Consider the following 72,089-nt stretch of genomic DNA (forward strand, 5'->3'; position numbering starts at 1 on the left):
GTGACTTAGGCCATAATTTTAGGAAGGTGACAATATTTCTGTTTATATTTGTCCCTTCCCTCTGAAGTAGCTAACATTTTCTTTAGAAATCGTGGGGTGTATTCACACCAGCCCTGTTTAGTTCACTTTAGTTCAACTCTAGTATGTTTGCCTAGACAGTCCGGTTCACTTGGTGAGGTGTGAACATGGAATCAAACTTTAACTCAGACCAAAAAGCAAACTCTGGTCCGCCCAAAAAGACTAGGCCTCGGTTCGGTTGACCTGAACTTTGGCAATGCATACGTGAACACCAACCGAACCGGAAACCGCTCCAGAAGCAGGAAGCGGACTATGACGCAAGGCATTCTGGGTAAATACAACCAAAACACGCATGCGAGTCTAACTCCAGCAGGAGAAATGGGTTGTGGTCTTTTACTAATGATAAAAGTAAAATCCCACCACTGCTAAAATTTGATTTTGTTTACATTAGTGAAGAAGGAAGTTGCTCTCATGTCTTCTTTGGAGGATTTTATGTTGTTTCCTTTGGTGGTTCTTGGTGCAGTGCCACAACAGGTTTTTCAAAGGTTTTAAACATACACATACAGCACAGCGTGAAAGCTAACCGCATCAGCCGAAAATGTAACAAATGTTGCAACATCGGTCTCCAACTGAACCGAGTCTACCGGACTATCAGGTGTGAAAACAGCTAGGAACATTGGCTAATAAAACTAGTCACAACATATATTGATAAACTGTGAAATCCGGCCAGTAAATCAGACGAGGACCAGGGCCAAAACACAAACCTCGCCCGGCTGCAGATCAGAAGAAGCCAAGGAACATTGTGTCAAAAGCTTTCGACAGGCGGTAATCCAGCATTAAACCAGACCCACATGTTTGTTAGACGATACTCTGCTGGTGCTTCCCTGAGAACCAGACATGACCTCAGCAGTCCATACATGTCATCACGGCCATCGTGTCCTACCTGATCTCCACCTCAGATAATCACCTCCAAACAAGGTCTACGCTGTCACGCTAACGCTGCTTTACATTATTCAGCACTCAGTCATGGAGATCCAGCTCCTACCACCCTGCATAATGAATCAAAGAATAAAAGAGCTTTAGCTGCAAATGTGACTATATCTGATTTTGCATGCACACCGCCATTTCTACACACACACATTCACACACAGTGCTGTTTAACTGAGAGATTGGTCTGAAGTGACAGTAATGTAATATTAATAGCCACGGGGGATGACAGCCTGTCCCTATTGTGTTGATACCCACAGGCTTGACAGAGCTTTGGTCACACATGCCACCGCTGTACATCTGCTAACACTCATACAATAAGTCCTCCCTGTTTATTTTTGATATAGCTTTGTTTCCCCCCCTTCCACATATTTATTTATTTACATTGGGTGACATCCAGCTGAATTTACATCCATTCAAATATTTAAATATTTTTACTCAGAGAACCCAGCTGAATTCACCGTGAGAGCCTCTGTAGCCAAAATCTGCTGCCTCTCTTGGGAGCAGAGGCTTGCTACTCTTCCTACAACCCACACCGTTTTATTCTTTATTTTTCATTCTGAGAACAGAAAGTGATGCCTTCACCACAGTCTTGGAGTAAAACATGCTGTTAACTACCATTTGTCAAGCTCCTTTAGTTAGTCATAGTAAAGTGTTGGGGAAATTTGTTGCGTCCAGAAGATGAAGTTTTGGATTGTGTGTTTTACTGCTGAAGTAATTTAATCTACCAAAGTAGTCAAGCTATTGTTTTTGTCAGTTTCAGTTTCTATAATATTTATTTTACGTTGGCCATTATACAAGTTAAACATGTTTCTACATGTTTATCTAGCTCGTGAAGCTATTGGTGTAAATAAGAGTGCTGTACGTTTGCAGTTACCAAATAAATGTGTAATTCAGGACAGTTATGTCTATGTTTAGAAAAAGCAACATTTTAGGTCAATTCAGCTCTGCTTTTTGTGTCAGATCAGTATCAGCTACTAAAACTCAAAAATCTGCATCGGTATTGGAAGTGAAAAATGTGGATTGTTATAAGAATAAACAATGTGTTGTTGTAAATGCATTGCTGATATTAGAGGTAATACAAAGATAGCTATTGCCTAAAAAAATATATTACTTACAGCTCAGGTTTGTTTAACATTAAGCATTTTGTCACCTTCCAAACACTGGCTTAAGTCATTTTTTTTAACCAAAATGTTATTTTATTCTTTTTGCCTAATTGATCTTCTGGTAAAAAAAAATTACTTGCGCTATTATTTTAGGAAGGTGACGATATACAACATGAGACTGTGGATCCGTCCTGCTTTGTATTATTGCTTTAGACTTGTGGTGTTGGTGTAATGGTGTCGAAGATATTTCCTTGGGACACTTTGGGACATGTGGCACCCCACAACCTTGAGTATTGGTGATGAAGGCGACTGCTGTTTTGTGAATATGAATAAAATATTTAAGGAACGTTTCCAACACTTTGTTGAATCTGTAACATGACGAAGTTACACAGTTGTGAGGACAAAATGGGGTCCCAACCTGTTGGAGCTAAAACAGCGTCTGGTGAACTGCGATAGATGATATCTGGAATAATAAGGATGGCTACATATCGTATCATTTGTCATTTTTATAATTATCACAATAGTACCACAAAACATCATGATAAAACCTTTAAGTCCATATCTCACATTTGTACGGAATACGCATTGTTTCAAGGAAATTCTTGCACATTTCAGCAAGACAATGTAAAATGTAAACGTAGCGTTTGACCAAAGTGATCCAAGTCGACTTACAGATAGTTTTTACTGCTGCTGTTGACTTGCTTACAAGTATTAATAAAATTGTCTGTTCGAGGTCGCCGGTCCTCAGCCTTTCAGTGCCTGATAATGTGCCGCTCCACCATCCTGGCCTAAAGCATAAAGAACCTCTTTTTTTTTTTTTTTCTTTCTTTCCTTTGGAGAGATGGATGTGGAGCAGCAGTTCTTTGACTTTGCAGTTTTGCGCCTGGGACCAAAGAGAGACAGTGGAGCGGGGGGAGAAAGACGGAGTCCATCCGGCTTCAATCAGACGAGCGCGAGTCAAAGTCTTCCCCCATCTGAGACACAGATGCAGACGAGTCGAGATGGAGAGAAGAGAGGAGGAAAGAGGGTGGGGAGGTGGAGAGGGGTAAAGAGAGGGCGAGGAGAAGAGAGGGAGAGCAGCAGGGGAAGTCATTATCACTTTCTAACCTCACTTACAGTCTAATGTATTCAAGGGGAAACAGTTAGATTTGGTTTCTTTGGCAGCCCAGCGTAAACAAATTGATTTGAATGGGAGAGTATAAAGAGCTGTTTATAGAGCCCTGCATCTTTCTGTGTGTGCGTGTGTGTGTGTCTGCATATTGTCAATATACATTTTGTGTGGCATGGTATGGAAATGCCATTACGCATGCTGTCTGTTCGCATTCTGCCTCTGCTGTACATTTCAAGAAGAATGATTACATTTTCCCTCCTGTCTGCGAGCGCAAACTTGCGGCGGCGGAGGCCCCCACGTGTTTTTTCATCTTCTTGCTTTTTGACTTCCAGCCGCGGTGGTCCGCTGTCTTCTGTGGGCCCTTGTCCGTGCCGGGTGGGGGAGGGAGGTAGACCCCCCGAGTCCGCCTTAGCCGAAACTTTTTGAAGACCAACTCGCACCGCTCCCAATTTTAGGACTGAGGCGGATTATTGTAACGACTCACGGGCGCGGGTGTTGTCCCTTGTCGAGCGAGGTCTCGACAACCTCAAACCGAGTCGGGGAGAAGGCGGGCTTTGCCGGGCAAACATCCGCACAGGGCGCCGCTTGTCCCGATTTGATTTCGGACATATTTGGGGATCCATCAGAGAATTGATGAAAGGAAAATATAGAGCTAATCCTTGTTAAAATTAAGAAACCCAGCAGGGCACGCACAAACACACACCCACAGGCACGCACAAGCACACATACACACACACACACACACACACACACTTACACTCTGTAGGACATGTGTAACCCAAGTCTGTTGTGATTCCTTTCCTGGTGAGGCCTGGAGGAGTGCAGAAGAGGTTAAAGAAACACGGCACGGTGTGAAAACACACTCATGAGGTGTGCTGGTTGAAATCCGACACACTCACACACACGCACACACGAGGCTTTGATTAATTGGGTCGGCATGTGTTTGCCAGAGAAACAGTATTTATTCAGGTTAGGGACCTTTTCTTAATAAAAGGTCCCTGGATAAACAGCTCACTCAGGCGGCCATTTTGAGGATTAATCCTCGGGTTGGCTTAGGTTACCCTCTAAGACGTTGAAGTTCAGAGGTCAGGGTTATGAACTATTGCAAGAAAATACAAAATGGAGGACTCACTTGCAGGATTAATGAACAGAAAGGATTGTGGGATTCGAATCAGGAATTTTCCACAGCAGGACGTAGGAAAATAAATTTCACCATCAACGATACATTCTGCCTAATTTAAGTCAGAACACTGGGGGAAGCATTCACTTTGGTGAGTATATTAATGTATTGGATTTTGATAATGAGGTTCAGTTGTGCCTTAACAGACAAGGTTGTCAGTAAAAGTGTGTTTTCTTCTTTGTCAATTGAAACAACCAGTGGTGGGCACCAATAACTAAAACGTTAGCTGCTAACCCTAAAGCACTAATAAGAACCATTAGTTTCATCAGCACTAAAGCATCATACCAATGTGGTATTTAGCAGAAGCTAATGCTAAAGTGCTAAACTAAATGGACCAATGATGTCTAATTTAAAGCAAAGAGGAGAGCATAACTCGCTTCATAAGACAGGAAATGGCTACTAGAAATTAGCTAATAGCCTACACAATACAAATGTACAACGAGAGCAGGGATGAGCAAGTCGTGGACAGTTGCTAGGTGATATTGCCATGGCACAGGAAAAATAAAACAACATTTCAAATGGCAGATTACAGGTTCTGGGAAACGAGGAGAGCCCTGAACCTCTACTGTTTAGTAGGTTTGACAGCTTCTCAAACACAAACTGTTGTCGGTGTTGAGCACAAAGCAGCAGATAATGGCCGTGTTTTCCCATCAATTTTATGCTAATAATGAAGTGTTTTAATGATTTTAGTTACAAAAGGGATATCAAGTCCATTGTGTGCAGTAATGAGCTATTAAAGCGCATACGTTTTGTTAAATCAACTGTCTATGCAAAAGTGGCACTTCTGCTTTAAGTGATATGCTAATGATAGAGCTAATAATGGCTTCAACGCCACTTCAGCAGGTGAGTGTGACCCGGTTCAAAGAAGCTGCTCTCTCCAACACACACACACACACACGCACTCCGGGATGGCTGGCGCAAATGTTACTCCTCAATTATTCAACCACTTTAAATGGCAATCTGTCCAGGAAGAGCCGTAGGAGGACGGATGAAATGCAACCCCATAAACGGCCCGCGAATCCACGCGTTCGTAAAATGAACTGTGGGTTTATTTGTTGTTGTTGTTGTTTTTTTAAAGAGTCTGACCTCCACCAGAAACAGATCAAACATCCAAACTGGCTCTCTGTAAACAACACGCAGCAGCACATATTTGTGCTGCGACAACAACCCCTCGGCGTGCTGTGTCATTACGTTGTCAACATTTTGATTTAGACGGAAAGCACCACTGAACGGATTTTTGGGAAGACGGCGACATCAGCAGATTTTCCTCTCTGGCAGGCCCCTCGGCCGCCCTCACGTGTTTCTGATTTCTGGGAAAACAACGCGAGAGCATTTTGTGTTCCTGCCGTACGCCTTTCCCCTGTTCTGCGCCACATGTTTGTTTAGGGATGGGAAGCAATCGGTCCCGGCGACGCTGACGCATCAAGGGATGAATAGTGATGAGGTTGGGGTAAATATTAGCCATGTGCATGATAAATGTGTGTGTGCGGAGGGGGTGCAGTGGGGTGGGGGAAACCGAATGCACACACTCAGGCGTTTACTCGATGCTCTGCCGCTGGGATCACTTAGTCTCCACTGCAGGCCAGCGCCGCTTGGAAACTGTGGTGACAGAGTCAGCAGTCAGAGCAGAGCTGAACGTTCAGCATCGTGCATTTGGTACCAATTATAACCCTCTGTGCGTCTAAATGCTTATTTTAGCTGATTAAAGGCTAACATATTGTCAATAGTTCATGCATATTTTCAGTGTCGCTTTTCCACATTGAAGCGTTCGTTTGGTGGGTTGTAATTTTAAAAAGTAACGTCAAAACTTGTTTGCGAACTAAAATATTCTGGGTGTAAATCTAAAAAAAAAAAAAACACTTAACAACATAATGACCCAAATGTAACAGACAGGAGGCAGATAAATTACACCTAACATCATCTGTGTAGGGTTAGGGTTGTAAAAGGTGTGACGTCCCATGGACGTCGACAATAGTCGTATTTTTTTGTCTTAATACATTTGCTATTAATTTTTAAGCGTGTTTTTGTTGGAGATTGCTGCTCGTTTCAGCTGTAGATACAGGTGTGCATGTTGCATTGTTTCAAAATGAGCTACACTCAAATATTAGTTAATGAACAAAGTAAAACAAGTCTAAAAAGAATTCAAAGTAAAACAATTTGACTCGGTTACATTATATAATAGTAGCTGGGCAACAAATAATTGCCCAAATAAATGCTGCACATTTATTTAACATGTGCAGCATGTTAAATAAAAAGACAAAAACATGCCAATGTTTTTCAGAAAAATATTTCTTTTGCTAACAGGTGGAACAAAATCTGCAATAGTTTGAATTCTAAGGTGCACATTGACGATGCATGTACCTTACCACAAATACTCTCTTTCCTTCTTACGTAAAGTTCCTGTTTGTTTTAGAAGGGATGGAAAGCCCATGATCTGTTTTGCTTTTGCATTTTGCACATAAGTTTGTGGTGCATTTGTATCCTAAACTTCAGATTTGTCACTAACGAGAAATTTAACATACATGGAAAAGCCATGCAAAAACATTATATTGTAGCAGGCAGAAAGAATTCCAGCACTGAACCAACTAGTAAATTACTGCGAGAGAACGCAAAAATAAAAATCTACGAGGTAACGCAAAGGGTACAACAGCGTCTCATCCACATGTGGTTTACTGCTGGACTTTAATCCAGACTGAACGCTGTAGTTGAATAAAAGGTGTTTTTGTCTTTTTCCAGTTAAGTTGTTCAAGATTTATTACTTTTTTTTAAGTAATTGATTTTTAGTAAATTTTTCAGTGGGAGTACAATTTTAAGACCGCCTGTCTACCTATGCAGCACAGTGTGTGTGTGTGTGCGCGTGTGTGGGGATGTGTGTGTGTGTGTGTGTACTGCAGCTGTAAACGTTGGGCTTGAAGCCAGGTCTGCTGTTGTGCAGGTTAAAGGTCATAGCAAGGGGTGGGCACTGCAGCACCTGCTGAACTCGCCCACTATCCACCCTCCTCCTCCGCCCTCCATCTTTGTATTTAATACAGCAGAGATGGGGATAATCCTTCCACTCCTACACCATGAAGATGTCTCTATCCCCTTATCTCACACGCAAACACACGCGGGGAGACTTCTGAGGCGCAGCCTCGGCGTTTGAGGTACCAATCTCATAGGAGCAGCTGTAGCCTACAGCCTATATGGAGATGGAGGGGACCCCTTCACCCTGACCCCGTCACCCGGCACACACCGCACCGCTCTCGGGGAACAAGAGGCGACAGCTGGGGGGGAGGGGGTGGAGGGGTGGCGGTGGGGCTGCGGTTCACTGGAGCCGCTTCAAACGGCTCGCCACGGAGACTTTTGGAGAGCGTTATCTGATGTAGGTGTCTGTGCACGCGGAGGTGGAAGAACGGCTCAGTCCAAGCGCCAAACGGGTGTAAAACTGGTGGCCATGTTCGACATTTCGAAAATGTTTAGTCCTGGCCTCGTTCTTAACCTGTAAGAATCAAATATGATCTCACTTTACATAGAAAATGACATACAGACACACTGCAAAAAAACACAAAGTCTTAGCAAGTATTTTTAGTCTAGTTTCTAGTGTTAACATCTTCGTACAGTTGAAGAAAGACAAAAACTAACTAACAGTAAATAGGAGCTCGTTTTAAGTCAGTAATTCCTTAACATTGATGAAAAACTACTAGTTCCATTATTTCACTTATAACAAGACATTTCTCCCATGTTATAATTGAAATAATCAACCGGTGGAGCTGTGACTTTTTTATCAACATTAAGGAATTACAGACTTCAAACAAGCTCATATTTACTTGCTGAAAAGTTACGTGTAAGTTCTGCTCCGTTTTCACTAGGAAGTGAATTAATGATGACCTTTGTTAAATCGAGTGAATAAAGTGATTGAGATTTACAAGAACCAACGAATATTCATAAAATATTTCCTGCTTACTTTAGCCCTCCTCTTTCAAATATTTTAAGCAGCTAAAAAACGTGTAATAGCCTATATGAAGATAAATAAGTTTGGTGTCTTTTAGAATATTTTCTTCTCTCTTTTTATTATATTCCCAGATAGATATGAATTATTTTGTAATAAATTTAGTTGTAGAAGTTTATACATACTTTTTTTTTGTTTTGTTTTCTGGGATTTTCAAAAGTGTATGTCACAATTGAACATTGTGTTATTTAAACTTCGAAGGTGTCGTTTCTTACTATATAAATGATTTAAAATGAACCCCTAGTGTATTACAACGGGTCGGTTGATTCACTTCTAATATTAGTGCCACAGAAATGTCAGAAAAAATCCCGCCAGAAACAAAAATACGTGAATAAACGCGGCTGTTTTATATCTGCTAACGTGTGTTGCCATGGTGAGCTGACTTCTGCGCCAGGTGTTGAGTTTAATGTGATGTTACCTGCATGGAGCTCCGGCAGGTGCCAACCAACAGCACGGTGGCCACTGCTAGCTAACCTCAGCCGGGATGCTAGCTCATTAATCACCTCACCGATGATAATCTCATTTCGCGCTGCCAAATTATCTCCGGCCACCGTAGATTTGCGCTCAAGTTGCGCGCGTGCAACCGTGTCAACATTTATCCCTGATTACAGCCCATTACCGGCACTCAACCTCCTGTGGCTCTCCTGCCCTCGTTCTCACCACCAACACACACATACACACACACGCGCACACACACACACACACTCACAGAGAGAGAGATTGATCTGCAGATAACAGTTTAACCCCGGCAGTTTTTGAAGGGTGCTTGAGATTTAATGACTTTGTATCGGCTGGTGGTAAAAGGAGAAGAAACGAGGAACCTGCGTGAGACTCGGATGTTGTCAGATGTTAGTATTTGCTTCCACCTGCTGGTCTGAATGCAGAACCTGCAATAAGACGTAAAATTCATGTCACAGACAGCAGATGGCGGTGATGACGTCTAGTTAAACCTCAGATTTTTAACAGACTGAACATTTTTAAATCTCAAGGACGCCTTTAGTAAATGTTGCAAGTCTCTGAAACACAAGTAAGTTGGTTGCAACACTATTAATTGGTCTCGGATGGTCTTCTTTTTATTTATGAAGCACGTTAAAAACAACAGCAGCAAGTTTTCTACAGGAAGAACTATAAACTGTATAAAACTAACACATAAAATGGCTATGAAGACATAGCTAGAAGCACAAATGTTAGGCGCACCCAAATTTTCAACCTCAACATCGCACTGATTTTTATAAATAACTGTCAATTAAACAATGTTTACTTGTAAATGATTAACAATTAATCATAAGGTTCTTTATTTGAAGCAGAATTTCAATACAGGTAACTTTGCCTGATTAAAAAAAAAAGAGTTTAAGGTGTTTCAATGAGCTGAAATGTAACTTGAAAACCTCTCAAAATTAAATAAAAGTAATCTGAATTATAAGTGCTAAACATTTTATGAACATCTCAAACTGAACACTTCATTATGTTCAAGATATTTCTCTTATGAAGGTTTATTTTGAACTTGAACGTAGATGTTGTGATACATCTGACAATCTGTTTGCTGCTCCAACATGGCTGCCACATGTTGCATAATGTTAGTTCCAATATTACGCAGTTTTTTTGTTGTTGTTGCTCTTTGTATCATTAAATCTGCTCCACACACACAGTACTGTACAACTCCTGATTGTAAAACTGCCCCTTACTTGTTTTAATCCATACAAAGTAGAGCTGTAGATTAGTATTATAAGGAACTTTATTTAAAAGATGGAGATATTAGATGTATTCTTAGTTTATTCACACAGATTTTAGATTTTGTATAGTTAGCCAAAGTGAAAACTCTTAGCACCAACAGCTTCCTGATGGAGGGCAAAAGGCTGCTACCATTGGTTTTAGCTGTCAAATTGTCAACTTGACAACTTGACTTAAATGTAAATGTTAAAAGAAAAAGGGACACAGTGCCTTGCTACTTATTGTCAACACTGAAGACTAGATAAAAAGGTTCAAGGGTGTCACATTTCACAAGTCAGTGAGAAGTTTTAAATTAAAAAAGTAGCACGGATGAGGGATGTAGGTCATTTATGCTAACTTGACTTTGACAACCTCAGCATGTAGCTGTGCTGCAGAATTTAGTGTTTCAGTTCATTTAAAACAATAGGCCACCCACACCAGTACTCTGACAGGTCATCTGACAGTTGTTTAAATTAGCTAATCAACCACCACTGTGTTCAGACAATCACTTATTAATAATTGCATGTTTTATTATTAGTATTTTGTTAACCTTTAGTCTCCCACAGTTTTAAGATTTTAGTTTGAAATTTTTCTTTCTTCCTGTTCACATTTATGCCATACTTTGTGTTGGTCTCTTAAAAATCACAGTAAAACACTCTAAAGCTTTGTGGTTGCGATGTGACAGGTTCAAGCACAGTACAATGCTAATGCTAATGCAGCTTCTTCTGTTAATATCACGAACAGAGCTGTGTGCCTCTCATATCCTGCCTGTGTTGAAGAACCAGTTAGTGCTGTGGTGGTGCTGATATTTTGAAGTGTCCTGCATAACACTGTCATTGTGGCATCCCACTCAATTCCCAAACCAATCTCAGCCCTCAGTCTTCATTATAATTCACATTCGCTGCCGTCCTGGTTGGCTGAATATGATTACGGACTTCAAAGCCGGAGACAGAGGAGACTTTAATCAGGGAGTTCCACCGATAGCACGGCTCTGTGACCCCGGGGTGCCGTGGCGCGGCTCGCTCCAGCGAAATGAGTGTGGAGATGAAGTCCAGCACAAGTGGGCGGACCCGCGATAAGAGGATCCAGTGTTGTGCTTCGTCTGTTACGATCGCATAAAGAAGAAATGAAAAGGCATTCGGGTGAAATCCCAATGAAAGGAAAAAAAGTCTGGCTTTTTTTTTTCTTCAGAATTCTGACTTTTTTCATAATTTTGACTTTAATCTACAGCTGGAGATGGGCACCAGCAACCCTCCCGACCTCACTAAGGGACAAGGGTGTAAAGACGATGGATGGATGGATGGATGGATGGATGGATGGATGGATGGATGGATGGATGGATGGATGGATGGATGGATGGATGGATGGATGGATGGATGGACTTTCTTAAATTTTTTTCTCAGAATTTTGACTTTAATCTACAGCTGGAGATGGGCACCAGCAACCCTCCCGACCCCACTAAGGGACAAGGGTGTAAAGACGATGGATGGATGGACTTTATTAAAAAATTTTCTCAGAATTTTGACTTTAATCTCAAAATTCTTTTTGTCTCATAAATTTTTTTGTCTTTTCAGAATTCTGACTGTTTTCACAGAATTCTGACCTAAATCTCAAAATAATTTTTTCTCAGAATTTAACTTTTTTTTTTGCATAATTTTGACTTTCATCTTCATTGTTTTCTCTAAGAATTCTGACTTTAATCTCAGAATAAAAATTTTAATCTCAAAATTCTTTTTTTTTTTTCTTAATTCTGACTTTTTTCAGAATTTTGACTTCTAATCTCAGAATTCTTCTTTTCTCAGAATTCTGACATTTTTTCTTTTTTTTCTTTTTTTTTTTTTTTTGCTAAATCCTGCCTTTGGTCTCGGAATTATAATTTTTTTCCCTCAGATTTCTGACTTTAATCTTCTGAGATCGAAAATCAGAATTCTGAAAAAAGTCCAGATTCTCTTTCATTGGCCTTAATCCTTTTCGATACAGATTGATAAAACTGAGCAGAAAGCAAGAACGGATTTATCAACCGAGCTGCCTAGTGTGATCACCAGGGGGCGACAAAGCTCCATCCAGACTCTCTCATGCTCTGTTTTCAAGGCCACAGAAGGACTCGAGATTTTTTCTTTTTCTTTTGTAGAAGGATTTTGATGAACACGACAGAGGTATTGATTAAGAGGAATTCAGGCTGAGAACTCACAGTGCTGCTTGCTTTCAAGCAGAAAAACATTCAGGCACTTTTGCTTTGTTTAACGTCTGCGACGATCACAAATACCTCGCCTGAGTGCTCCATAAAATGCTTTGTGTAACCAGAAGAAAATAAATGTGTCTGTGAGACTCGTTTGTAAATACTGGAGCGATTCCAAGTTGGCTGGAAAAAAAAAAAAAACACAAGAAGGCGTGAAAGATTTAAAGACAAGAAAAGGTGAAATAAAGAGACAGAAGAGAGACGGGGAGAGCAGACAAGGACAAGACGGCGTGATATGGTGACACGTCGTCCTTGCGTGTCGAACTCCGTCTACGTTCCCATGGTGCCTCAAACCCAGACCTAATAAAAATGCAACAGGGCATCGGCCTGTCTCCCCTCCTCTCTCACGCCACGCGCCTCCTCCCCGCCTCCCGCATCTTATCTATTTTCATGCTTTACTCTCCGAACACGCACTCGCCCTCTCTTCCTCCCTCATCTCATCTCGCAGCCTGTAAATACTGCAAATCCCTTCGTCCGCGTTTCCTCCCCCCCCCACACACAACTTGAATTGTGACCTCGAGGGCTTCAGGAGTGCTCTCAATTCTGCCGTGCAAACAATGTCCTACCACAGACTACACTTTGTGCAGGTGAGCGTACAAGTTTCTGCGTAAAGAAGGGAAAAATCACCTTCTTTTGGTTCTAATAACACATCACTGTAATTCTTCACACCCATCCGATTGATCGCCGTGTCAACATTGACGGGGCGTCCGCAAGTCAGCCGGCTGAAAATCACACACGACGTGGTCACGCTTTGCCTCGTTTCAACCCCGCACATCACCGGAAAACGACTACAAACAAAAACGAGTAAACCGTCCGTTTCCTCAGACCTAAATTCAGTACTTATTCAGATGGAGAAAGGGGGGGGGGGGGGAGAAAAACTCCACTGGGGTTTTTGTGGATTAGAAAACATGTTGCGCTTTTCGCCACCTCCCAATCAGCGGTACATGCGGGAGCTTTCCATCAGCTGTCAAGGGCAGAACACCCGCTGTGACATCTCTGATTGGGGAAGTTCAGCACATCTAGAAGTGTCAATCTGGGGGAAGCGGTTCAGTACAAGTCTTACACAGTCAGTTTAATGTTTGAACTGCTGGCACACGCCGTTTGCTTTCTTGACCATGTATGCCGTCTTGTTGGAAACTCTGTTCTTAGGTCTTAGTGTGAGGAAAAGAAGGAGATTTAGTGATTTGTCATGTCTTTCCAGTTTAATGTGTTTTGGTTCTGAATGGTGTCTGTATGTTGGGATCAATAGTGTGGAATTCACGATGTTCTGCTTCAGCAGGACAGGGAATGTCGCTAACGCCGTGCAATAAGTCGTGTTTTGGTATCGATGTGAAACCAAGTAAACATAGGCCTGTATCGCCAATATCAATACCTACATCGATACTTTTCATTCAAGTTTGATGATCAAACTTCTGTCATTTGAGTTTTTGTCATTTTCTTAGAATTATTTTGTTAAAACCAAGGACAGAATTTCTACTAAGTTTATAGGCATCTACAAAATACTTTAATGACACGTTAACGTGACAAACAGAATAAGAAAGCAAATTTGTATGAATTCTTTCTAAATAACCAAACATATATCATGTTAGAGCAAATCAGAACAAAATATTCTTTGAGGTAGAGTTTAGTTAAAATTTCACGAGGGAATCTGAAACTGATCTTGTCACACTAGTGCCGATCCGATGCTGGCTTCCACTTGGTTTTGATACTTTTGTTATTTTGGATTGATCCTATGTCAGTTGAGGTGATTTGGACACCTGATGGGTGAAGACCCTCAGAGAAGGACCAGAACTCATTGGAAAGATTAAATATTCTGTCTAGCCAGAGAACACCTGTAGATTTCCCAGGTGGAGGTGGACAGTGTCGCTGCGGAGAATATGTCGGGTTTCTTCAGTCCAAAGGACAAAAACATTGAACAATAACTGGTTTGTCACAAATGAAACTGTTCTACTAAAGGTAACTTTGAAGTGTTTAAGATCCTGGCATTTTGACTACACGGTACTCCAGATGGATTAGGCAAAGAAAACTTTCTCACGCAAGTCTTCATCTGGAACATTTTCAGGCTCAAGCAGCTGTTCTGCTTCTTGGAAGTAAGTCAGAAAAAACTCTGCTGTGAAAATCAACTCTTCCTGTATAGCGGGAGGTTCGGTATGAGCAAATATGCTATCGAATTTGCTGCTAAACTGGAGCAGAGGCTCGTTTTGAAGGTGCCAGTCAGTAGGACTCATATTTCTGCAAGTAACTTGAGTTTGGGGGAAATCACTGTAATTAGGTTTTTTTGGTTTGCTTTTGCAGATTTGATTGTACACTGAATACCCCAATCAAACAAAAATATTCTGAAACAGAATAACAAAAAGTATTTCTGCATAGTTCTAATGCTTGCTTGTCTACTATGACGACCAATGACAAACAAGATCAGAGACATAAGGTTTGAACAGGCCAGTCATGAAAATTACAAAAAGAAATCCTTTCTGCTAACCCAAATATTCAACAGATTGATGGAGCCATTGTACAGAAATCTATGTCCTGAACAGCTTTAGTAAAGAAAACATTGATTTAAACTGACAGGCATCGAACACAGTTTTCCTTCGCAGATTCTCCTTGAGTATCGCAGGGCTCGCATGCCATCTGCACAACACATGTGCACTGCCGCAACAGAATCAATACAGCTGACACGGCACTTTATGGGCCCCCATTGGAAATGCTACACAGTCAAAAATCACCAGCAACGATTTGACTTATACAGCAAAAAGATATGGAGGTTAAGTTTTCAAAGTCATATTTTCACCATTTTACTCCTACATAAAGGTAACAGTTTCAAGATAAATATTTAGTTTAGTGAATGAAATATTTAGCTCCAAGCTAACTATTTAGTTAGAAAGCTAAATTATTTGGTCCAAACTAAATATTTAATTTGAAGATAAATTTTTAGCTAGAAAGCTAAATATTTAGTTTGGAGCTAGCAGCAAGCTAAATACTTGGTTGAAGCTAAATATTTAGCTAGGATAGGAAGCTAAATAGGAAGCTGTTTTAGCTTCCTAGCTAAATATTTAGTTTGAAGCTAAATGTTTAACATACCAGCTGAATATTTTATTTGGACCTAGATATTTCTGCCAGCAAACTAAATGCTTAGTTTGGAGTATAATGTTTAGCTGTCAAGCTAAATATATAGTTATGTAAACCAAATATATTTAGTTCTAAACATTTATAGCTGCACGAGTAACATGGTGAAAATATGACTTTGAAAATATAGTTTCCATTTTCTTTCTCTTACGACTAGCTAAATAACCCAAATTATGGCTGCCAATTATTGACTGTGTAACTTTACAAACAGCTTCCCATGTTATTGTAACATGTTGTCAGATTTATGAATAACCACAATTTTTTTTTTTACATGTATAAAGAATTTAACTAAATGTTGCAGGACAATGGTCCAGAAAAAGAGTTGACTTGTTTTTTTGGTGTCACTCAGGAGTGCCTGAAGAGAAACTTTGGGTTTGGTTGTCTGCTCTGTATATATTTAGATCACAATCATGGGTTACATAACGCTGATCAAATGAACTTTGGTGACCCCGTTCTGTCCCACTGCGAACAGATAAAAGGATGCCTAAAATCAGCAGAAAGAAGTGGAGCTGACACTGACGGACACCACACTGTGCCAGAGCGGCTGCATTTAATTGATGTCATTGATTAGGTATTTTAAAGCAGCTGGCATGGTTCAGAGTAACATGAATATAACATGCACTCCTGTAATTATCTCCCCAGACGTCATTCCTAGCTGTGAAAATTGCCTTGGTTTCCTTTTGTAGGGCCACAGTTGGGAGGTTTCTAAGGAATGGAGGAACTGTGCACAGTGAGCTCATGGTCTCATTCTGCAGCATCCAGTGGAGGACTGGAGCAACGATTTGTCTCATCGGGGAGTTAAGCTATATACATGTGCTTCTTCTGCATGTTTAGCTAACTATACTTATTGGTTACTTTGCTAGGCACATCTTCTTCGTTCCAGGTTGAACTCTGTTTTGTCTTCAGAGCTGCTGCTATAGATCCAAAATGGTGTTGGAGTGACAAGCCCCTAATACTGGGTATAAGGGCTTACTAAAGATATGGATGCGTTTTGGGGAAATTGTAGTCGAACATTTTACAGAACAGCTATGGATTCAACACGATTGACCTTTTTATGAACTGTGTGATGCTGCGAGAGCTCTGGTGGAGCCAGCTGCACTCTCACACAACAAAAACAAAACGAAACAAAATAAACAAAACAAAATATGATCATAGTCAATGGAAGCTCAGCCAGAGAAAGAACTTGCTCTTTTCACCATATCCCAAAAGTGCTCTATAGGACTGAGACAAAGTGACGTTGGAGTGAGGTGAACTCAGCGATGGTTTGAGTTTTGTGACACTGTCGATGGGTGAAGCGGGCGCTGTACCGGTCCGTCGTGATGAAGAGAGAGCTGAGTCAAAAAGCAAAGCTCTCGATTTACCAGTTGATCTACGTTCCCACCCTCATCTATGGTCATGAGCTTTGGGTCATGACCGAAAGAACGAGATCACAGATACAAGCGGCCGAAATGGGTTTCCTCCGCAGGGTGGCTGGGCTCTCCCTTAGAGATGGGGTGAGAAGCTCGGTCATCAGGGAGGGACTCAGAGTAGAGCTGCTGCTCTTCCACGTCGAGAGGAGCCAGTTGAGGTGGCTCGGGCATCTGGTCAGGATGCCTCCTGGACGCCTCCCTGGTGAGGTGTTCCGGGCACGTCCCACCGGGAGGAGGCCTCGGGGAAGACCCAGGACACCCTGGAGGGACTACGTCTCTCGGCTGGCCTGGGAACGCCTTGGGGTTCCCCCGGAGGAGCTGGAAGAAGTGGCTCTGGGGAGAGGGAAGTCTGGGCCTCCCTTCTGAAGCTGCAGCCCCGCGACCCGACCCCGGATAAGCGGCAGAAAATGGATGGATGGATGGATGGATGGATGGATGGATGGATGGATGGATGGATGGATGGATGGATGGATGGATGGATGTCGATGGGTTCCCTGTGGTCGTAAAGGGAAGGATATGGTCACTGTGGCTTCTGAATGATAAACCATCTGTACTGAAGGACCCAGTGTGCACCAACAAATGCGTCCTGCATCATTAAACCACCATCTACTGGAACCATTGATACAAGGTGAGGTTGGTTCCTGCTTTCATGTTGTTTATGCCAAACTCTGGCCCTGCCATCTGAAAAAATTTAGACTTCTCAAACCAGGCAAAAGAGAAAACCTTTCTTTGGAATTAGCTGTAGGGAAAACACTCGGGTTTGAACTATAAACAGCAGAAGTTCTTATTCCCAGTGTTGTGGGGAAGGTGTTCTCCTGCCTTCACTCTCCTACTATTTCTCTTTAAGTCTGCTTTTCTACCACCGCCACCTTTCATCTTCTGCTCACTGCCGTCTCCTCGCTCCTGTTTCTTGGGCTGCCCCCTCCCAGCCCCGTTCTGCTCCTCCTTTGGTTTCTCTTCCCAGACGAACTCGAGACAGAGATCCCCTACGACTCGCTAGATCAATGGTGGTGATAGGAAGAGCCTGTGAGAGCCAGGAGGGAGGGGAATTACACGGCTGCATTCACTGCCAACATGTTTCTTATTTCTCAAGGCCTCTCGTCGTGATTTCCAGAGCTTTCATCCACCGGCGCAGACATTAAAGGAGAAACGGGTTGGAAATAGACTCAGCAGTGAGTTAACAGCACCCTCTTAAGAGCGCTTTACTCCGGACCCGTCGACGTGAATGAGAGTTCCCGTGACAATTCCTTTGGCCTGAATGGTGCAGCGTTTGTGTTTTGCCCAGGCAGCCATACCGTTCCCAACATGCCCTTGTGCAACCTCTGAACAGGATGTGAGTGTGCCGGAGAACGGCGGACCAAGAGGGGAGGGGTGTGCGGGGCGTCCTGGATGAGTGACAAGAGGAGAGCATCTGTCAGAGGCAAAGACAAGCAGGCGTCTCATCCATTATTCACCAAAATGGAAGCAGGAGGCGTGCATGGGCGTGCATAAACGAGATAATGAGTCGTGGTCAAGTGAAATGTGAGCTGAACACTGAGGTGATTGAGAAAGCTAAGCTAGCGCCACAAGCAAATTCCTTTTTGTGAATTAAATGCTCGTTTAAGCATCAGTGACTCACAAACCAGATTTATATGTTGATTCAGTTGAACCATAACATATATAAAGTGGAAAAATGAGCATTTCACCATATTCATTTATTAGTTTCAAGACTTTGATCTGGGGAAGTGGCAATGTAACTTCAAATATCCAACCGGAGTCAGTTCAGTCATTTTTAGACAAATTCAGAGTCCCTGCTATGTGATGTTGCTTTTCTGAATTTAAAGCATAACAATAAAAAATTATTCACGCCCTTTGATGTTTTGCCCTTTTATTGCTTTCCACAAATCAATCATGGTCAACAAAATAAAAATAAAAATCTCTAATATTAAAGTAAAACTGGATTCTATGACATTACCATTTTTTTTTTAAAGTAACATAAACCAAGTGACTCCAGAAATTATTCACCTTCTCTTCTTTAAAGTGACTGACCTAACTCGACAGAGGTCCAGTCAGCTGGTGGTAATGGTCTCACAGTGAGTGGAATGGAGATCAACTGAGTCTCCAGTGACTCTGGAGACTCAGTCCTCAGTGTTCCTGTAACATTTAGCTTTTGTGTCCATGGGATGGGAAACTAAGACTCGTGTGATGCGACAAAAGTGTTTACGTCGCAATTTCGCAAAATAAACCGATTTTGATATGGCCAAGAAAACACCCACTTCTTCCTAGCGCTAAAGCCTTTTATCAAAAAAAATTTTATTTTTTTTTTAATTGGCTCATTTCCTTTAAGCAAATTTATTTTCAAAATGCCAAGTTTCGCAATTTTATGGTCAACGGAAACACAGCTGTTTATGTGTTTGGACTGTAGGAGGAAGCCAATAAACATTTTGTGCTATCTTCAGTGACTTTTGCTTTTTCCAACCTATGACAGATCCACACACACCCCTCCTGCCCAGGACTCCTCAGACAACGTGTGGGGGGTTTGTGTTGACACTTTCATGTTGACCCCTGGTCCTCTCCTGTCACTGAGTTCATCTCTCTGTGCTCAAGCAGAGCTGCGTTTTTCTCCACCTGCCACTGAAGCTGTTGTCAAACTGGATCTTATCACATCTGTTGGTCTATCAAAAACAAACAAAACAAAAGAGAAAAAGGTATTGAGGTCATTTGAAATCTACAGAGCATTATGATGCACTGGAACTACACGTTTTGTGTATATTGAAATAAATTGTGTATGTGTGATTTATGGCGTCACTGACATAATTGTTTCTTTGTTCATACGCTGAACCAAAATCTTTGTCAGTGCAGAGGGCACATCAGAATTTAGTAATGTATGGTCTAGTCTATTACATAGTTTTTCATGAATAATCAGGGATTCCTGAAATACACTGCACCAATCTGATAAACTAAATAACAGATTAAAGATATTAAAAGTCTTTGTTGTTGAGCTCTTATGTCTATTTATTCAAAAATTTTGCAGCAAAAAAAGGGATTTTGCATGGATAAAGTTGCTTATTTTGTAGATATGTTGACTAAAATGTGATTAATTAGTTACCCAGTTTCATTGTCAATAAACTTTCTAATGTATGTACATATAAAATAAAGGAAATTTATTGTCGATGACATGTAATTTGGACGTTACAGACACTAGTACCTCCAAATCCCCTCTGACATCCATGGGGGTCCTGAACAAGCACAAAGTGCTGCAGGTTCTCCCCATGGGGAGCTCCCATCGATTTCTGTTTTCTTGATGGGACGTAAATCAGATCTGCCCTCTCAGGTACAATTTCCGAGCTTCTGATTATTAACTGATTAACTTTCATTAGGTTAGCAGGTTTTGTGGGGTGCCTCTTGCGTATTTGAAATAATCGCGTTTTCCCGAGGAGCGTTGTCACTAGAAATTGAATGATCCGTTACTACTGGGCTTCGTAATCCATTTTTGCCAGTCCATTACGGCAGTAATCTGTCCCATGACTGGCAGAGAGCAGAAGCTTTTGACAGTTTGGGACGACCGAAGACGTTAGAGGGATTTCCTTGGACAAAAAAAAAAGAAAAAAAGAGGCCTTTCATTTTCTCTCATGCCATTTCTGTCAGGGTAAAGCGGGATGCTTCAGCGGGGTTGGGGCGTAATTGAATTTGATGGTGCATCTGCTGGCTCATGCAATAACGTACGAGGGCCAGGGTCTGAGGCTCTAATGCAACGTTTATGATTCTGAAAGTGCGCTATGATGGATTACAGAGCAGACATGCATACAGACCAGCTGCATTCAGCAACAGAGAAGTAAAACCAACCAACAAGCATACTGGAGTTCAACTGGTGTTAGCATACTGTCACAGTCGTAAATATTGGATTCACGTAGAGCAGTGGTCCCCAACCCCCGGGCCACGGACCGGTACCGGTCCGTGGACCAATTGGTACTGGGCCACGCAAGAAATAATTAAATATTTCCGTTTTATGTATTATTTGAGTCTGGAGGATCTTTTATTTTGAAAATCCATTAACCGGATCCTCTCAGTTACTTATGCAACAACACTGAGCCCACAAGCAGTAAAATGAGTAAGAAACGGATCAGATATCTTTGGAAAGTTCCTTTGCAAAGGGGAAAAGGCCCAGAGAAGAGACAGCAGATCCAACTGCTCGATGAACCAGCGCAGATTCTCTGCAGATGCGAACCAGGAGGAATTTGTGAAGCTGTGCGTTCAGATCCCAGCAGGTGAAGTGCTGGTAATTTAAGTGGAGTCGTTTAACTTAATTTATTATAAGTTATTGGGGCCACAGTCAGTGGTTTTTGTCACTACGGACAAAAACCACAGACCGCGGACCGGTCCAAGTCTTGACCGGTCCGCGGTAATAAAAAGGTTGGGGACCACTGACGTAGAGGACATTTATTTGAGTCAGTGGAGTAAAGAGATTTGCTCCTTCTGGTAAACTCCTAGTTTCTCTGTGGTCAACTGTTCTTGTATGTTGCATTTGTAAAATGGTTTTGTTTCCATCTACAGTTTAAAGGTTTGTTGGCCAATCAAGAGCAGGAAAACGATGATCGTTAAACCTTTTTTTTTTTTTTTGCATTTTTAGCAGGGTAGGCAAATGTCAAGGCCTGTTGGGAAATTAAATCAGCATCTCTGTAAAGTTTGTCGTCAGAAGGAAGCATGAAGTTCTCTAAAATGATGTGGTAGATGGTTGAGTTGACTGGACTTCAGTAAACCCCGTAGACCGACACCAGGAGCAGACATGGCAACCCAAACCAAACCATCCAACTTTAAGCAACGTTGATTCTTTGCTTCTCCACTCTTCCTCCAAACTCTGGGACTTTGATTTCCAAACAAAATTAAAACTTTGGACCAGCCAGCAACAGTCCAGCTGTTTGTCCTCCACAGCCCAGTTGAGACGTTTCTGACTTTTGTCTCGGCATCGTGAGGAATGTAACGTTGTAGGGTCTGTCTGCACACAGTCGTGGAATTTAATCACAACAACTTGTGTTGTTGTTGAGATAACAATGAAAGTGACGACGAAAACAATTTATTTCTTTGTAGATAACGGTGTGACTGCGACGGCATGCTGCAGCATTCAAATGTAAACGCTGCTCTTGAAAAACATTTTACTTGAAATAGGTTTGCTTCTTCAGGATGACACTTTATCGAAGTTTAACTTAAACTGTACATAGTGACTGCGTTTAATTATATTTTCAAACTTATTTACTGATTGTGGAACGAACAGTGGAGAAAATAGTAAAAACAACTTTTACTGTCAGTTTTGGGTTATTGCTTTTTATTACTAATTAAAATTCATCAAGACAACGATTAATCAAAATTCTTATCATGATAGGAAATTATGAAAACGATATGGCTCGCCACTTCTCCAAACTCAATCCACACCTAGTCTAGCTTCCTTAAAGCATTTCTAGGCTGCAGTATTCCTTTTGTTCTAGCACTTTAAGTCACACTTTTTCCTTCCACTCAACTTTTCATCGATAAGCTTGAATACGGCACTCTGTGAAACGTACGCTTCTTTAACAACGACCTTTTGTGGAGGGAGCAGTGAGGCCAGTCTTCCAAGTTGTGTAGGTTAAGGAATCTATGGATAAAAAATTTTAATCGATTTTACGTAATGTAAAAAAAAAAATTATTAATTTTGATGTTGGGGGTTTTACTATCTGTAGGAAAACTACCATCAAAATTACAGCACATATAGGCTTGCAACATTTCCATCTATCTGTGATGGATATATTATATGAGTTTCATTTTCTGAAAAATATTCAAGTTTTTTTTCCCTCTTTTTTTTACAACAGTAAAATCTTTTGAGATGTACCTGTACGGGAAAAAATAAAGGGAAACTGTGACAGCCGGAGCGAATAGAACATTGAATTTAGCAGCTTTTGTCCCAAAGACAGAGACTATTTCAAAAGAGAAGAACATGAAAGAACTTGATGTGCTGAATAATATGTTCCTCTTGTTTTGAGCCTCATCAAGCACCAACACACTGAGGTGGACGAACGGAGCTGAAGCTCATATGAGATCTGGGAATTTGGTCAATTTAACCACGGATTAAAATCACACAAAAGGCAAAAGAGACAAAAAACATCAATTAGATTTAAAAAAACTACTATTAAACCTTAAAGTGAGGCTGCAAAGGTTTATTAAATTAACTTCATGCCACTGAGGAAACAAAGGACAAATGCTTTGAAATGAATATAACTGACTACTTTTTTCTTTTTTTTCCAAAGTGAATTTACTGGTAATTAAAAGTGTTTTTGAGACATCATTTTTAATATATACAAGTCCATACAGAAACCAGTGGTTGCAAATCTACTAAACATTACGTTTGAAGGTTTGCGTTTAAAAAGAAAACAACATAAAACCAGAATCAGATCTGCTGTCCGATTACTAACGTGAGTGTGTCCCATCAAAAACCGTCAGAAAATGACGGATATCGGCCCGTTCTCAGGAACAAAACGGTGCATGGAAGGTCAAAGCAAACGAGGATAAAGAGAGAAGATTAAGAAGCAAGACTGATCATAATACTAAGTCAGGTGTAAGGAAAGAAAAAGGAGGTTCAGAATGATAGGAGGGCTTTGCTCTGGTTCACTGAGTATTGATTTGACGTCAGGATGTCAGGAGATGGATCATGAACCCTCCTCCTCCTCCTCTTCTTTTTTCTCAACCTTCACAAATGTAGAGCAGTGATAGCAGCAATATGTTGTGTAAAATCTTCCAGAGTGTTTTCACACCTGACAGTCCCGTAGACTCGGCTTGACTGGGGATCAAAATTAAAACATTCGCTACATTTTCAGCTGGAGCGGTTCACTTTCAAACTGCACCGTGTCAAACCAAACCCTTTGTAAAATCGATTCTCCTCTTCTCCTGTGGGGGCGCTATACCAAGAACCACGTTCAGCAAAATCTAGAAGATACAAGAGAACTAGAATTAATATTTACATATCAGAATAGGACACACAGGCCTTGATGTATCTCTAAAAGTAAATTGTAAACATGCAGTGGGGCTTTGTGAGAAGTTTAATTTAAATAAAAAGGTTCAGCATGTTATCGTTTGTTCAGCTCATGAATCAGAAAGAAGGCAGTTCCAAAATAAAACAGACAAAATGAATATTAAATTTACAATTGATAACAGTTTTGGTTGTGATGTAAATAAAGTTTTTTTTAAAAATGGATTATTATTTTTGTATTTTTCAGAAATAATTATTTCTGAAAAATACAAACTTAATGGAAAGAATTTAGTTTATTGTAAAGAGGTTGAATTATTAAGTCTATTTAAATGTTTCTTTTTCCCAGTTTATCTTCTGTCCACACTCCAGTTCAGTAGGTGGCGGTAATGCTCCACCACAGTTGGTCCGCCTGCCGCCATGAAAACAAAACAAGAACACATGAAGCCCTCCAAAAAGACACTGAGCGAAACTTCCTTCGTCACGAAATGTGAGAAGATGGAGTACCGTGGGATTTTAATGGTTGTGGAATTTCCATTTTGTCTTTGGTTTCATGACCACTAGCAATTTCTCGCGCCAGCGCTGAGAATCGCGCGTTTGTTTTGGTTGCATTTACCCAGAATGCCGTGCGCTGTAGTCCGTTTCCTGCTTTTTGGAGGAAGCGTTGTCATATATTAAAATAATTTTTCACATATAGCCAGGTTGAACAACTAATTCACCTTCTAAAGCCAATCAATCATATGAAAACAGCATTTTAAAACAAACTCAGACTATGTTTGTCTGGAATTTATATTAGTTTGCCTCTTTTTTTTCTCACACAATCTTTTTAGACACCAACAACAATCTCCAGATTCAGATTATTACCATGACTTTGAAAATAGCTGGATGCACCAAACTGTCAGCTGCAATTTATTATATTCTTGTTAGAACCTTTTCTGTTGGCATTAAAATGTGTTGTCCTCATGCTACCTGTAACCTTATAGATGCCCGCAAAGTTAAAGCCTGAGCTAATAAATAAAGGAGGTAAAAAAAGAAAACATTCATGAATTGTGCACAAATCGATAAACAAAAAAAGAAAAAAAAATATCAGAGTGCAAGCCCTGAGCTAAATATGGCATGCCTGCAGTTGAAAGCTGAACGATTGGCTTAGCTCTGTTTGACATGGGAAGATAAATGGACAAAACGAAAAAAGGAAAAGGCAACATGGGAGCATCTGCAGTTTTGCTCAAGCAGCTGACAGATCTGCATCGCTCTATGTGCACCAGCATAGAGGAGGCGGGTGAAGACAAACAGGAAGGACGCTGTGCTTGGTAATGACTTTGCAGCCTCTGTGTCCTCTGGATGTTAGAACTGTCCACAGGTTGTGTGTGTTTTCCAGTCAGTTCACGCTGCAAAAATGTTATCAGCTTAAATGTGCTGTGATTTATTATGATGAGGTAATGGACAGAGCACAGCCTCTACTGACGCAAGCTAACATGAAGCTTTCACACACGAATCATCAGGTAAGGTAGAAATTTTTTATGTAGTTTCGTTGAACGCACCCTAAAATGAGCTTTACTTACACATTGCTTCATCCAGTCCAGAGGGCTCCAAAGCACTTTACATTACATTAAGTCATACATTTCGTCCGATTTTGTGTGACCCGCAACTACAATTGAATGACGCAAATTTCGTTCAGCACAGGTGGTTGATGCAGATGGAGACTTCGAAACTTTTTCTTATTGCTTAGAATAAACATATTTTTTTATTTCTTGTTCAGTTGGTCTTATAATAATTGGATTCAAAGCCAATTTTAAGGTTTAGAACAAACTTTAATTAAAATACTTTATTTGTTTAATTAAAATATGGCACACTTAAGTTTGTTGTTGAGTAGGTAAAACAAATAGTTTTTTCATTTCTTACGGATTTTTTTTTTTATTGTGTTTTTTTGACTGCAAAAACTTTTGACCTGACAGTTTTAGCCCATGTTCCAAAATCTGAAAATGAATAATCAGTCCGTCCACGATGTTGCTATGTTTTTGTTTTTGTGATTGTTTTGACCTAAAATGAATGATTTTATGGCAGCTTCATTTTTGGCATAGCATAACTTACAAAATCATTGAAATCCCTGCTCATAATATCCTTCCTGAAAAAAACAAAACTTTAAGGTAGTCAGTCTCTAAAGCACTGATAATGTTTTTGAGCACCTTTTGAAATAACATCCTTATAAAATTAAAAGCATGTCCTGAAGAGAGGTCAAAGTGCAAATGAAACATTTCATGAACTATTTACAGAATAAGCAAATCCTACACGAACATCTCAAAACAGTTTTTGTAAAAAAAAAAAAAAAGGCAAATGTTAGCGTTTAGCATAACACAAGCTTTGAACATGTAGCAAGACACGTCGTGAAACAGGAAGTTAAATTAGAAAGGAACCAAGCGGATTGGTCAGAATTCAGTCGAGTCAGAAAGGGAGGAAATACAGAAAAAGACGAGGTGATCGGTTCAGATTCGCGGAAAAGTTGAGATGACTTTCCGCAAAATACGTGAATGAAGAGTGAACTTACATTAACAGCTGCAACTTTGCGGAGGCACTTGATCCTGCACCATAAAAAAGGGGATAATACCAACTTCAGAAATTTATATTCAAATAACATGTTATTTTACGAGTTTTGCTAAACACATGTTGACATTTACATTTTCACAAACACACATGTTGCCAAATAATTCATGCATCACCGTTTGTGGCATGTTGTGCAACAACAGTAATTCAGTCGTCGTTTTGGCAGATCATAACCTTGCACATATTTCACCGGGTGTGTGATTTCATAGTCCTGCTGGTTCTCGTCATCTTTCTGAGCACCAATGCCATCTGTACAGAAAATGACCTTTTTATCAGCCACAGACATCCAGAGTCCCAGGCAGCGATGAATCAATTCGAGGCAACGCTGCAGAGAGGGGGGAAAAAAAACAAAAAACCTTGATCTGTTTTGTTGTGTTTGTCTCTGTAACACCTAATCGCTCTCATCCATCTTGCTGACATTAAGACAGGAAATTAATAATGAGGCCGGCTTCCTGTTTAATGAAGCCACAGACGAGGCGTTTGTAGCCGGGGAGGTAAAGGGAGATAAACATGGCCGTCTGCAGGCGGCAAACAGAAGGAAGTGTTTTGTTTCTTGTGATACCAATCAAAAAACACACATAACGCAATACTTATGACAGGTTCTCTTCAGTCCATACAGTGCTACAACCATAATAATAATAATAATAATAATAACAATAATAATAAAAACCTGAGGGAAGAAACTCTGACTCTGCAGAGCAGTTTGGAATTTGAATTTGATGAAACACTGAAGATGTGAGTTTGTTACAGAACATATATAAATTTACGTTTCTCATTTTGGACATGAACAAACACAAAGTCCTTTAGACTGAACCACAAAGCAACAATGAATAAAAACATTGAAAAAAAAACAATATGAGAATAAAGGAAGATTGATAACTGATGGAAATTGAGATATGCATCTAAATAATGAGCCTGTCAGCTAAAACAATAATTCCTATGAATTCTGTCATAAATGGAGTAGTTGGGCCATACCAAGAAACAAATGAAAAATAAAGGAGTAAAATTACAAGAATATAGTTGAAATGACATGATAATAAAGTAAAAAAAAAAAAAAACAATACCACAACTTTATTCTCTTATTATTTTGGCTTTATTCTTATAGAACTTTATCCTAGTAATGTTATGACTTTATTCTCGTAACTTTATTGTTTTTGCTTTCTTAGCATCGCCCTAATCCTCCGTCGCAGACGGGAACTAGCGGCTACCGCGGCTCTTTACGCTGAAACGCTGTTTGGGGGGATTTCTTTGAAACGACTCATGATGTCCTGCTTAGCAACCAACTGTAACCACAACAAACCACTAGCTTTAATCTGTTTTTTAAAACCAGAAGACATGAAATGAGTGATTTACCGAAACGCACGGTCTGACAAATGCAGATAAGTAGAAATAAAGAAAACATTTGCACACAAATAGCTTTCTTTGTGTGTGTGTGTGTGTTGAGGAGGATAACTTGGAGGCTTACATAACCATACATCAAAATATGAATAATGTAGAGTCTGTTCTCTATGAATTATGCATGGAGCTGTTTGCTTTCTGACAGGAAGTTGTGTGACTGATGCACCTTTGGTGTTTCAGTGGATATTTGGACATGTTTGAACTTGTGTCTTTGCATGTGTGAGTGAGAAAAAGGAAGACGGATAAAAAATAAAAAAAGAGAGAAAAGAATCTTGGATGAACACGGAGGATCTCAGGATTCCCTTTGAAAAGAGAAGAGAGGGGAGGGAAGCAGAAAATGGATGAATCATTTTCATCTTTTTTACTCATTCACACGTCTCTCCAACATGAATAACGCTGACACGTTTTGGAGGCATGCTTCACACCTACGGTTGAAACCAGAAGCTTCCATACACTAAATGAAAAGACACCTTTTATTTTCTCCCAGCCTTATGGGTAAATCAGACCAAACTTCTCTTGTTTTAGGTCGGCTAGAATCACCAAAACTATTTCTATTTCTTAAGACCAAGAACAATGAGAGAAAGAACTAGATTTATGTTATATATATATTATATATAAACTTCGTCCTGCCTCAAGTGGAGGAGTTTAAGTATCTGGGGATCTTGTTCACGAATGAGGGAAGAAGGGAACGGGAGATCGACAGGCGGATTGGGGCAGCGTCTACTGTGAAGCGGGCGCTGTACCGGTCCGTCGTGGTGAAGAGAGAGCTGAGCCAAAAAGCGAAGCTCTCGATTTACCGGTCGATCTACGTTCCCACCCTCATCTATGGTCATGAGCTTTGGGTCATGACCGAAAGAACGAGATCACGGGTACAAGCGGCCGAAATGAGTTTCCTCCGCAGGGTGGCTGGACTCTCCCTTAGAGATAGGGTGAGAAGCTCGGTCATCAGGGAGGGACTCAGAGTAGAGCCGCTGCTCCTCCACGTCGAGAGGAGCCAGTTGAGGTGGCTCGGGCATCTGGTAAGGATGCCTCCTGGACGCCTCCCTGGTGAGGTGTTCCGGGCACGTCCCACCGGGAGGAGGCCTCGGGGAAGACCCAGGACACGCTGGAGGGATTACGTCTCTCGGCTGGCCTGGGAACGCCTTGGGGTTCCCCCGGAGGAGCTGGAAGAAGTGGCTGGGGAGAGGGAAGTCTGGGCCTCCCTTCTGAAGCTGCTGCCCCGCGACCCGACCCCGGATAAGCGGAAGAAAATGGATGGATGGATGGATGGATGGATGGATGGATGGATGGATGGATGGATGGATGGATGGATGGATGGATGGATGGATGGATGGATGGATGGATGGATGGATGGATGGATGGATGGATGGATGGATGGATGGATGGATGGATGGATGGATGGATGGATTCAACAGAAATTGCTGCAAGCAGAGCTTCCCTATTGTGTGCGCCAACGTTTTCATTTCAACGTTTTCATCAACAAGTACATTGAAATTATCTTAAAAGGACAGCAGTGTTTGCTTTCCAGGGACATAGTGCCATTTTATAACACAATAAAGTAATTACATTACATTCAGTTATTATAAAAATGTTCAATGTGAGTTAAAAGAAATTTGACTTTGTAATTTAACGCCTCTGTCTCTTTAAGAAACTCCTGCTCTTTCTGAAACTCCACCTTCAGGAAGTCATCACTACATGGCTCCTCTATTAACCCTTTAACAACGTTTTCTCCAGCATTGCTCTGACAAGTAGCTCAGCAGTCCCATCAGGTGTTTGCTAATTGCTGCCGGCTAGTCTGAAGGAGCGGAAGGAGGGAGGGCTGTTTTGTGCAGCTCTGAGGAGGAACTTTCGTCCTTGAAGGCGGAGCTATGTCCACCCAGACGTATTCCACAGCTGAATGGTTGCCACGGGAGATTAAAGGATTTCTCAGACATTTATGAAAGAATCAAGGCAACACTCCAGGCGAGGGAATAACGTTATTATGACGTAAAGCTCAAAAAAGTCGATTTCCCTGGCTACGGCTCCTTTAACAATTGTTTGATTCAACAGACCTACCAGTAGCTGAAACAACAGAAATCCATGTTCAACGCCGCGCTGTCCCGTCGGTGCGTTCATGTCACTGACATCCTCCTGTTGATCTTCTACATCTCACATGCTCAGATTCTGCTCCGACGACGGCTCAGTCAGCCATAAAAGCGGGAAGAGACCAAATATTAACTGTCTGTGAAGAAAATCAATCATTCTGCGGACATGTAGTTACGTTAACTAATATCGCTCACGGGTCAAGTCACTTATAACAGAGCATGTTATGTGAACCTGTCAGCATCTACACGTGCAATTTAAAAAAAAAATCTATTCAATGTAAATTCTAGGATGCTGCGTTTTATTAAAGGTTAGATGTGTGTCTACACATAATATTAATCCAATGCCACATTAAGATGAGTAAAATATATGATTTGTTCACGTGGATTTGCTAAAAGTTGATTCTTCAGCTCTTCACTGGACTGTGGGAATCTGGTCATTTTCTCAACACGCGTCTTATCGGACCTGAACCCGAGCGAAAGCCGGCGGCATCATTTCCCTCACACAATTCAGATTAATGACTCACGCTCCTCCTAAAAATGGTCACATTAGCGCTTTAGCGTCCACACACACACACACGCACACACACACACAAACACACACACGTGCATGTTTGCATGCTGGGATTACTCACGTCCGCCCATGGATATGAAAGCGCACACAATCTCCTCCACCCACATGTGAGGCTAACAGGGGAGGAAAAAAAACACACCAAATAGAGATGAGAGATGCTGATCCATCTGGCCCGCCGACTGCCTCTGTGTCATAATAACAGGAGGACGCAAAAACAAAACAAAAATACAATAAAGAGTAAAGGACAGAGTGACACATCAAAGTGTGAGAGCTGAAGTGCATCGTTTGGTGAGTAATCTTGTCAAGTTTGTGTAAATATTCTGTTCTAAGCCGTCCCATTACACACAGCAGATCCAGTAGAATTATTCTAAACATAAAAACTTGTCTAGTTTTAAGTGCAAATATCTTAGTACTGGACATAAGACAAACTTACGAGAGACTTTTCAGCACAATGAACTTGTTTAAAGTAAAGAATTCTCTAAAGCTCCTCCTCAGAGCTGCAGCTTCCAAGCTTCTGAGCTTTGGCCTCACAGAGAGGTTTCTCCACCGTCACTCAGCTCCTTCAGACTAGCCAGCAGCAATTGGCAAACACCTGATGGAACTACACATCTGCTGAACTCATTATAGAAGCTACTTCTCAATCAAGAGGTGGCAAAAACTCTGCTAAAGAGTTAATGGAGGACCCATGTTGTGATGACTTTCTGAAGGCGTCAAATTACAAAGTTAAATTTCTTTCGATAAGACAACCGTGCAAAACTGTTCTAGCTTTTTGTCTAAACAGTGATGATTCTCTCACACTTTTCCTACAAAAATTGGACTTATTTACTCTTTAGAGTAAATAATGTTTACTCTAAATGTTTACTCATGTTTAAAAGTTCATGTTTTTAGTAGGTTATGAACAGAAGACAAACTGGAGGACACTGCAGAGCAATTCCACAAGGAGAACGGAGCAAAAAGTTCTGTTTAGTTTGAGGCTGACGGAGCGAGTTACAGCTAGAAGCTAGAAGAGCTCAAAACACTTTGAATCCAAATTAAAGTGACCAGAACGTTGGTTCTGTTGGTTCTGTTCCCAGATAAATACGGAGAAATGGGCCTTCTAAGGTGGAACATCATCTTTTTATTCATCCCACCTGATTCTTCCCCCTCTTTTCTTTTCTCTTCCACCTTCTGTCATCATTCTTTCATAATATATTGCCTTTTGCTTCTCTGCAGCTTTATCACCCCGTTGCCCCCCATCTACTCACCCCCAGTCTCTTTCTCCTTCCTTGCTTCTCAGCTGGGTGCAGAAAGCTGCCAGTCTGTCTCTACTGCGCGCGCACACACACACACACACACACACACACACACACACACACACACACACACACACACACACACACCCCTCTGGGGTGCATTGGACATCAGTCTGTCCCGCTGCGGCACCGATCTGCTCACCGTGGGTGAGGGAGGTGTCGCTCCAGATTTGATCGCCCTGCCCGTTCGTCTGAGAGGGTGAAGTTATGGCGATCTGGCATCCCGGGATGCTGGAACCCTTCGTTGCCAGTTTGGGTGTGGCCATTGCTCTTTCTCATTGCATAAAAAAAGAAATTAACTAAAATAAAACATGCACAAAAAGCTCAGAAACTGAAATTTGGGGGAGAAGGAGAGGAGGTTGGGTCAAAAAATACATTCCTCCTCCTCAGGTCTCATTATGTCACAGTTGGAGTAATTCTTCTTAAGAGGTGCAAGATGGTGTTTGAAAGGTGTGTTAGCTCTGAGGAGGCTGTGAAAGCCCGACACAAAGCAACACCAGGCCGGCTGGAATGATCCCGGCCAATGAAAAGACATTTAAGCTGATTTAGCCTTTATTCTCTGAAGTGCTCCCAATCAAACCTTATTAGGGATGACTGATTGCTTCACATGTATTGTCTCAGAAATAATAACTCTCAAATTGTCGAGGATCCCAAATTGCACTTAAATTCAATACTTAATTGGTCCAATCTTTCATTTCGAACAATGCCAAAAATAAAAGAAGAAAAAAACAATAATCACTTGCATTTCGTTCTCCTCATCTCTCCTCCAGAGTTAACACTGTTTTCGCGCCCCTCCTTTTACCTTCCATTATTAGTATCCCTTTATTTTTGCTCAGGCATCGCTTTTACGGCCGCTTGCTTGATTGCGGCCTCTCAGTTTCCATAGCGATGCCGGAGCAGATTATTGGATACAAATTGGACGAGAAAGAGATGGGGGGGAAAAAGGAAGCGCCGGCTCTCCTGCGGCACTCTGGACGCTTCTAGACGTTTTCACGTCAGCGCCGCCAGCCAGGCTGGACAGAGTGCGGAACGTGCTCCTGATGACGTCAGCGCGCAGCTGGGACACCTGGAGAAGGATGACGCTGCCGCCGTTAAGTGCAGCTGTTGTTTTCGTCATGGACTCAGACATTTGCAGGCCCGAGGACGAGTTGCTGCTTTTAAAATGAGCAAACTGCCATTTTTAACCAGCTTCAGATGGATCCAGCTTTTGTGTTGCTGACGTTGTTGCCGGCTTCGGTAACAACAAAAAACTTTTCATTTTAAGCTGTTTGCTGTAATTCCACCTCTACTGAATAATATTTAGGGCTGAATTTGAAAGGTTGTGAGCTGGAAATGACTCACTAAAGAATATGGTTAATGCTAATTACAGTACATTAATAGCTGATGACTGTAGGTTCAGGGCTGCACAGTTGGTAGCACTGTTGCCTTGCAGCAAGAAGGTGTTTCGACAAACATTTCCTGATTTTTGACCGAGTCTATCTTGTCCTCCATGTGCTGCAGCTTTACCTCCAGAAGTAAAGCCTGGCAGCCTGCCAGGCTTATAACACACTGGAGAGAAACCTTGAGAGCCTCCTGGCATATTTGCTGGGAAGAAGGAGAACAGAAGCAGAAGTTGATCATCTCTAAAATAAAATAATGTTCAAAATGTAATACGATGAAAGCTTGAGTGAAAATGAGAACCTTGACAGACCGGGCAACATGTCATAAGAGAGAGAAAAGCCACAAGTTAGCCACTTCTGCCCGCTGGAGGAGAGGAGTCAAGTCTTGTGGGATTTTTAAAGTTGCAGAGTGTCCTGGAGATGAGTTGCAACGCCCACATCAGAGAATCCATGTCCAAAAAACATCTACAGCAAAAAATGATTAACTGGCTCTAAGTGGTCAAATGTGTCATTTTCCATAGAAACAGGAACCCAATAAGCAGTAGTATGACAGGGGCATCGAAGGTTTACATTAGGAAAACTTGGATCAGACAACATATCTGTGGTTCTCCCACCTAGTAAATTGGCATTTGAGACAAAGCTCCACTGTTGCTCCTGGAGTCAGTGTTGTAGAACGTGGGCTTCTCCGGTTACTTCTGCGCACACATTAGCAGTCTTGCCTCCGTAGAGTGTCTGATTGCACAGAGATGATGTTACCACGGCAGCGACAGGGCACGGTTCCTCCACAAAGGAAGAGAAATACCTGAAAAACAGTTTGACAAACAGAAGGTGACTGGTAAGGAACAGAAAAGATGGGCCGACTTGGGCGGACGGAGCGGACATATGGTGATGGGGTGACTTCCTCAGCTGGATGCCTGTGACCAACAGCTTCCCTCCTGAGAGAAATCCTTCATTGTGTGTGTGTGTGTGCGTGTGTGTATGTGTAAATTGTGTACTCATGAAGCGTGCCAAATCCCTCCATCTGCAATCCACACTCCTAATGTTGGGGCAAATAAAGGTTACACTGGGACTGCTGCCTTTTTTTAAATCTTTGACTGGACAGCTAGTTGAGGAAAAGTGCTCACTTCCCTCACCATTCATGAACACATCACACTTTCAAACGACGGAGGGATTCTGAATTGTGTCTTTATTTTGTTGTTGTTCTATTTTCAGCCCAGTGGAGCTGAAGACATGATGAAAGGGCTTTCCCTCTTTTGGTTCCTGGATGTTGAAGTCCAACACTACAAAACGCAAAATCTTATAAAGTATTTTCTGTTTAGTTTCTAGTGTGAAATTCTTAGCACACTTGAAATAACCTTCCAGTGAAGGGCCTGAATGACTGCCGACCGATAGCCCTAACATCAGTAGTCCCCACTAATATTTAAATATGCTGACCCATGTATCAATTCAATTCAAAAATACTTTTAAAAAATAAATTTCCTCTTAAATGTAGCTATGATAGCTGTTTGAATCAGGTTTCTAGTAAAAAAGTGTGAAAATCTGTTCAGTCTTTAGCGAGTTATTATTAATTAAATGCGCTGACACATCGTTGTGCCTCAAACGTACAACGTTGAGTAGAGCTGGCGACCACTCCAAGATGGCGGCCCTACGTCACGTTTGCAACAGCAAGAAAGAGCAGTCCATGAGGCATCTATTCTTTTATTATGTCTATGGCTCAACCTCTCGCAGCTAGCTAAGCAAGAATGGTGGAATCAATTAACTTTCTCACTCTTTAGCTACCTAGCAACTCACGCACTCTTTGGTTACCTAGTAACTCACTCACTCTTTGGTTACCTAGCAACTCACTCACTCTTTGGTTACCTAGCAACTCACTCATTCTATGGTTATCTAGCAACAGCCTGTTGAGTCACTTGCGCAGCAGCAGTTTCTGGTTTTGCCTTCATTCCTCATAATTGCTTAAAAATAAAAAAATATATTAAAAAAACATTGTGGTGTGAAAACTATGGATAAAACAGGAAAGTATTCCAAATATTTAAAACAGAAAAACTAACAAAAAAGTATTTATACAGACTTATAAGACGCTATATTCATGATGTTGTAATATTGTTCAGCTTCACCATAATTAGACTATTTTTGTGTTTAAAATCCATTTTAATTAATTCTTTCGGATTATTTTCTACCAAATTGAGTTTGATTAGTTTGAATTTAAACACTGAAATTCATGGTTTGGGTAATGTTATCATTAATCAAATTTATATGAGTTATAACAACATTTAATTTCCCTTTGAGATCAGTAAAGTTGAATTTGTATCATTTGAAGGTAAAATTTTACAAAGTATTTTTTGTCCAGTTTTTAGTGAAAATATCTTAGAACACTTGAAATAAGACAAAACTTATTAATAAGCAACTTTTGAGCAAGATATGGAAGCTTGTTTAAGTCAATAACTCATTCATATTGATAAAAAAAAATAATTTCCGGTTCCACTGGTGGAATATTTCATTTCTAATATGAAATGTTACATGTGAAATAATCTGATGTAAGAAATTAAACAAATAGATCAGTCAGTCTTTAAACAGAAAAATTAAACAGATTTGAAGCTCTGACATCTCTATATTTCCTCCTTCCGTAGCACGAAAGGCTCCCATATGTGAGCATTTATCAGAGCTAGCTTGGTAAATCTGGCTAATTGTTGCCAACATTCTCCATCAAAATGAGAAAATTGACACTTGGCATGTTCCATAATTTAAAAAAAACAACTATTGAGCTTAAAGACATATCAAGGAAATATCCGGTTATTTTCTCTGTTTTTCTATCATACCATTAAGCTGACAGCTCCCTCATTCAACTTGCATCAGCCTGTAAAGAGCCCGGTGTTCGGATCTACTTTTTCCCCGTTCAAACACGCCGTGTTCGAAAGGTTCTGATCATCACAAGTCCGCGCAGTCAAGAAATTTAGTCTAATTTCTATAAATGTTATCAGGAGAATACAAAAGATCCATGCCATTTTGTCCATAACAATAAATATGCACCTACAAGCAAAATCACTGTTTCTAAATGTGATATTTTCATTGATCATTAGCAAACATGTCTGGGGGAAAATTTCCACATATAAAGCAAAAAACTTGTTTGGTTGTTATGAGTGAGAAAATATTTGATCATCAACTACAACATAAAATGAAACGTGGTTTTAAAACATTGATCTTCCAATAAAACAAAAATCTGAGCAGTGTGGTGTGCATTTTTACTTAGCTTCACCCATCTTCCTGTTAAATCTGACTCCAGCTTTTCAAGTATGTGCTGAAGTAAAAAAAAACTTAATGGTTGAACTTTATTTTGGAGCATCATAGTTAGGTGGGTGATAAATATAAATGCAACACTTTCCTGAACATTGCAAGATTTTTGAAATTCGTGTATTCTTATACTTTAACTGTTGCATCTATCTTAAGGAAATCTAATAAAATGTAGAAACAGGAAGTACTGAATTAATTATGAAAGGTTTATAGGAATTGTTTGATGTAGAAAAATCAGGCATATTTAAAATAAAATTCCTCAGTTACATTTATTGTTGACTCTATAGGCCTTCCACACGTCTTTTTTCATCTCCTTCACCATCCTGGTGTTAGGACATGTTCAGGTTCTCGACTGTTCATATTTGCATGTTTATCTCATGATCCCTTGGAGTTCAAGTTCTGCTTGTCGTTTTGTTTTTGTCGTCCCAGTCACGTTCCGTGTGCGATTCCCAGTACTTGTCCTGCTCTGAAGTGTTTACATTTTGATCATTTCCCCCCTGTTCCCCCTGCTCATGCTCCCCACACAGCTGTTACTCATTGAGTTCATTCAACTTCCCCCTTCCTCGTGTTGGTAATCATTGCTTTTGAATTTCTCATCCTCAAATTTTCCATCACTCCTCACTGGAGGTTTTTTTTTTCTGTGTTTATGGTTCTGTGTTCTTCCTACTGTTTGTAAGTTCTTGTTTTCTGGTTTTTGTTAGTAAATCTTCTTCCTCATGACATTGCCTACTTCCTGTCTGCAGTTGGGTCCTTCAATTTCCTTAAATATGGCAATGTAGGTAAGAAGTTATTTTCTTGTAGGCATTTTCTCAGTTGTATACAACTGAGAAAATGACTGAGAGTCCAGTTGCTCATCACCAGCCTCCCCAACGCTAACTTAAATGAGTATTCTCTTTCTCCGCCTTATCATTAATAATATCAGTAGCTAGTTTCAGAACATGTAGCTTCCTGCTACAAGGAAGTAGCTACCACTGGGTAAAAAGCGAAATATTTTTGTCTGGAAAGTGAAGGCTGCAAACTTTGCTGTGCGGCGTTAGCTTTAGCTGGCAGCCACCGCCTTCTTAATTCAGGATCGCTTGGAAATCCATGAAAACTTAAAAGCTTATGAAGACAACAATGTTCATGGTATTGCTTTATTTGTGTCTGAAATACAACTTCGCCTTTTCTAGCTGTCATGGTAACTCAAAGCGGAAACAAGAACGCGCGTTGCTCATGCGGATGCGACGTCAGCGCTGCAAGTGCAAAGAGCCCATTATTGCTGTTAATTTTTTTACTGTGTTGCTTTACAAACGGCACAACCATGTATCCAGGCATGTACCCAATTTGGCTAAAACCGAACCAGGCAGAGTGAGACTTAGCAGAGCGTTTTTACAGACACTCTGAGTTATTACCCAAAACCTTTTGGCGATATGATCAGCTGTCCTCCAGAGGTTCACTGGAATCTCAAAATGCTCATGTAAAACGAAACAAAGGTAATATTTTTCCTACTGATAAATTCGACTTTATTTGATGCGTTTACAGCCTGCTGCCAGCGTTTCACCCTAATGAAATACAACAATAGCGCAGCTCACCGGACTGCTTCGAACCGAAAGCATTTCAGTGAAACCTGGCTCACAAAATGATGAGCTGTAAAGCAAAATTCCAATCAAGACGGTCTGTTAATAGCGTGTTTACGATTTGTGGAGCTCGTATGTGTGACTGGGGGTCTTTTTGATTTGTAGTGATTAATCATAGAATGGCATCTGCATCGTCTCAGAAGCCAACCGCCTCCTACTGCTCGGGGAAAAGTCTTTCTTTATTAAAGCAATTTGAAGTCGCAGTGGGTTCGCTCTGCAAGCGCCAACGCTCACGCAATGACCTGTTTGGATCAATTAGGGATTCTCTGAAACACTAATTGCCATCTAGATAGATGTGTGCAGGTGCACAAACCAGTCCAGTTATACGTGTTAGTCGCTGATTTAGAAAATTACTGGTGATTCATTTAAGAGTATTTCTATATTTTGTAATGAATGAAAAATGTATATATATATATTTTTTTTTTTTTTATTTTTTCACAGATCCAGGAGTATTTTAAGATCGTACTGCAATTTTTACATTGCTTTTATCAAAAAATACATTTCTAATTGCAACTTTTCTGATGCTGTCTTCATCTTAGCACACCACTCTAGGGTTTAGAGATTCAGAAGAGTTGATGGCAAATAACCTGAGAAAAGGAAAGGGTGCTAAATGTTCTCCTTGCAAAAGCGCTTAGAGTGAAGAGTTCTAGATTTACAACCATTACAGCGGCAGAAACAGCATTTCATCATTGCCGCTGATGAAATGCTGTTTATGTACTTGAGTGAACTGCCTGATTTAAACCTGCAATCCTCCTCAACTTTTGGCAACATGTTGTGATAGCCAAGCAGTGAGGAGTTCGTTCTAATTAACTGGATGAATGGTAAAAGTTCAAATAAGACACCAGACGTTCTCGATGTCAAGGAAAAATGTATTTTTGTTGCGAATACCTTAGTGTGCTTGAAATAAGACAAAATTAACTTACAAGTAACTTTTCAGCCAGATATAGGAACTTGTTTTAAGTAAACAATTTCTTAATATTGATTTTTAAGAAGTTCTAGATAAGAATAAGTACAAGCCTTCAGGCTATTTCTTTTCCTTTTTTAGACTAAAACTCATGTTATAGACTGCTGTGATTTTGGTTTTGACCAACTTAAAGGAGAAGTAGTACAAAAAAAAATCAACTTCTCTTTTGAGGATTAATACATGTTATATTATTATTCTCTCATCAAAAACAAACCTGAAATGTTGCTTTGATCCTTTCATCTTTGAGAGACCCTTTAATCTCCCTTGGCAACCTTTCATCTGTGCAAAACGCCTTGTTGGACCTAGCCCCACCTCCAAGGGCAAAGCTCCACCTGGGAGATGTGGTGACTTTCAGGAGGCTGAGTTTCAGAAAGAGCAGGTGTTTTTAAAGAGACAGAGGCCCTATTTCAAGGCACTGAATTATGAAGTTAAATTTCTTTTAAGTCATATTTGACACGTGTAGCATTTTTACAACTAAAGTTAACACGGTTACTGGGAAACAAATAATGCTGCCCCTTTAAAAGCAACGTTTTAGAAACAAGCTAAGTGATTACATTTTTTACATAGATCAATTTAGATTCTTTTACTTGAAAACTAAATTTTGTATTTTGAAGTTGATGACCTTAAACATTTATGAGTGACAGGAAAGCAAAACGGAGAAGAAATCTGGTTTTAAAGTTGAATTATTTGGGCCAGAAAATTGGGCAATTCATGGCGGAGTTACTGGCTGTGCTGCACCTGCTGTTAGGAAATCGCTTAAAAAGCCATCTCCTGTTGCAGCCTTAATACAACCGTGACCGTATCAAACTGCGCTGGAGTGAAGAGCCGCTCTCACACTTTCCTGGCATAAAACGTGACGTGTCGTTGTTGCACTCGACACAAAGGAGGAAAACCTTTTTACACCTGCTTCCCTCAAGTCATTCTTGGTTAAATTAACGGTCCTATCTGAGAGAAATTAAATCTGGATGAAATGGAGGTTGATTCAGTTCACGCTCTTACGCAAACCGCAGAGCTTTTGTGGCTGCTCGCGTTGCTCAGATCAATAATGCACTGAGAGATGGAAAGAGAAAGAAAGAAAGCTTCATCTTAGGCGGATGATTCACTAGGATGCACAGCTACAAAGGGAAGGGGGAACAGTGAGGACAGGATATGAAAAGAGATCAAAGGTGAGACAATTTTGCATGGAAAAAGTGCTGAACAGAATCCCAGAAAGACACAAAACAGATTAAATAATTACTTATTCAGTGGGTTTTGATCCCTGTAAAGATTTTGTCTTTTTGCCTGTTTTTCCACAGTTAAAGGTATCAGATCTTCAAATAAATCTCAATATTAGTCAAAGATACTCGAGTAAATGCAAAATCCAGCCCATAAAGGAACAATTGTTGCGTTTTCAGCAACAAAAGGAAAGTAATTTCCCAGTAAACCTAAAAGCTGCTTGTGCCAACCAGGTGTTTGTGATGACCAGCAGTAGTCGAGTTCCCTTTACAAATGTGAGCAAAACATTTTTGATACTTCGCAAATGTCGAAAAATCATTTCACAATTGGGGTCTTTCCATTAAATAAGAAATATAGTAAGTTTGTTCACGCGATAAATCAGAAAAAAACATGTGGCGCCATTATTTTCCTACCACTTCCTGTTGTCTTTTTTGTCGTTTTCACCAGTAGTACCATCCGGTTGTTTGATGACATGAATCGAGTGATGCGAAAACAAAGTGTTTCCATTGAAATATACTCCTTTTATAGAGTTTGTACAAAATTGGCATGCTCCCATTGAGCAAATTTGTTTTCGTAATTTCAATTTGCAAAACCTTTCATACTTTCATCAAAGGTGGACTTGTTCTGCTTCGGATCAGGCCAGCATGAAGTCGATCGCAGGAAGGAAAATCTTCCTCCTATAGCATCACGTTGGTTTGTTGGAATGTTTTCATTTAAAAGCTACTTTTTGTACTGCTTGATTATCTGATATCAAAATTTGGATGGGTGGATGAATGGTCAAAGTGAAGCTTTGACGATGTGCTCTCGTCTCGTAAAACGATTAAACTTCTGACGCATTTCCAAAAGAATCTGCCAGTGGAACTAATACTTTTTAAATAATGTGTATTGAAGAATTATTTACTTTAAACAAGATTGTACATCTTGCTGAAATGCTACTTTTGAGTTAGTTTTGTCTTATTTCCAGTGTACTAAAATATTTGAAACTAGACCAAAAAGTCCGTGGTAAGATTTTGAGAGTTTTTGCAGTTCGGCCAAATAATTCCACTCTACCACTGGATTTAAACCAAAGCGTCGTTAACGAGTTGCTGCAGAGCTGGTGTGCTGGTCGAAGGGACACATCTAAAAAGGGAAGCGGGCCCTGAGGGACGCTGTTGGGTCCCCTGCTATACGTCATCCAACCACGTTACAAAGTATAGCGGTCAGAGACAGAGAAATGCTATTGGAAGGCGTTTCGTACCCGTTTGTATTTCCTAATCAGTCCAGAGGAATTTAACAACCAGTTTTGTTTTTCCATTTTATCTATCTTATTAATGCAAGCAATGGACTGTGTACGATCACTTGTGTTCTGTCCTGTTCTTGTCTCTGTTCCTGGCTGCTATCCAGTTTTTATTCCCAGATACAGTTAGAGGGCTGTAAACAGCCAGGCGTGAGATTAGCTTTTAAGGGAAGATTAGTGTGCACCCTTGTTTTCCTCACTACCTGTGTTCTCAGCACCCTCCAGGGTGAGGGGTCACTAGTAACCCATGGTGCTGTCGTGACACCTCATTACTCATCTCCGTGCTCCCCAGTTGCTGCAACGTATCGTCATAGCAACACCAAGAGAAAAACCTTCTTGATGCAGAGAAGAATGGAAAAAAAAAAACCCACAACAGTTAAGAACTGAAGCCATAGTCTGCAGTCTGTGCATTTGGGTCCGGGAGTCTGAGTGTGTTTGCAGCATATGGCACCCGCTGCATGGGGAGGATGTGGGCTGAGATGAGAAGAGAGTTCCTCTCATGCTGGGTTAATGTTCATGCACCCCCACAGGAATGGAGGTTTCCCAGATAAGGAGGGGGAAGGTGAAACCTGACTGAGAGCCAAATGATGGTTATAATAATACTAAACAATTTCGGGAAAACTGGTAAATTGAACTGCCATCTATTTTTATCTATTTTCTGATGTAGTTCATCTATTACCTCTATCTATATCTACTTTTGACTATTTACCTTTTTCAAGCAAGAACAACAACACTATAATATTGTACATCCAGATTATTATCTGTGATTATAACTATTACAATAAGACACATGATCAGTTTCAATAGATTCCCAGAACATTCCCCAGAATGCTAGCTGGCATCTCAAACAGTTGCTATCTCAACTAGCTAGCAATGAAGCGGCTACTAAACAACCTTGCTTAGTCGGCTGCAAGGTTAGCTGAGCAACCTAGCTAATCTAGCTAGCTAAGCAATATACTTAGCTAGTCGCTCAATTAGCCTCTAGCCAAGCACCGTTGCTTAGCTAGCAGCTTCACTTGTCACGGCTAGCTAAGCAAGGTTGGTGGCATCAACCTACTCGCTCACTGTTTGGTTACCTAGCAACAACCTGTTAAGTAACTTGCGAAGGAGTCGTTTAAGGTTTCGCCATCAAGCGTCAAAACCACTTAAAATTACAAAATGACGGTGTTTAGTGAAAACTGTGGACAAAACTGGAAAGCTCACGTCACCAGTTTGTACGTTTTCAGATATTTATAACAAAACTTTAATCAATAATGATCAATATTGAGTGATTATAAAACGCCTATATCATGATATGTTTTTCAGCATTATTGCCCAGCCCTGATACATTATGAAAATTAATTCATGGTATATCCGAACGTCAGTAGTTTTATACATGCAGTGACATTCAGAAAAATCTACACTGTTAACAGTTTTTGTCAACAAGCTACTTACAAGAACATGTAATAATGTAGCAGTTTTTAAAATAATGCACCAATAAAGGCATACAATGAATACAATGGTAAATTTGTCCCATCTTTTGTGTTTTTTTTTTTGTTTTTTTAAGAAACACATAGCTCAGATTTTCACAGATAACGTGTCGCTTAGCAACCTTTATTTTGCCGCCACAATGGTCGCTCTCTCCCTTTTTTTTATCAGTCGGTCATCCTCTAGTGAAAGCTGCTAGTCGCAGCACACAGTTCAACAAATCAATGCTTATATAAGGTTGTGTAAATACAGAGCACACACTCTGTCTGATGTCTTAGCAGGTGACTCAGAACGACAGGAAGGACGATCGATTGTGCTCTACATCCTTTTGTTGCGATAAGACCCACCCACCCAGGAGAGTGTGGCCTGTTCGGACCGCGCCGATGGCCTGTTCAGCAAACGCAGACCTATCGGTCCAGAATGTAGAGAATAACAACCGTTGAGCCAGACAGATCCATCTAGTACGTGACTTTTCCTTTCTTACCATCAGCCTCTCCCGCCGATTGCTTTCTATCATGTGTTTTTATTGCTTCAGACAGATTTATTTAGACTGGCTTTCTACTCACCATGTCCATAGAAAGTGAAAAAAGCCTCTTAACAGGTTTTCTTTTAATGTGAGAAAATCTAAAAGAAAAAAAAATAGGCAAAGAATGGTTTAATAAGCTCCAATAAATTAATTTAAAGGTTAGTGAGACCATCAATCTATCTGAAAAATCTAGCCATCTAGTTAGCTAGCAGACAGTTCAAGTGGTAACAGTGCACTAGCTAGCTAGCTAGCGCACTGTTAGCTAGCTAGCTAACATACAGCATTGAGTTATAGCTCTATCAAGCAGTTGATAGAGCTATATCAATTGTTGATACCTTTGCAAAGAAAATATCTATTTTCATTTTCTTTTATTATTTATGTATATTTGTTATAATGATCGTTTTTCAAGATTGACTTCCCCTGCTTATTTTATATGATGCAAATACTGTACTTTTCAGCAGACTGTTACCAGGACAGCAAGTAAATGCAGACACACACACACACACGCACACAGACACTGATACAGAACCAAGCTAGAGAAATGGCAGACAAGTTCAGCCTTAAGAGATAAATAAATCTTTTATCGTCTTCAGTTCAGTCGAAGCAATTTATTTTCTAAGCCAAGAAAATAAAATACTGGTTCTCTGCAGGAAAAAAAAGCATGTTATACTGAAACATTTTCAGTTTCTTTTCAGGTCTGCTGAGTGATGTCAGTTTTATGGAGGAAGTGAAAACACAATTTTTGTTACCATTTAAATACATCACTCCCTCAAAGAATACCAGGAAGAGCTTGTGTTTGGTCAGTCCAAAACCCCCAAACGCTTCTGGAACAGAAACACGATTTAGCTCTCTTGGCGTTTAATTGATTCCACCAGAATATTGCGACGGCATTAGCGGCCTAATGAAAGGGAGCACAGCTTGTTCTGTCGGACTTGGACGGCCTTTGAGTGGGCAAACAGAAACTATGAATCATGCTGCTACAGCAAGTTGCTGCAGTGCATCTTTCTCCATCAATCCTTCTGCTTTCTGGTGCACCGTTACCACGGGCGACACAAGCTCAGGCATCAAAACAGCCACAACATCATAAAATGCCAACGTAGTTTGAATCCAGCACATCTACGAAGAGTTCAGGGGCTGCCGAGGAGATTCCCCAGGAACAGCTGTCTGGAAGACGGAGAACACACAGATGTGATCTGCTCCCTCAGACTTTGCTGATTTCCACTGAGCCCTGGTTCAGACTGAGGGAGAATCTCGGGGCATCATTTTCTCCCTGCTGGTCATGAAATATTAACCTCATGTCGAATGAATAATGTATCTTTCATTACTTACTTCTCGCTCAGCCCTTGTTCCACAACTTTTGACGAGCTGTTACTTAGTTGTCACAGTAGTATGAAGAAAAAACTGCTTCCAGTACTTTCTACGGACATGAGCAGAGGCGCGCGCAAACATTTCAGGGGCAGGCAAAAAAAAATAAAAAATGGGGACACCAAGACCGACTATACTGGACAGTTGTCTAAATCTCAATGCCAATTTGCGCAAACTCACAAGGAAATAAACATCCTTCTTTGAAATGATCTTTTATTTAAAAAAACAACAACAAAAACAGAGTGTCCAGATGAAACAGGTATTTATAGGTATAGAATACCTATAAATACCTGAAGGGCAAAAAGACTGACCATCCTCTGCCGCAGTCAAACAATTCTGTTAACAAAATGAAATCTGAAGATGTAGCCATTATTAATTTAGCGCATGCGCCACAAGAAAGGGAAAATAACCGAGAAAAGCCGCTGAGGAATAGCTCAGAACCACTTGTATTCTTCTTTTTTCTTGCTCTCTGTCAGCTACTGATTGACAACTGATGTACAGCGGCTCCACTACTGCATCAAGATTCAACATCGAAAAATGCGCAAACATTTCCCGCACAAACAAAAGAACATTTAGTCCGTTACAGCTTTATGTTTTTCAGGCTTGATGTTTATTTTGTGATTATTAGTAGTTGACAGTCTGCGGTGGTAGACTAGCTAATTTTAACATCTGCTCTACTTATTATCTGTCAGAATTAGTGTTTTATTTCTAACTGAACCAAAACACATTGGATTCCACAGCACATCTACATGTTAGGGTTGTCATAGTCAAGCTAGCATAACTGAGCTACTTCCCTCTCCTTTGCTATTTTTTAATTAAAACTTTTCACTGACTTATCTAGTTGTAGTGTTGACTTCCCTTTTTTTCTTTTGCTTTTTTAAGTACTACACTTACATGGTTAGTTAAAAGTTCTTTTAAAAATAGACTGGGCATGAGGAGCAAAGACATTTTAATGCTCTGAGAAGCACTGAGACATTTATACACCTTGAATTTTTCTCACGATTACACTACAGTTTAATGGATTCCTGGAGGGATTTTATATGATATAGAACCACAGAGCAGACAGTAATTGTAAAGCGGAATGAAAAGGAGCCGACCTGGGACTGTAACTTCTTAACTAAGTAACATCAAAGGTTTGATTCCAAATCTTGGCCTTTCCCACTAAAACACACAGAGACAACCAACAAGGTGCCATAACCTCATATAAAATCCCACCCACACGGAGACTAGACTACATTTTTTGCTTTTTTGTCGTTGAGGCTGAAGTGTCCATATGGATGTGACATTTTGGGAAACCAAAACTTTTGAAAACGGGTTCCAGAGAGGGGAAATTTCAAAAAGTCGGTTTCGTGTTTCAGTGTGTGGATGTGAACCGTGTCCTTTTTGAGACAGTAACTGCGTCTCCATTGGCCATAAAATTGAGCAAATGGGAATTATGAAATGTGCTTAATGTAAACATGTCAGTTTAAAATAATAAAACTCACGTTTTTCAATAAATTGTTTTATTGAGTTGGAATGAGATGGTAAAATTCCCTTTAATAAAACTGATTAGACAGCCACAGGAAATGCCCACTTTTGGCCAATTGACTTTTAATTACGAGCATGATAATATTGTAAACAACCAGTTCTCAAATACAGTGTGCTGTTAATCATTGTTGTCGTTGCAGGTCAGAAATGGTTGAGTGGAGCAGAATCCATACGACTGACACTCAGACGAAAGACTTGAGCTGATTTTTTTTTCCTTCTAATTAACACTCTCCTTCTCGCTCCCTCCTCACATCCTCCCATCCCCCCTCTCACGCCCTGCTCTTTTCTACGACACTCTTGCGTAGTTTTAGATTTTTCTAGCTCGTTCCTTTCTTTCCTAAACAATCGGCCGCTGCGTTTCCTCCAAGGACACGGAGAGCATGGCTGGAGTTAACTGTGACAGCCAATCAAATGTTAATCACGGTCTCGTAGGAAGGCTGCTCCCACCTTCCTCTCATTTCCTCCCCGTCTGTGCTTTTATTAAACCATTCTTTTCTTCTCCTCCATGGGCGTGCTTTCAGACGCTCTTTGTTCGCTTATATTACACTGTGCAGAGCGGCAGGCGGCCGTGCCACGGCCTACTTTTGACGAGCTCGGTGGATTGTGTGAGTCAACCAAACATGCAACACGTCGCCCCGACGGCTTATTTCTGAGCTCATGCACCAGAGCTGCATTAATTCACAATGCTAAGGAGATGTTTCATTAGAACAAATGGCCCTGGAAATCTGGTCAAAACTTTTATCATTTTTACATTATTTCTTAGCAACATTGTTGTATTGTTTATTTTTGTAACCTGAAGGTGAAAATTAGCTTAGATTTAGACATTTATTGTCCCTTTAGCTTTGATTCTTTCATGCATGTTTGATAAATCATTTGATCTCCATGGCAACCATTCAGCCTGGTTGGACCTAGCTCCGCCTTCAAGACGCAGCTCTTTCATGAAGCCTTTTCCAAAATTCTGACATTCCGCCTCACAGAGAAAACGCCCCTTAGCTCCTCCACAAAACTCCTTCAGACTAGCGGGCAGTAATTAGCACTCTCTAGCCGCCTGGTTAAAAACATTGTTAAAGGGTTAATAGAGGAGCCATGTTGTGATGACTTCCTGAAGGCGGAGTTTCAGAAAGAGCAGGAGTTTATTAAAGAGTTTATTTCAAGGTGTTAAATTACAAAATCACATTTCTTTTAAGTCAAATTTGATATAGCATTTTTAACAACTGAAGTTAACAAAGTTACTTAATTCTGCTATAAAAATTTTACTGTATGTCAGAAAATACATTATACTGCTCTTTCAAATTGGTAACGGAGTATAAAATAGATTAAAATGTTGGCTGAAAAATTTGTATATCCAATGAGGTTGAAATTAAGCTTTAATTTAGATTCAAATTCATCAGAACAAAATCTCAACAGCAACATATTCACTGTTCTGCACTGCAGCTACAGAAGGTCAACCTTGTAGCTAATTATCAGCAGAGTAAAAATAATGTACAATTTCTCTTAAAATAATTTCACCTAAATCATTATTCAGTACCCTCTTTTTTTTTTTTTGTCTTTGAAGATGAGAGGATGCTGTTTTCACTTTCATACGCAGCCCTGAATGAACTAATGTTCCCGACATCTTGACATTGCTGAGGTATGCAGAAAAAGGTTCAGATACTGGGGCATGGAGGGGGCGGGGCTTCATGTGGAAACCGAGGGATCACACTCTTGAATACAAAATGATATCACATTACCATGCTTCACATGCCTGGAATTAGCATACATCAGATGAAACAGGCCCCAGACTCCTTGGTGATTATGCATCCAGGCCCACGTTTGGTTTCAACCGTGTTTTATTCCTAATTATCATATCATTATCATGGCCCTGCTTCTCGGCTGTTGTGTAGTCAATTTGGTCTAGACTGCTCCCTTGGGAGTGGGAGTCGGGGTTTACCCTGACAGGTCGTCGGCCCGTCCCTCCGTACATTGAAGCATTGCTTCTATGTGAAAATGTATGTAGTGCTTCTTGATAATCATTGTTTTAATTGACCTTGTAGCTCCAGTGCCTTGCAAAAGTATACATTTTTCGGCACCAGAAACTACGAGGAAGGTGGTGGCAGCAGGGAGAGGATAAGATGGAAACAAGCTAAAAACGGGGAGCTAAATGCAGGGCAGTCCTGAAAGAAACCCTATTAAAGTCTATAAAATACTTAAAAATCTATTTTTTTTGCCTTCGGTACGAGAGCAAACCACAGTGAGAGTCTTTAACGAAAGACCCAGTCTAATAAAAGAACGAAACTGATTCCAGTTTCGTTCTTTTATAATTTTATTTTTTCGTGAACTGAAATAAATAAAAATGGTAATAAATGAGGGAAAACTATGACTGGAAGGAGCTATGCCGTGCATTTATAAAACTAACAAAAAGACGAAAATGAAGGAATTTTTGTGATTACGAATATATAAGTTAGCCCTTCAAACTGATGCGAAATAAAAAAAATGTCCATCAGTTGTCGGCAAATAAAGGCGCTCCATACTTCTCCCAGTGGCACTTATGCTAGGCCGCAAAATGGCCGCAAAAGTTGAGAAAACGCCAGTCAGTTGGTCGTTCAACAATAATTGAAAACATTTTCTGAAAATGATATATTCTGTCAAATATCTATTACCCAATCAATGTACATAATCACAGTACAATACTTTGACCTTTTGGAGTTTTGCATCTAAACAATAACCAATGTATGAAGAAACTTAAACTAAATTTAACTAATAAAAACTAGCAAAAACCAGTTCAAACTAACTTAATTAGACAAAAAGTAACATTGAGATAAAACTAAATGATAATGAAAAGCCCAAAGCTATTATAACTCTTAGTTCATGTTCTGCTCCATCCTATTATAATTAGTGAACAAGAGACACATGCATGAACTGATCCCCCAGTCCAGTCTGCTAAAGCTGCGTTTGTGTTCATCATGTCTGCACAACACTTTCATTCCAGTTTATAATCCCCCAGACTACAAAAGAACAGCACACCATGATTAATAGAACTGTTTTGCCTTTCTGCTCATCCCATCTCCCACGTCCCAAATATAGCTCAGACAACATTTCGTCATTTATTAAACTCCAGTTCAATTTGCAACCTGTTAGTCTCTTGGGTCCGCCAAGCCGTCCACATTAAAATGCTTTTCGAAATGAGAAGACAGCCCAGGAGTGGGCAACATGAATCACAAACAAACAGCACTCGAGCAGCCGAGTACGAGCGCAGTCTCAAAATAGCTCCAGAACGACACAGCAGTTTTGTGCTGTGTCATCCTCAGCCACTTGCCAAATAAGGAAGGAGGGAATTACTACCGACTCATCAGGCTGTGCAAAAACCCTTTACATAAGAGCTGCCCTTGGCAGGACCGAGACAGGTCACTAGCGTTTCCCTGCTAGCTAAATTAAGAAAATATTTATCTGATTGAATTGTTGCTCGCTATTATGTAAGACTAATCGAATTAAACTCTGTTCAAAAGGTTTTCCTGCTGCTGTTTAAAGGAAGTGGGATGATTAGCCAAACTCTCTCTCATGTTCCAAAGCAAAGACACAAAAAACCAAAACAAGACTCATTCATTGATCTAGAAATCTTTGTGTTTGTTTCCGTGACTGAGTTTAAGCCACTTACGAGGTCTATTCCTGCGTCTGTTGATTGTAGCGCATAGGCGCTTATATAAGCTTAAGGAGCTGAACTGCTGTGAGCAGACACAACAGCAGAGTTATGTTTGTGTGGGAAGAGTCAGCCCGACCTCATGTAATGACATTTAAACAGAACACGGGGCCAGAACGCACTCATATTATTAACTCCGAATGCATCACGTGTCTCTCACACACACACTTTTCGGCTCTCGGACACGCAAGCGGACGGAATCGTTAGCTGAGAAATGACGGAAAACGGCGCGTGTGCACAGGTGGAGGCGCGGAAAGTGACTTGCTAGCGTGGATTAATTAGCACATATAGCAGGCGTGCACAAACAAGCCTATCACTGCCCATACACACTGTCCCACCGCTTCCTGTGATACCCTGTTCACACACTTATTAGCAGAGATTTATTTAAACGATGTGTGTTTGCCTGGATGAGGGGCAAACTTTGTGAGAACATGAACACACAGAGAAAACTCGTCAATTCAATCAATATACAACAATTTATGATTAGGAGTTTGTTCAGAGTCAGGTGTCTCAGGACTCTGTTGAAGTTTTACATTTTACCCAATTGCTAATATTTGTCCATGCATGACATATATATAATGCGCCAATTCGATGCTATGAAAGCTTACAGGAAGTTGGCTGAGCCATCCTTCCTCCATTGCAAAGAGAGAACTGCGGAGCCAAAAGAGGCGGCTAACGTGGCTAACGTGTACATTCACTTCCGCCGTTGCCATTGACTAAGGGAATACTATAATTCTAAAACAGTGCAGAAAATCAACGTTATTGTTCACGACTTCGCTGTCTGTTTTCTGATTGGCCCATTTGATATTCTACCAAAAGAATCCACATGAATGGGAGAAAGTCAAGACGGAACATTGAAGGGAGATGAGAATTGAGTGGAATTGCATAGGAAGGAAATAGCAAAGCTAATGATATACGAACGTCAAATAATCATCAACTGTAATTCATTCAGTGGATCAGAACCTGGTTTCCAGCCCAGTAGTCGTGTCTCCTCATTGTTCAGGCCTCTGGTCTTATTCTCTGGTTTCTAGTTTATTCAGTTGTCGACCCATCATGACTGCTCACTCCTCCTGTAATGTTTTCTTTTTCAGTCCGACGTTCTTGTATTGTTCTTTTGAATCACCTGCCTACCTCCTGCTTGCTGTTGGATCCTCAGAGACAACTAAGTACGACAGTAAGTTCAGACAGTTGAGAGCTAGACATACGGCTAAAGCAATTGGAAAAGCGTCAGTAGCTACGTTTCAAATGTTGTCAATATTCCACTAACGTCAAAAAAACTATTTCGCAATTGTGGCATTCCTTTAAATAAACACCACTTGTCTTTAAATAAGACACACAATTAAAACCACACGTGAATACATTTGCTCACATGAAAAAAAAAACAACCTTCTACCACTTCCTGTCATTGTCTTCTTCATGGTTTCCGTCGGTAGTAATATCCAGTCATTGATCACGTGACTCATATGATGAGAATTAAGTGTTTCCATTGCAGCTTTACGAAATAAATTAATTTAATTATGGCCAAAAAAACTACCCCATTCTAACACAAAAATGTGAGGTTTTCATTTATTTATTTTTCCAAAGTCAGCACATTTCCATTAAGAAAATGTATTTTCATTGTTCTAATTTTTACAATTTTATGGTCAATGTAGATGCATCTGTTGTCTTCGTTTTTTTCCTTTTCCCCATAAAGTTCACCTGACCCGGTGATTTTGGTGTTTCCTGTCGAGGGGAGTCCGACTCTTCTGGAGGTTTCTACCTTTTAAAAGTGAATTGTTGGTTTCTTCTGCTGTGGAAAACAACAGTTTCAAAGGACCAAGGAATATATTGAAGTAAAGGCCTCTTGCATTGAACTGACCTGGACCAAGTTCTTTAAAAAACAATCTTTGTGTGCTGTGAATTTAATTGATTTGGATTATATGTGTCTGGACACAAACTGAAACATGTTTCGTTATATTCTAGTGGGATTGTAAGGACAGATGTTTGAAAATGAAATTCTCCCTTTAAATATTCATGTCAGTCTTGTAAATCTTTTTTTTTTTTTTTTATGCTCTACCTGTTACACCACCCAGATAGGACAAAGCAGATTAGAGCCCTTTTCCCCGAATAGCACGACACAAAATCCCAGAACACGTCACCATCCGGCAGGAGAAACTCAGCTTCATTATTCCAGGAAGCTCCAACATCAGATGCTTTTCTGAGCCCACGAATGCATGACATCACCGTCTAATCCGTCTGCATCCATGTTACGTCACCTGCATGCAGTCAGCAAGCCTCACTGATCCAGCTGTCTAAATACAGACACAGGAACCTTGGAGAGGTTTCCATGAAGAGAGACACACCCACTTACAGGATCTGGCAAAAAATAAATAAAACTTTTAAGAGTTCTTGCGCTGCACTCCACAGGCTTTATCTGTTTCAGTAGGAAAACGCATAATTACACATACAGTAGTAGAGAAACATCAGGTTTTTCTTTATATGTAAAAAATATAAAAACTGTGATAGTATTGACCTAAATAAATACAGCGCATCTGGAAAGTATTCACAGTGCTTCACTTTTTCCATATTGTATGAAATTAATCCATTTCTTCAAAATTCTACACACAAATTTTCTATTGAGACAACAGAGATTTTTTTTGTAGTATTTTATAAATGTATTAAAGTGGCTGTATCTTTTAAAACTGACTTTTCTGAGCTTTTACATCATGTTGTAATGTTATTCTTTCATCAAAAACATGGTGTGAGTGTTACCTTGATTCTTCCATGCATGTTTGAGAAATATTTTAATCTCCGTGGAAACCAGTGCAACCTAACCTAGCCCATTTTTTTAAAAATAATAATTTCTTCGTAATGCAGTGTGGTTTCTGATCTATGAAATGAGCTCTATAAGTAACATTTACTATTTTTCTGAAGATGAATCAAATATGTTTTGAGCAAAACGTGTGAATACTTGCATCTTTTGCTTAATATTAATATGATTGTTGATTCAATGTTGCCTGACTGTGTTTTTTTGTGTTTAATGATGTAAAGCACTTTGAAAGGCCTTGCTGCTGAAATGTGCTATACAAATAAAATTTGATTGATTAATAGATGCAAATGTGATTTTTTTTTTTTTTTGGTTTCCCAGTTAATAGATTTCCAAACCACAGCCAAAATAAATACTGTCCACATTGTCATAATGGTGTATTTACATGTAGAATTTTGAGGAAATCGATTGATTTAATGTCATTTGGAATAAGACAGTAACATAAAATGTGAAGCGCCGTAGCTCTTTAGTTGTATGCAATGTGGAAAAACTGACTCAAGTCTAATTTAATTATCTACAACAATTATTTTTCATCATACATCTGCTTTTTGACGCCTCTGATGGTCGGGATTTTGACGTCTTACTTCGGGTCAGATCCCGATCTCAGATGAAGGAATCGTTTTTAATCAACTCCAGCTTTCAACACGTTTTTCAACCATTCAAACTCTGTTAACGACACATTTGCCCAAAGATTTTGCATGTACAAAATAATAATAATAATTAAAAAAAACAGGATTAACATGTACCCGCTTGAAAAAAAAACAGAAGATAGATTACCAACTGTAATGGGTATAACAGACGGAAAACAAAGAGAACAGCTCCAGAAAATGACTTTGGGTTAAGGCAAGGTCCTGACTGCTTTGTAGTTTATCAGAGGCCTTAAACCCTGCAAACTCGGAGGGATTAATTGCCTTAAATGAGCTTATATGAGCATAGAAAAGAAAAGCCACAGACATCCCAACCATGACACTGCCTGGTGAATTTTATTGTGCAGAGGAATGGGCGGAGGGTGAGGGGGGTGTAAAGTAGGTTAAGAGGAAGGGAAGAGCTGAAAAATGAAATGCAAAGCTGCCGGGTCTTTGAGGGGAGGATTAGTCTCGAGTCTTTGCACATTCACAGATGAATATTAATGCAGTTTAAGTCGAGGATATCTGGAGCGTTATTATAGGCGTTTATGGATCCAAACACAAAAGTCACAACATGCACATTGTGTAAGTGTTTATCGTCGATACGATACCGCCTAGCTAACGCGCACACGCAGGAAGCCTGTTCTGCACTGCACTGCTGTGTGTTTTTATGCTTTTGTGTTCATTTTCATTTTTTACAGGCAGTTTACAGTTAACATGATTTCTGCGCCTGATTTGGTCACATACATTCATTTTCATGTAAATCCCCTTGCGAGTCGTCGTAGTAGAAACTGTTACAGTGTGCTTACAATCAGTATGTCGTCACTTCCTGGTTTCAGTTTTACAAGTTTCTACACGCTAAGCAAAAAAATGTAATCAAAGAAATCATCCTAGCCAAATGATTTGATCAAAAAACAAGTTTTTTCAACAACAACAAAAAAAAATTGGTGTGTTTCCATTAAGCAAATCTATTTTAGAATGTCAGTGTTTCCACTGACAATTACATGGTCAGTGGAAACACAGCTAACGACAAATTAGTAGTTCTACATTTTTAACACACATGAAAACAAAATAATCGAGTGTTTACACTTTCTATCCCATATTAATCCAAACTCCATTCAGAGGTAAAATAATTTGCATAATAAGTTCAGTAGGTGGAGCTTTCAGCACCATGGAGAGCAACACTGCAGTCAGCAGTCATGAACCAGGAGGGTCACAGGTCAGAGGGTCAAACGCTTTGATTCAACTGCACCGATGAAACAGGATGGAACTGAGATTTTCAATGTAGAGAACACTTTACTAATATTTACACTCACAAACTGAATTATTTTCTGACCTAAACCTGCTTTAAACTCCTTCACCGCTTCCCTTCTGCTGTGCTCTTTTATATTTATGGGGAAAAAAATGTATGAAGCAATCAGGTTTTGCATTAAAGAACAACACATAAATAGAAAAGACAAGATAATGCATAAATGACACATTGTGAGACAACTGAAGGATACATTTAAGCAAGGTAAATAGAGATGCCTTTATGGGAAGGTTAGTAATAGCAGAAAATAAATGAATATAAGATGAAGAAAAAACACAAAAAAATTGAATCAGTGACTAAATTGAAAACCAGATGTTTCAGGAAAGCATATTTTGTGAAAAGAAAGAAACATGTTGCCCTCTTTTATCATAAATCAAATTGAGGGATTCAGTCAGACGTTTCAGTTTCGACAGAAAACGAGTAATGCGAGTTATCGAGTTAGCAAGCTTTTGATTGTGAATGAAACATTTAGCCCATATGACAATAAAATAAAACATAATGCTAAAAATGACCATTTTCAGAGTTTGCCGAACTATAACTGTAACAATAACTGGGCTAAGTTCATACACTTAAAAAGCGAGACTCAAGGTCACTCCAGAACTTTTATCTCACAACTAAAAAATAAAAGTATAGTTGTTTCTCTCTCTTTTTTTTTTTCTCCAAAAAGTCACTACTAACATCTGTAAATTAGCATCATCTTCCGCTGCTCCAACTCTAAGTAACTCTCGATGACGTCACTAGATATGTATTTTTACACCGTGTTTCTCCTTTAGCTCGGTTCTTGTGCCTAACCCGCTGTGTTTTGTGTAAACCTACCTGGACCTCACTTCCGGGCCTTCTCGTTTTACCTCGGCGTGTCTGCGGTGAGCAAACAAAGCGCTGATGCTGTAGGAAAAGTCAGCAGTTGGCTGCCAATCTAAATTTAGTCGACCCGCAACTGCCCGTTTAAAAATAACGTCCCCGACACGCACCCACGCACCTCCACGTCCACCTCCACCTGCTGAAACACGCCGGGGATCGGAGCGAGGCGTACAAGACAATTACAAATTTCCCTCCGCTGTAATTTCATCACTCAGAGCGGCGAAAGCCATTAAAAAATAAAAAAAAAGTATGACCGCACATGCTTGCGCACGCGCATTCTTATAGTTTATAATTGGCGAGGCTGTTACGCCGCAGGCCGAAGAGGCACATAAGCCCACTTTCAGACGTGTCTGAAGTGATTTTCTTTTTTTTTTCCGGAGCAGGTGCTTCTACTTCTATCTCCTGCTTTCCCTAATTCAGAGTCATCGTCCACCCCGAACTCGAGGAGACACTTTCACAGTCCTACATTCAGAAATCAAGAAAAAATGTATGTCCCTTTAACCATTTTTGAATCCGCAAACCTGCACAAGTGTGACTTATTCATAAAGCAGAGTGAAAAAGTGTTTGGAGGAGTGCGGGGGATTGTAAAAGTTACATGAAATGATCCTAAAAAATTCATGCTCCCCATCCGAGTGGCTTTTTCTCTCATGTCTAATTGAATTCGGTGGTTATTCAAAGTCGAAACGAGAGAGATAGAGAGAGAATAAACGTATGTGTAGGGGGGGAGGGCAACAACAAATCTTAATAGCAGATTAACTCGTACGCCGGCATTAACATTTGTGTTACGACTTCAGATGCAGCAGAACTGGTTGTCCAGCCTGGAATCCAGAGGACGTTATGTAACCGTTTGAGAGCCATCAGGCTTAAGCTCTGCAAGGTGGAGAGACTGAACAACGCAGGGCGCAAAGTGACCGTAGTTTGAGTCTTAATAGAGCTGAAAACTGTCAAGAGTGAAACAGAACCTGAGACTTTTTTAACCATCAATGACTGATGAGTATCCAGAGATTGTGTTACACTGTAATCACTGGTAAAAAGCTAGCAGTTTGTCAAAAAGCTAACACAACGTAGCTAGCAAAATTCAGCAAATTCATATCATGTCTGAAATGTAGCCACTTCATTTACATTTCTTTTTAGCATCTTTTTAGAAATACTTAAATATTTTCTAACATTATTCAAAAGTATACGCGATATATCGCGAATACAACTGAAACCAGAAGTTTATATTCACTGAATAAAAAGATATATGAGGGGGGGGGGGGTTATCTCAGAGCAAATTTCTCATTTTAAGTCAACTATGATGACCAAAATTAGTCATATTTTGTCAATTCAACAATAATGAGAGAAATAATCAGCCACAGATTTATTTCTTAATGTCTACAAAACCAGAAATGCACATACAGGATGATTACTGTCTCTTTAAACAGTGAGGGGAAAGCCCAGATGATGATGACATGGCTTTGGAAACCTCTGATAGGTTAACTGACACATTTGGGTGAATTGGAGCCACACCTGGAACACACTGTTTTCTTGTTTGACTCAATGGGAAAGTGAAAAAGAAACTAGCCAGGATATATAGCGTCGCTGCGTTCAGTTTGGACACGACTCGCGCCGTAGAAAAGTTTCAACTTTTGCTCATTTCAAGCCTCACAAAAAGCACCCCAAAACTTTCTTTGAGACGGTTGTGAAGACTGCAAACACCACACAGACACACATATTTGTCTATAAAAAAAAATGCATACATGCAAAACAGCTCTGCAGAGCAGGCGTGTTAGCTAGCGCCCCAGACGTTGATTAATGAACCTTTGTTGTTGCTGCGTAACACCACAGCTGCAGCTATGGGGACTTCAGCACAAATCAAACACAGCATAGCTACCATTGCACAGTCAGTGACCAGACGCAGTAAACACACACGTGAACACGCACACATACACACACACACACATGCTGATTTTCTCATTAGACTGTAAGCATCCTCCTATAAGCCCAACGCACACACGCTAACACACTGTAACCTCGGCCCTCACAGTAAAGCCTTAAAAAATTATCACCCAATTTGCAGGGGGTTTTTTTATTTTATCAAATATCTCCCTGTGATTATAAGTTTCTGTTAATACCAAATAATTGCAGATTTAGTTTATGACTTTATTGCGACCTTTATGAACATAGCAATGACATGTGAAAAATATGCAGAGGACAGGAATGTTGACAATCAGATTTTAAATCTCACCTTAACATCAAATTATTATCACAACTGCTTCCCCAGAAAATTTCTGTGCACTACAAAAAATATTTTTGATAGATTTTAAATATTTTCATTATCTAAATGTTGATCAAGCATGATGAGATGTAATAGTCACATTAGCTACTTTATTTTGGTTGCAAATTCTGCTCAAACATTTTGAATAACAGGAAAGATTGGCTCATTGTGTGCAATGTAGAACATAAAGGATGAAATGTTAATACTGATTATAGTAGCATAAATAAATATACTAGGTTTGAAAAAGTTTTCTACTATCGTAATACTTGTAGCTGTGAGCATTACCGAGTTGAAGAAAGAGCTTAAGTTAGCTATAGCTAGTTTAGCAGGAGCGATAATGGTAAAGCCAGTCTTGCTAGCAAGCTGCTTCATAACCCTGTAGGCTACAATAACAATACATTTTAAGAGAATATAAATAATATTACACATTAAAAACTAAAAATAATTTAATCAAGAATTAGTTTGTGCGTGTTACGTTCAATAATGTTGAGATTTTAACATAAGTTGTTTTATCGTGTTAGCAAATGCTACTTAAACCTTTTGATTCAAATTTAATTCGTCTCCTTAAGGATTGTTAATAACTCTCACTTTGTGAAGTGTCTATGTTTATGTGTTGTATTTATAATAAACTTTGTCAAGAACTTTTAGATAACTGGTTCAGTTTTGAAGTTTTAATGTTGCGAGTAAGAATTTAAGTTTGTTCCCAGCTTTAGCTAGCAACAGCACTAAATTCAAATTTGCTAGCAAGCTGAGGTTCTTAACCCAGAATTGAGCTACACTCACTTCAGGTTCACCATGTAAAAAAAGCTTCTTTTAGTACAAAGGTCTTATTGTGGCTTATGAATGCACTCTCTTCACACGTTTATTTTGGATAGCTATATTTTATAAATAAAATGCTAAAATTAGCATGAATGCTTAGTCCAAACATTTTTTTTTTTTTACCCGGTCCATTCAGTAGTTTAATCACTGGCAGTAACTTTTTGATCTGTATGTCTGGTACATGGTCAGATGTTTGGGGGCGGTATTTTGTGTGATGTGAATGTGGCCGGGTCACCTTGCATTAGCTGTTTTGTGTCGTATCGAGTCGGGGAGCAGAGAGGGGAGACCTGATTGACATTTATGCCGTGACCTCCGTAGGGTTCAAATCAGGGGACAGAAGTAGAAGCCAAATGGCAAAACAAAGCCGGGGCGTGGTAGTGGGTTTTATGGAGGCTGCTGTGTGTATGTGTGTGTGTGTTTGTGTGTGTGTGTGTGCGTGTGTGTGTGTGCGTGTGTGTGTGTGTGTGTGTGTGTGTGTGTGTGTGTGTGTGTGTGTGTGTGTGTGTGTGTGTGTGTGTGTGTGTGTGTGTGTGTGTGTGTGTGTGTGTCCTCGGGGATAAAAGAGGCACCATGAGGACAACAGGGCTTATGAGCAGCAGCTGACTATGGGAGAAAATAGTCAACAGGCAAATTAACATTTCATGCCACCATTTGGGACCAAGTCTCTCAAACTCACAAGCTCATATCAAAATGTCACTTATCACTTCCCCTGTAAATTTTAAAATCTCTTCAGTCACTGTTATGTCATATTTTACTGTTATTAATTTGCCTAGGCATTTATGCATTCATGCCTAAATTGGCATAAGTGCCAAATAAAATATTTGTTGTGTGAATTGTATGGCGTACAGCATCACATCAAAACTTTTGAGTCATACTGCATGTCCAAGAAGAAAAAACACACAAGAGTCTTATGCAGGTTGGTTTAACTTTATAGAGTGAATGTATGTTAAAGTCATTTTTCCCAACAACAAACCAATAAATTGGCCCAAAATAAAAAAGATCAGTGTCTGTTTCATAATAGCTTTTAAGTTTTGTGTATTTTGTTCAAAAAGGGATAAAAAAAATTAATAAAACATTCAAGCCTCAGGCAACAAACAGCCTGCGGCTGGAAAAACATGGGAATCTCTGCTGGTCGACTTCCCATGCATTGTGCACCCAGGAACTTTTCAGTCGCCCCAATCGCCCGGTTTGCGTCTAGGAGGAACTACATTTACATTTACACTTCATCATAGTTATGAATATGATGCTGCACAGATTTTTTAAAATGAGACGCTGCCAACAAGTGAACAAAGTGACTTCCTCTGCTCATGCTTCTCAGACTTGGCCCTGCTGCTGTGCCTTCTCTTTGTTGTGCCTCCCTTTAGGACGCACACACCCACACTGAGATATATCATCCTCGTTGTCATTTTTACTGTTAACATTTAACGACCAAAGCTAAAAGAGCGAGCCTGTCTGAGATAATTAAACCCCCTGTCGTCGCTGTTCTCGCTTCTTCTCCTGCCGCCTTCATCCTCCCTCTAGTCTCGCCGCCTGTGAGCAAACACACACACACACACACACACAGGCCGGGATGTGAGCGAAAATGGCAAAAGAGAAAGTGAGAGGACAGGAGCAAAGCACACATGCCAGCAGTGGGGGTCACAAAGCACAGATGCAAATACTGTTTTCCATCCATTAAGTGCCATCTGTGCCTCTTGTTCAGAGGGCAGCGATTCAGCCGCCGCTGTTAGCCGCTCTGAGTCGTGCAGCAGGCGTGATTGAGCTAATTTATGGTTTTCATTTAATGTCTTTATCATCCAATTACTGGGAGATATCAAATCAGGAAGACAGGATATCAGTACGCGTTGTAAGATATGTGTTTTGTTGGGTTTTTTTTTTGTTTTTTTTTTGCTTGGGCCTGATTAAAGTAAGGTTCTTTTAAAAGATTATAAGTGGTTAGTATCTCCAATGCAGACATGAGATTGTTCGCTTTGTGTCTTAATATAGTGTAAATTCAGATGAGCAGTTTCTAGAGGCTGGAGCTGATGGTTAATCCAAGAGGGGCAAAGGATGAAACAAACCATCATCTTGAACAGTTCCAATTTTGTGTGCATGGCAGCCATATTTGTCGCTGCATTGTAAACTCAAAAAATCCAACAACTTCTGAGCACAAAGAGAGCACAACACTGGTCCTGGAGGATAGGCGCCATAGCTTGAAAGAATGTCTACTATCCTAAAATAAAAATACAAAATTGATAAATAAAAGATTCTGGTATTCATGCGTTTCTGGTGCACCTGTAAATATGACAACAGCGGTACAGGCTTAAAACAAAACTGATCTGACGGGATGCTAAAAAATACTATTGTTGTGTTCAAGTTGTGCTAAAAGGAGTTAGCTTGTCAGCGGAGCTATTCAAGCCTAATGTAGCATTTCAAGGCTAAATGTGTAGCAGCTAGCAGAGACGTCCCCACGCTAACGTCAGTGTCCACAGTCCACATTTCTTAAGAAGTAATTTGACATGAGTATGTGACCTCAGATGGTTGAATAACCTAAATAACAGAATAACATTTAATTGAAAATGTTTTTTTTGTTTGTTTTTTTTACTATATAGTCTTCAATTAATATGCAATTAACTTGATTCAACTTTTTAATCAAGCCCCATCACTATAACCAACCTGATCCATTCTCATGTTGTCCTTTTGGTGGTTCTGGTGGCTGTGCACCACCAATAATCTTCCTCTGTGAAACACATACTGAAAGCAGATAAAGCATTTCCCATGAGAGTAACCACTGAATGCACAGAAATAGCTACAATATATTTTTTTTAACTTTACTTTTCATCCAACTGTTCACTCTGGTAGGAAATGTTTTACATGTCCCATTTTCAGCATGTTAAATGGTGCACTGCCTCTTCCTTAATTTCAACTATAAGTATTCAATGATTTCCCTGTAAATAATGGCCCAATGCAAAGAGGTGTTGAATAATAGGTAAAGGTTAATAAAATAGGGCTCTCATTTAATTCTTTTACGTTTCCACTGGTTTTTTTTAAATCTCCTTTCAAACTTGTTAGCTCCAGATGTAACATTTTATTCTGAAGCCGGGTTTTCCAAGTTCCCAATCAGATGTCCAATAAGAAGGTGAGCTGAAACGAAAGTAGATATTATCCGTTTAAAAATATTCAACAGAACCTAATTTCAAAATATCCTGAACTGTCCCTTTAAGAACTCGCTGAGTTTTTGCTAATTCCATCAAATCGTGACGTGTCTGCCGTCCGCAGATCATTATGTAAGGCAGCTGCCGCGGTCGTGATGTGTTGCGCATATCATGTATGTGAAGGGAGCTACGGCAGACTTTTAATACTTTTCAGCTGGGCCCATTACCACATTAGCCACACATCACTCTTAACACACACACAGCAAAAAGCTATTGATGCAGTGAGGGTGACGCCAATGGGAGTGGTGTTTCCATGGCGACCCCGGCGACAGAAGGAATAGGGGGTCTGCCTCCTGACCCTCACTGAGAAGGTGAATGAGTGTCACCGAGCCGAAGGAGAACAGGCAGTAGACACAATGGCGCGGAGAGCAGAGCGGAGGCAGCAGCAGCAGCAGTAACAGCAGCCGCCATGTCAGCCTCGTCACGGCTGTGGGCCGCGCGAGCCGCCGCGGTCAGTCGGAAGCACTTCACATTAGCATCAGAAAGACATTATGCTAATAGCATCAAAAGCAGCAGCACCCCCCTGCCTTTGTGTTTCCTGCACCAAACCCAAGGGCACCATGGGATTTTTTTTTACATTTCAACTGCCGCACCAGTCCGAAACACGCGGAGCGCGTGGAAGAATTTAATAGTCCCGGACCCATTTCCTTCATGAAAAGCCTTTGAGTCCTCCCCGTCACAGCTGCGTCACTCGTTTTTATTTTAAAACAGCTTTTACGTGTGAACTTGTGGAAACTGTTATTTACCTCTGGTAAAAGACTTCATCTTCTGTTGCTGTGGTATAATCCCACTCACAAAAATTATTTAAAATAGCTAACTGGTGCAGTTCTAAATTTATGTATTAAAAAAATATATACGTTATCAGAGTTTCTGGGAACTTTTAATTAGTAAGTCATAACTTCCTTTTACCCTCGGATTTAGATGAGGCATAACAGAGACGCCTGTTTCTGCTTCGCGACTAGACGGGGGATTCATATTTAACTGGCCACCTCACAGTGAGGTAAAACATCTCCACAGCTTACTGTTAGAAATGTGGCTTCAAAATGTGCATTCTTCAGGTCAGCAAACCATCACGTGTAATCGTCATGCCTGGAGTCTTTTTTGGGAAGCGAGCCAAGAAAAATATTTGTCTGTCCTACCATCACAAATGTAAATGTAATATCTGGACTTTAACTGGAACTGTGTGGTCCGGACAGATAAATATGGTGGCACACTGGATTACTTTTTGCCTGATTTTATCCCCAATTCCCAGTCAGGAAAAGATGGCATGAATCTTATGTAGTTGGGGACAGTGAGTAGGTTGAATTGGCCAAATAAAAAGACAGATGTCTGCAAGTGTGTGATGGGGTACTGCTTACCAACCCACTTGTGATGGAAATGTTAGAAATGACCCTTTGACCCAAAATAACCCATTCCTGTTGGTTTTAGTACTTACAATCAATCCTTTTATCTCCCCTCACCCCCCACACCTCACTTGTCTTGAAGAGATCTGGGTAACACTTTATTTGAAGGGGTGTGCATAAGACTGACATGACACTGTCATAAACATGACATAACGCCTGTCATGAACATAAAGAAGTCTTTATGAATGTTTATGACAGTTGTCATGAAGTGTCATTCTGTAAATAATGACACTTTTAATGCAAAGTTGCTCTAAAAGTTGCATTAAAAGTCCATTAAAAATGCCAACTTTGCATGGTTTTGTAAAATTATAATTTAATGCAAAGTTGGCATTTTTAATGGACTTTCAATGCAACTTTTAGAGCAACTTTGCATTAAGTGTCATTATTTACCGAATGACACTTCATGACAACTGTCATAAACATTCATAAAGATTTTTTTATGTTCATGACAGGTGTTATGTCATGTTTATGACAGTGTTATGTCAGTCTTATGCACAGCCCTTCAAATAAAGTGTTACAGAGATCTGTGTACGAAATTTCTACATTAGAGTTTAATATTGGTTACCTTTAGGAGGCGATATAGAGCCATTTGACCACATCCTGGTTCAAATCCATTGAAATACTTACATTTCGCACATTGACGTAAGTGCAAAGATTAGTAAGTTGTCATATATGCTTAGGCATCTGAAAAGATAACTCACTTGATCTTTATTTAACAGTACAGTTAAATAAATTAGGAATGATGCATCTCATGATGTTGGTGTTTCCATTTTGAAGCTAGTTTTTTTCAGGTTTACCAAATCCACCTTTTAAAATTATATTAAATAGTAAATAAAGGCAATATTGCCTTACTGAAATATTGATATGTCTATTTCATCTTGATGCGTTGGAATGGCAAACTCAGAAAATTTTATTAGGAATAAGCAAATACAAAGTAGTGCAGAATTATGTACATATATAGACATAAATTCATGTTAAAGTCTGTAAATTTTACAATGCTAAATCTCCACAAAATACATTAAAGTATGTGGCTTAATGCAACAAAACACGAAAAATGTAGAGGGATGCGAGTTATTTTGTAAGGAAATACAGCAAAGAGCCAAAGCAAGAAATGGAAGCAACGCATATTTCCCCCCCCCCCCCCCCCCCGTTTCATCAGCTATATCTTATTGTCGCGTTTCTCTCCTTGACCTTTTTTCGTGTTTTCAGTAAATTAAGTATTTAGAGCCTGCAGAGCATCACGCCATCCGACACCCCAAACGCTCCCTTCCAGGGTGATACCTGCCTTAGTTTGTAGAAAGCCGTTTGCTCAGCGTCCTCCTTACATAATGAAATTGGAGAAGAATGGGCTCCTCTTGCAGAGAGAAATTAAACATCGCGCGTTCTGCCAGTTTTTACGTCCATCGGTGTGGTTTATGAACTCCCCTTATCAAAGGACCAATAAAATCCAGAGAGAATCAGGGCTAACGGTAAGGGGACAAGGACCCTCCCTTATACAAATCATTTCAATTAACCCCACTCTCATCCTTGAAGCATGGGGAAAAGCAGTCTTTGGGATGAAGAGGTGTGTTTGTGAGAGTGCAGGGAAGGACAGATGAGGTGAAAGATTCTTCGAGTGAGTCATCCAGCGCACCTCGGCGCTGCATACAGAGGCATCGTTACAGTACAATACTGACTACCTCTTCCTTTTGCTCCTCACTGCTTAGCGAAGCATCACGACGTAATGGACGCCCACGCAGAGTCACCCTGTGATAGAAAAGTCAGTGGTTCTCCAGCACAAACACAAAATGGGTTTAAAGAAAAAGAAAAGCTATTTAATTTAAAATGTTTCCGATCTATCCGAATTGGTTTATTATTGGAGTGAAAAGGGTGCCCTTGACTGCTGCCGCTCCGGTCGGAATGCTTTCATCCACAATCTGAAAGGAAGACCAAAGGGTGAGGCAAAAATAAGAGCAAAATTAATAGCAGAGAAATGCAGGACGATCAATGATGAGCAACGTGCTTTTTCTTAAAACTGGAACTGTTTACACCACCGCAGAAGAGCGAGTACGTGAGGTGATCATAGGAAGTTTACTTCTCGAGTTAGACCAACAGATAGCGGATTACCATGAAGCAGAATTAAAATGATACATGGTTTCTATCCTGGTTTTCGTCCTGGTCATGGAACACTGGACCAGCTACCAGTCTACATGTGATTTGTAAACTTGTAGAAGGTGTTCGACCGGGTCCCTAGAGGAATCCCACGGGTGGTACTCTGGGACTAAGAGGTACCAGATCCCTGTATGATCTGTGTCAAAGCTTGGTCCACATTGCTGGCAGTAATGCTTGTTTTCAGTGACAGCTAGATGTTAAGGTTACCCTTTGTCACCGATTCTATTAACTTTTATGGACAGAACTTCTAGGTGCAGCAAAAGTGTTGAGGAAATCCATTTCAGTGATCTGAGGATCATGTTTCAGCCGTTTGGCTTCATCAGGTTGAGATCTACAGCTTTCCCTGGAGCGGTTTGCAGCAAAGTTTGAAGCAACCAGGACAAGAACTGGTGCGTCCAAATCTGAGATCATGAAAAGGAAAAGGGTAGAGTGCCTTCTCCGGGTTGAGGAAGAAGTCCTTCCTCAAGTGGAGGAGTTTAAGTATCTCAGAGTCTTGTTCACGAATGAGGGAAAAGTAGTGCAGGAGATGGATAGGGGGTTTGGTGCTGCATCTGCAGTGATGAGGATGCTGTAACGGTCTGTCATAATGTAGTGACAGAAACGCCAATCAAACTTTCTTTCAAGGCTTTTGGTGAACTGCATGCGTCTTATGGATTTCTTTCAACCACTTTTCCTTGTGTAGTGAGTGGATAGCAACTCTTCGTTCATAGATCCTCGCACCTAAGCGGTGAATCTTCGCAGCTCACCCAGAGTGAACATAGGCTTCTTAGCTGCTTCTTTCATTAATCCTCTCATTGCTCATCCCATCAGTTTAGACAGATTATGAGGTGACCTACAAAGGCAGTCGTCTACACTACTCATCTCTAGTCTCCAAGTAAAGGATACATTATTCATATATATATAAATGTGTTTTTGTTTTGAAAAAATTTTGAGAAACATCAACACTTTCTCCTCCAGAACAACTTTTTGTTGGTCTTTCACACTAAATCCCAATAAAATACAAAGAGGTTTGAGGTTGGAATGTGAAAAAGGGCTTTGTACGTCACCAGGCAATAACAGGGCTCATTTTCCTCCTCCTCCTGTCTCAAAGAGTATCAGGCCTCAGGGGTCAGGTGAAGCCGACGCTGTGGTTAATCCCTTAAGGTGGAAGCACACTGCGCCGTTACCAACAGGATGACGCAGCCTCGTCTATCTCTGTGCGTCCGTCTCTCTGTTTCAGTGCTGCAGACTTTTACAGGCCGGATATAGTTTCACACAAGGTGCAACCTGAGCCGAACAATCCCAACGACGTCAAAGGCAGATCTGTGGAGGGTACAGTGCTTCTTTTTTTAAAACTTTTAAATAACATCAAGGATATTTCTCAAATGATCTGCACAGCTATAAATCCTGTCTTTTAAAATTATATATTCTTGAAAAAATTAATTGGAAATGTAAAAAAAAAGTTACTTTCATGTAGGCATGGGCCAATATTCTCAAAGTATGATTATTTTCAGTAAAAATATGTACTTACATTTTTATGCAAACACAAATGCTATTTCTATTGCCTATAAAATTTTAATAGTTACGTTATCTACGTTTTTTTATTTTTGATTAAAGACAAGGTTCACATCATTTAAAGCTCATTACAAAGCTACAGAATATATAGTAAAGTTAATGAACATGTGTCTGTCGAAGTAAAGATTCAATTTATCTTCAAAGAATTTATTTCCTCATACTTTACAAATGCTACCGTTTCAGCATACAAAAAATGGATTTATTAAACATTACAATATAAACACGTGACAAAGATTGTACGCTGAGGCACAAAGTTATTGTCAAAAAACATCTCCATTCAATCACCATGGCCTTTAGTATCCTGAGCTTGATACAAAATCTCATGAGTTTGCACAATGATAAAGAAGCGTTATAAAAAATACAGGTATAAATATACAGTCTGTGAACCCGATGGGAGTCTCTTCCCTCATACTTAGAAATGAGCTGTGGAACGTTTCTCTCTGTAAAACTTAAAGCTGAATGAAGAAAATGAGTTCACACTCTCACAACACATCCAAGGCGTTAAAGTGACGTTTCTCCAAAAACAATGGTTTTAAATAAGTTTCAATCTACAAGAAGGTAATGGCTGACGGGGCCGGGGTTCTGCTCTGACCTACGACCTTCATCACCGTCAGCAGCCGCACGATGTGTTGCAGAAATGAGAAGCGTTCTGGATCTTCATTCAGACCTTCCATACAGGACGGGTCACAGGGTGAAGGTCGGGGAGAGGGTCGTGAGCTGCAGACACTAGGAAGGCCCATCTTCTCCACGTATATCCTTATATTTGGCCATTTCCTCGGGAAAAACTTTGCTGAGCTCGGAAATCAAGAGGCTCTTGAATTTCTACAGTGAAAAAAAACAACAACAAAAAAACAATAGAAGATGAAGTAATAGTGATCTAAAAATCTTGGTGATTTTAGAATGAAGACAGTGACGGTTCTGGTGAAAAGTTGATATTCTCTCAACATAATCAGGAATATCAGATTTGTTCTAGGATTTTATAGATTTTGTGAAATACCAGAGTTTTGAGTTAAAACAAAAGAAATTAATGTAATTTTGATTTGCTCTTTTTCTGTTGCCGTCGCCATGGGTGACGGTCATTTCACCTCCAACTTTTTCTATCCTTGTATTTTTGATTGACAGTTTCTTCAACCCTCCTCTCCTCTTTCTGCCATTTAATTTGAGCAGAAAGCATAAAGCATGCGAGATCCACCGTCAGGAGAAATTACAAAATACTTACAAAGTGGAATGTGCCAAACAGAAAGTATAAAACAAGCTTTGTCTTGAAGATTGCATCGTTTTTGTGACCATTTGGAGCCAGAATCGGATAAATAATTACTTTGGGAAGGCAATGCCAGCAGCCTGCTTTCATTGGCTACAATGACAAGAATAATGTTAGGAGAAGTTGTGGTGAGGAATTGGCACCAGCAAATATATTTTTAAGCTAACCAGCTTCCAAGAACTCTACATTTTTGCCAAGAAAAGTAAAGTAAAGACTCTATTTTGTCTCATACCTTCAACTTAGCTGTTTTGTAGCCATTGACGAATGGCTACAAAACAGCTAAGTTGAAGGTATGAGACAGTTAACAAGATATCAGTAAATATAAGATCAGGTTTGAATGTATGATCTAATCCTACGGCAAAGAAGAGTTTTTTTAAAAAAATCCAACTATATGTTGCAACTTTTTATTTTATTTTATTTTTTTTACTTTTGTGCCCAATTCTTGTTTGTAAAATTCACTCTAGTTCTTATTTTAGCCATCTAAAAATACCCAGAATGCACAGAAATAAATAAATATCTGAACTTTTTTTACGGGACATTTTACACATTTTTGCGCTTGTTTAGTCAATTTCTAACCATTATTTTAATAGTCTGACTCGAAAAAATTACATCTCTGTAGGATGAACAGATGTATAGACAGGTGGATGACGTGACTTTTAGAGATTAAATTCAATACAAATACTTTCCTTGCCCTATTTTTCGCAATATTTATCCAGTTCTGGAAACATTGACGTCAAATCCCAGACCTTTGCAGGTTTTTTTTCCACGGTAACGTCGGTGTCCTCGCTATAATCTCTTACCGTCATGGTGTCTATCTTCCCTTTGACCTGCTCGTTCCTTGCCAAGGCTCTCTCCAGACATTCCTTGGTGTACAGCTGTGGGTTTCGGCCTTGGTCGATGTACCTTTGGAAACACAGGGTTTAACATGAAATCATGATAAGACCTGGCACAGATAAAGCACAAACTTAATGATTTTAGTAAATGTTTTGTGTACATCCGCAGGCCAAATGCTTTTTTTCTGGTATGAGAGGAGTTACGGCTTCAGTGGGTCTCTGCCCTTTTTTTCCATGTAGGGTTCTGAAGACAGGTCTCTGCAGGTTATATGTGTTACCCTGATTGGTGCTCTGCAGCTTTAAAGCTACTATGCATGCAGCAGTCAGGAGGCTTTTTCCCTCTCCCTCCTCTGAGGAGGACCAAATGGGGTCCTCCTCATAAGATACAACCATATCTTATGAGGTATCTTATGGTTGAGCTTTGTTAGGTTTGTTTTGCATTAGCTTATTTCTGGTCAACTATAGGTTCTGCTTTAATCTATTTTGGCTTCTCATTTCAGGCATTCCTTTTTTCAGGTTTATTTCTCTAATAAGTTTTATTTTCATTAAGTCATTAAATCCTTGTGTGGTCTTCCTTTAATGTTATCCCATCAAACTAGCCTGGTGGACGTAACAGAGGTGAATAGTAAATTTATGATTCATTTGGATCTAAAGAAACACCAGAAAGTGATGATGATCTTAAATTGGCTAATTTTGTTATGGAGTTCGGCGTGGTTTTACACAGCACCACAGGTTCTAACTGCGTCGCAGTAAGAGAGGGTTTTTTCTCTTATTTGTATAAAAGGAAGCTGAATTGTAACAATGTGCAACACATCTATCTGCATGACTCACTCGAACACCTCCAGAGGGACGTTGATGTCATGAAGCTGCTTTTGACACTTATCGATGTCTTGTAGCCCAGATATCATGAAGTTCCTGTAGGGAGAGGTGAATGGAGCGGCTCAACAAGCTTTCTACCTTAAGACTGTCTTTAAATGAAGCTAGTACGAAGCTAACTCACAGTTTCTGGTTCAGAACCGCCTGGCTGCTCGGCTGGAAGTCGCTGACGATGATTCCCAGTTGCCGAATGTTCTCGATGAATTTCTCCAGGTGCTCCTCGAGATTGTCGAACTTTTCAGCCATTTTGATGCTTTAACAAATAAACCGGCTCTAACAGCGACGTGTCAGAAACGCCGCCACTAAATTATCGGTGTTTACTGTTTAGCCACCTAAGCTAGGACAAGCAGAACGCCGCTGGGCTTTACGGTCTGCAGCTAGCCAATCGCTGGTGAGAGCCGGCTGTCTACGCAATCGTGTTACCTCGGAAACAAGTGGTAAAGGGTTGTCGTATTGTGTCGCAAAATGTCGCGCCGCTTGAGAGAAGTGCTGCTCTTTGTTAATGAGACGGGTGCAGTTTAGATTTAACACTTTTGAAATTATTATACTTTAAAAATAGCACCCCAGTTAATATTACAGCGCTAAATTAAAAACATTTTATTAATCACATTTAATATTACTAATTAAATTAATAATTAATATGATTGATTCCAGAGGGAAATTAAATATCGTTTTAAGTCATAGGTTATTAAAGTGTTCCTCATGACTGTGAGCTGGAAGGATCTAGCAGTCAGTATTACAGGGCATATGAAGAAGCCTCTGACTGAAGACACTCATATTGTATAAGAGTCTCATGAAGAGGACACTCAGGATTGTCCTTTTTTCATTTAATGAAAAATCCTTTGTAAATTTAATAATCATAGACAATTATGATTATTGTTAGAAGACATGATTCACATTTCCCTTAAGGAATTTCCAATCAAATATTTGGACTTTATTTATTTTTGATGGATTTTGAATACACTTCATGCTTGAATAGAAGAGACACACAAAAAACAACAAAAAAACAACAACAATATTGCACTGTCAGCTAAATTGTCAAGTTGATTATTTTCTACAGAAATTTCCAGTAAATTTTTGGCCACTTTAAACAATGCTGATAAGTTTGGGGGCCATGTACATAAAGTATTTACAGTCATCAAGTGATTAGGGGTCAGCCAGACCCTGCCATGAACAAAAGGTTTCTAATAAAAGATACATAAGTCCAAAAAAAAAAAAAAGCCAAACGTTTTCTCTATTATAAAATTTGATTTTCTAATTTCACTCTACATTTTATATTTCCATTTCAAATTTCTAATATGAAATAAGAAACTAAATATTGATTGTGGCACAGTTGGTAGAGCTGTTGCCTTGCAGCAAGAAGGTTCTGGGTTTGATTCCCAGCCCACAGTCTTTCTGCATGGAGTTTGCATGTTCTCCCTGTACATGCATGGGTTCTCTCCAGGTACTCTGGCTTCCTCCCAAAAACATGACTGTCAGGTTAATTGACCTCTCTAAATCCTCCCTAGCTGTGAGTGTGTGTGCATGGTTGTTTGTCTTGTGTGTCTCTGTGTTGCCCTGCGACAGACTGGTGACCTGTCCAGGGTGAACCCCGCCTCTCACCCGAAATGTTAGCTGGAGAGGCACCAGCACCCCTCCCAACCCCACTAAGGGACAAGGGTGTGGATGGATGGATGGATGGATGGATGGATGGATGGATGGATGGATGGATGGATGGATGGATGGATGGATGGATGGATGGATGGATGGATGGATGGATGGATGGATGGATGGATGGATGGATATTGATTACAGACATTTTTACTGCATATAACCCATAAAGTAAAACCAAAAGACAGAAGTAAACTTCGATCTATTTGACATAAACAGTGAGTTCAGTTTGAGCTGGTTCAAAAACTAAATAGGAAGTGCTATTTTGCTTTTATTCAAATTGTTTGGTGAAACTGTCTTCAGACTCCTTCCTGCTCTTTGCTAAGCTCCAGAATAACGCTGAACCCCTTACTGCGTCGCTATTTTCTATTCTGCAATGCACTGGGACCCACTGAGC

General features: G+C 40.1%; 1 protein-coding gene and 2 long non-coding RNA genes across 9 annotated transcripts in view; all 3 read right to left on the reverse strand.

Annotated features, from left to right (window-relative positions):
* Window positions 1–2,599: 2,599 nt before the first annotated feature.
* LOC145553807 (uncharacterized) lies at window positions 2,600–9,594 on the reverse strand. The gene is made up of 2 exons (XR_014089856.1): window positions 8,809–9,594; window positions 2,600–3,085 (listed from the first exon to the last, which is right to left on the reverse strand). It is a non-coding gene; the product is annotated as an uncharacterized LOC145553807 (long non-coding RNA).
* Window positions 9,595–22,532: 12,938 nt separating this feature from the next.
* On the reverse strand, window positions 22,533–56,745 carry LOC103472064 (uncharacterized). Of its 7 annotated transcripts, XR_014089806.1 has the most exons (5): window positions 55,650–56,745; window positions 33,784–33,971; window positions 33,471–33,583; window positions 29,899–33,374; window positions 25,860–26,770 (listed from the first exon to the last, which is right to left on the reverse strand). It is a non-coding gene; the product is annotated as an uncharacterized LOC103472064 (long non-coding RNA). The 7 variants fall into 7 exon arrangements; XR_014089803.1 differs by adding an exon at window positions 22,533–23,804 and having other exon boundaries at window positions 26,390–26,770; window positions 29,899–33,971; XR_014089805.1 differs by having other exon boundaries at window positions 29,899–33,583.
* A 10,458-nt stretch (window positions 56,746–67,203) lies between these two features.
* med10 (mediator complex subunit 10) overlaps window positions 67,204–72,089 on the reverse strand; it is a 5,929-nt gene continuing 1,043 nt past the window's right edge. The window contains exons 1-4 of the mRNA XM_008421427.3: window positions 70,167–72,089; window positions 69,998–70,081; window positions 69,134–69,236; window positions 67,204–67,894 (exon numbers count right to left, since the gene is read on the reverse strand). The exon at window positions 70,167–72,089 is cut by the window's right edge and continues 1,043 nt beyond it. Of these exons, the coding sequence (XP_008419649.1) occupies window positions 67,799–67,894; window positions 69,134–69,236; window positions 69,998–70,081; window positions 70,167–70,288 (405 nt within the window). The 5' untranslated portion in view covers window positions 70,289–72,089 and the 3' untranslated portion in view covers window positions 67,204–67,798. The remainder of the gene's footprint in view (window positions 67,895–69,133; window positions 69,237–69,997; window positions 70,082–70,166) is intronic.

The sequence above is a fragment of the Poecilia reticulata genome, chromosome 11 (genome assembly GCF_904066995.2).
Source record: "Poecilia reticulata chromosome 11, P_reticulata-male-v2, whole genome shotgun sequence".
NCBI lineage: Eukaryota > Metazoa > Chordata > Actinopteri > Cyprinodontiformes > Poeciliidae > Poecilia > Poecilia reticulata.